The 72,089-nt window shown below is 35.6% G+C and overlaps 5 protein-coding genes across 6 annotated transcripts; 2 read left to right on the top strand and 3 right to left on the bottom strand.

Annotated features, from left to right (window-relative positions):
- Positions 1-3,518: 3,518 nt before the first annotated feature.
- Positions 3,519-7,288, bottom strand: LOC145032623 (AT-hook motif nuclear-localized protein 14-like). Its single transcript, XM_078981499.1, has 6 exons — positions 6,777-7,288; positions 6,404-6,456; positions 6,178-6,309; positions 4,820-4,972; positions 4,462-4,747; positions 3,519-3,788 (listed from the first exon to the last, which is right to left on the bottom strand). The coding sequence occupies exons 1-6, from the start codon at positions 7,201-7,203 to the stop codon at positions 3,724-3,726; spliced, it is 1,116 nt and encodes a 371-aa protein (XP_078837625.1). The 5' UTR covers positions 7,204-7,288; the 3' UTR covers positions 3,519-3,723.
- A 15,354-nt stretch (positions 7,289-22,642) lies between these two features.
- LOC145032622 (c-Myc-binding protein) lies at positions 22,643-24,038 on the top strand. Its single transcript, XM_078981497.1, has 5 exons — positions 22,643-22,776; positions 23,308-23,380; positions 23,481-23,529; positions 23,620-23,743; positions 23,839-24,038. The coding sequence occupies exons 1-5, from the start codon at positions 22,774-22,776 to the stop codon at positions 23,917-23,919; spliced, it is 330 nt and encodes a 109-aa protein (XP_078837623.1). The 5' UTR covers positions 22,643-22,773; the 3' UTR covers positions 23,920-24,038.
- Positions 24,039-24,071: 33 nt separating this feature from the next.
- Positions 24,072-27,334, bottom strand: LOC145032621 (uncharacterized). Its single transcript, XM_078981496.1, has 2 exons — positions 24,635-27,334; positions 24,072-24,554 (listed from the first exon to the last, which is right to left on the bottom strand). The coding sequence occupies exons 1-2, from the start codon at positions 27,312-27,314 to the stop codon at positions 24,178-24,180; spliced, it is 3,057 nt and encodes a 1,018-aa protein (XP_078837622.1). The 5' UTR covers positions 27,315-27,334; the 3' UTR covers positions 24,072-24,177.
- Positions 27,335-31,033: 3,699 nt separating this feature from the next.
- Positions 31,034-33,714, top strand: SWC2 (DNA binding protein SWC2). 2 transcript variants are annotated; one of them, XM_078981495.1, is made up of 12 exons: positions 31,034-31,320; positions 31,426-31,508; positions 31,674-31,743; positions 31,826-31,897; positions 31,982-32,025; positions 32,098-32,350; positions 32,437-32,512; positions 32,606-32,725; positions 32,826-32,894; positions 32,993-33,035; positions 33,120-33,185; positions 33,256-33,714. In XM_078981495.1, the coding sequence occupies exons 2-12, from the start codon at positions 31,444-31,446 to the stop codon at positions 33,449-33,451; spliced, it is 1,074 nt and encodes a 357-aa protein (XP_078837621.1). In that variant the 5' UTR covers positions 31,034-31,320; positions 31,426-31,443; the 3' UTR covers positions 33,452-33,714. The 2 variants fall into 2 exon arrangements, with proteins under 2 accessions (XP_078837621.1, XP_078837620.1); XM_078981494.1 differs by having other exon boundaries at positions 31,034-31,508.
- A 766-nt stretch (positions 33,715-34,480) lies between these two features.
- On the bottom strand, positions 34,481-39,894 carry LOC145032619 (homeobox-DDT domain protein RLT3-like). The gene is made up of 16 exons (XM_078981493.1): positions 39,480-39,894; positions 38,879-38,937; positions 38,472-38,774; positions 38,342-38,395; positions 38,049-38,265; positions 37,853-37,953; positions 37,661-37,747; positions 37,436-37,567; positions 37,207-37,347; positions 37,001-37,123; positions 36,498-36,917; positions 36,023-36,424; positions 35,338-35,937; positions 35,162-35,266; positions 34,868-35,075; positions 34,481-34,795 (listed from the first exon to the last, which is right to left on the bottom strand). Exons 1-16 carry the CDS (start codon positions 39,742-39,744, stop codon positions 34,767-34,769), a joined length of 3,246 nt encoding a protein of 1,081 aa, XP_078837619.1. The 5' UTR covers positions 39,745-39,894; the 3' UTR covers positions 34,481-34,766.
- Between the last annotated feature and the right edge of the window lie 32,195 nt (positions 39,895-72,089).

The raw sequence follows: 72,089 nt of genomic DNA, 5'->3' as shown, positions 1-72,089 counted from the left end.
CAGTCATACCTCTGCCCTTTTAACTAGTCTCGTTTCTCAATGTTCTCCATGACTTAACCGGAAAAAAAGAGACCTCGTGTTGCTATTTTCAAACAAAGATAAATAGATTTGTTACAATATGTGTTGTTTTATGTGACAAATCAAAGCATTCCATTCGTTTAGGATTTAAGCTACAAAAGAGGCAAAAATAAACAAACCATGGCTTTGGTTATGCAATAAGAGAGGGAAGGGGGCATCGGGGAGGGTGGCTCCCTTTTTTATTTCTAACTAAATAAAATATTAATATAAAAAGAAAATTAGAAAAAATAAATTAAAATGAGATAATAGTCTTTTTTTTTTTTTTTTTTTTTTTTTTTTAAATTTGGTAGGTACAAAATCCCAAAAAAAATGATGGAAGTAAAAAAAAAATCTTTTGCCCCGTATTACAAATTTTCACAAACTAAACTTGAGTTTAAAGTTTATTTTTTTTATTTCTTATATTTTTTCCCTTTGAATAAGAATAGGGGATTTTTTAGAGAGATGGAGAAGCAATCCATGGTGAATCCATATAAAAGAATCAAGGGTGCTTGGGATTGCATATTTAAGGTCTTTATTGATTTATTACGATTTTAACGGATAGTTTTAAATGTTTGGATAATAAGACTTCATAAACATTTATTGACTTAGAGTGTGTTTAGACTCTATTTAAAATGATTAACACTTTTTACTTATTAATTTATATAGGTATCGAAACAAAGTTTCAAAAAAAATGTTTGGGAGCTTTTGATAAGGTAATGAGGAGTACCTTATCAAAAATGATTTATCTTCGGGGTGTGGAACTGCTTAAGCTATTTTTGGAAAAGTTCATATCCAAACACTAATTTAAACTTATATCAGTATGGAACCGATAATAAGTTATAACACTTCTTAAATAAGCTTAGCCAAACATAGGGCTGTAAATGAACTGAATGTTCAACAAGTTGTTCGTGAACTGTTCGGCAGGAAGTTCGCTTATGTTCGTTTAATTAATAAATGAACGAATATGAACACAAATTATTGTTCGTTTAGTTAAACGAACGAACATGAACAATAATCTCATTTGTTCAATTATGTTCGTGAACGTTTGTTAAGTCGTTCGTTTACATTTGTTTATGTTCATTCATATAAGTTCTTTTAACGTTCATATATGCTTAATTGTATTTGATTACATTACTATATTTATGTTCATTTATGTTCATATATGTTTGAATTATGTATGTTTATCTTTGTTCATTTATGTTGGTTCGTTTATGTTCGTTTAGCATGTTCACAAACATAAATGAACAAATATGAACACTGCAATTTGTTAAACGAACAAACATGAAAAAGAAAACACGTTCGTTTATCAATTCGTGTTCGTTCATTTGTTAGGCTAACTTAAACGAACGAATATGAACAAACCCTGTTCGTGTTCGTTCGGTTCATTTATAGCCCTAAACATCCTCTTAAATTATGAGTTTTTAGTAAATTACTTATTCATTACTTATTGATTTATTTAAGAAGTTTGTGACACATTATTTCCTAGTTACACAAACAAGCACCATTTGTCAAACACTAAAAAATAATTCATCATCTTATTACGATGTGTTATTAGATAAGCTAAAAAAAACTATATTTTGACACCATATAAACTAATAATCACTTTTTATTAAAGAAAATAGAAATCATTTTAAACAAACAAATCTCAAACACCCCTTAAACAACCCATTTCCTATTTTGATATATCAAAATTTCTGAATTTGGTTTTTCAGGCTCGATTTTGGTTTAATTTTTGGGTTTGGCTTTTTTACAATAAGCCAAGTGGGCTGGAATCTTTGATAAGACAAATTAGTTTTGATTAAAAAGTTGAAAATAATCGATTCATTTTAGTGACGGTTCACTTGAGAATAAAAAAAATTAGAGATTTTGAGATTCAACATCAGTCATATATTTTTCATTTGTCGTTTTAACGTTCCAGTGTACCGATAGCACTGGAATATGTCTAATCATAAATGATTATATGGCAGAGAGATATAATCATATATGATTATACATGTTTATACGTATATGCATAATCATAAATGATTATACATATATGTCTGTTCATAGATTGAATAATCATATATGATTATGACAGTTGGTGGCAAAAGAAGTGGTGGTGACAGAGATGGCGGTGATATAGCTGATAGAGGTGATTGTGGTGGGGTCGGCTGGTGTCAGAGATGATGGTAGTGGTAGCGGTGACGGTTATGGTGGTGGGGATGGTGGCAGATGATAAAGGAACGAAAGATACTATATAATCATTTATGATTATAATAGATATGTCGTACCGATATGCCGGAGGGTTAAAGCGGCAAATGTGAAAGATGTGATTGAGGTTGAATCTTATGGAACTTTTCTCTCTCTCTCTCTCTCTCTCTCTCTCTATATATATATATATATATATATATATATATATATATATATATATATATATATATATATATATATATATATAAATCTCAAATACCCCCTAAACAACCGATTTACTATTTTGATATATCAAAATTTTGAATTTGGTTTCTTGGGCTCGATTTTGGTTTAATTTTTGGGTTTGGCTTTGTTACAATAAGCCAAGTGGGCTGGAATCTTTGATATCACAAATTAGTTTTGATTAAAAAGTTGCTAACAATCAATTCATTTTAGATATATATATATATATATATATATATATATATATATATATATATATATATATATATATATATATATATATATATATATATAAAGCATAGAAATAAATAATATAAGTTTAGGTTGTAAGTAAATGTAGTGTTACAGTTGATTTTTTTGATATGGTCAGAATTATATACATAGTAATTTCTTTTGATAAATCATTATAATTTATAAAAACCATTATTCTTTGAACATAATACATATAGAAAATCAATTTTTAGATTTCGACAAATAAAACATGAGAATAATATCTGTATGTATAAAAAAACTCATATTCAAATATAATAGTAAAACTAACTTCACTATGCATCACATATTATCAACTTATTAAACTTATTAAGTATGGAAAGTGATGTTTCCACTTGATAAATTGATGTTTTCACTTTAAATATATGTTTCACCAACTTTCAAAATAGCGTAAAATTGTTGTATTTCATGTGGACGGATCAAATGGAAATATCACTTCCCATTAAGTATATGAAGAATTGTTATCAAGTACAAGAAAGTGATAAGTTAATACTAATCATTAAATAGATAAGGCAATGAGAAAGAAAAAAATATTTAATATATCAACATGAAAATTAAAAATGATCAGAAAAAGTAATATGTTAAAAAAATTCAAAAGTTTTATTTTATATCCAAACATGGCAACATGGAACAACACAAATATAGGTGTAAATGTGGTAAGTAGTTAGAAAATCTCACTATGAAATTGGAATATAATCTTATTGTTAATTGCTTCAAAAATAATAAATACCAAAATCAATGTGAAATTAGATGTCAACTTACAAATAAGAAAGAAGAAATAGGAAGAAAAAAAAAATGCATATTTTAAACATGATTTAGGTACATTAGTTAATCCAACAAAACAAAACAAAACAAGTTCAAGTAAAGCATATGCTAAACTGCTACAAGTACACATCAAAACATATTCAACAAGTATGTTTTTGGGTTAACTGTACAACTTCCAACCAGAACCGGTTAAACCCTAACCATACTCCCCCAAAAGCTTCAGTCTTGGAACCGATCATAATCTCCATTCTTTGGAGATTGATGCGCCCCATGGTTTACCCTTCCTGCAAAACCAAAAGTTCACGTGAGCCGTGGGGCCACGGTTTACATTCACCTTTTTTTATGTAATGAAAAACCCATCTAAAATTATTGAGTTGCAAAATTAGAAGATAAAATCTTGGTTATTGATTTGAATGTATTAAAAAGTTCTGTAGAAAAAAAAAAAGTGAAAACATAAACGAATTTGAATGCTTGGATATTGCACAAAATAACTTTTGTTTATTGACTTAAATAATCATTTTCGGATAAGTTTGTTACATTTTCACTTATCCACTTATTGTGTTTTGGTATCACATAAATTGTTTTTCGGCACCACATAAGCTCTTGCAACCGTTTTTTACTGTATTTTAATATCGAATAAGCTATTTAACTAAATAAGTAGTTTATGTAAGCAAATCTCAAACACCCTTTAAAATATAAATTTATAAAGAAAGAAAGTGTAAATAAAAAGCTTTTTCAAAAAAAAAAAAAAAAAAAAAACGTTTAATAATATATTAAAAAAGATTGTTATGCAAGTTGGCACCCACATGTTTTTTTTTTTTGTCAAACAAACCTATATTTACAAATAGATTTAAACAGCCCTATTTTGCAAAAAAAGATTTCTAAATAGTTCTATAACCGAGAAAAACTCCAACTGTGTGCTGTTTCATTAACCCAAAAATGCAGGGTGGTATATACCTGAGAAATCATAACCACCAGTGTTCCTTGAATCATTGTTATTCCTCCAATCACCTACAGGCAAACTCCTATTGGCAATCATGAACTGGTACCCATCAATACTTTGCTGCTCATCGCCGCCACCAACCACCACGTTTCTTCCGGAAGACTCTGGCGGCGATAGGAAGCCAAGGTTCGGAACCGGTGGCGGCCCGATATTATGTGGTGGCAACTTGGTAGAAGCATCACCTTTTATGATTGTAGTAGCTTCTTTCTTACCCTCAATGGCAAAGGTGCCAACAATTACCTGAAAAAAGCAATCAAAATATGAGAATAAATGTCACAGAAAGAAGTACACCCGAACTTAAATGAATAATACCTGCACCGGGCCTGCGGCTATGAGCGGCCCATCGATGCTGCCGCCTATAATATGCCCGTCTTGACTAGATAAACACACACTTAATCCACCGGTGCTACCACCAAAATCAGTGCGTACATATGATCCACAAAGTGATAGGATCTCGAAACGGCCCTGGTATCAAATAAAAAAACCCAGTGTCTATGTTAAATCCATTAAGTTAAAAAGAAACAAAACATTATCGATGTGACAAAGTGATAGAATTGTTACGATAAAAAATAGTTTAGAGACCTTTAATGGACAAAAAAAATCTATAGTTGATTATTAATATATAATTTAATGATATATATATATATATATATATTCCTTAATTTATATTATTTTTATCCATCAATTTAAGGTTAAATACAATAAATAGTAGCTTATTTATAATTATTTGTATATCAATATATAATTTTAGCTGCTATAATTTGGTAGATTATTCATATTACAATTTTTGAGCATTTGGTAGATTATATAAATTACGATGTTTTAACAATTTATTATTGGGAAAATCCACATAAAAGTCTCAAAATTTTGGGAAAATTTTCAATAAAATTCTAAAAGTTTTTTTTTTAACAGAAAAATCCCGATTATTTAACAATTTGTCTAAATTAACGAAAAAGTCATTTTTTATATTTGAACGGCAAATGATAGATTATATGATTTTCTCAAACTAATGGATTTTTTTGTTAAAAAAAAAATAGGATTTTTTTGAAACTTTTCCCAAAAGTTTGGAATTTTTCTGTAGATTTCATTTTATTATTGTTATCAACTAACTATTTGTTGTTCATATTTGGCCAGTTTAGATTTATTTTGTCCAACAAATTATAGGTCCTATGTTATTCTTGTTGTATTAATTATATTTAAGGTTCTAAACGGTATGAGGCGTGACGTGACAGCTAGGTCAAACCTCAAACTTTTACGTACATGACGTTGACGTTTTTTAAAATGTGACTTAAGACGACAATTTTATATACATAAAAAAAATCGCATGATTATAAATTTATATAAAATATATTTGTTTTTTAGAAGAGTTATATGAACACTTAATAACAAAAAGTTAACAAATACTCAATGGTTTCATTTATGATGTGAAAAAATCAAAAAAAAAAAATGTCATGAAAACGTTATAACACACCTTGACAATATCTCCGCCATGAGACGGCATAAAAACCATGAGTATACCATTATAACCGGCAGACAACATGCTATAAAAGGTCATGATGATGCATTCTTTATGAATTTAAAAAGTTAGGCAATTTGGATGTTGACAAAAATATGTGAACACTTTAAACCCTACAAAAATGGTGGATATAAAAGTGCTTAAACTAGTTTACCTCATAAGCAATATTTCCCCCGGATGTGGCTGGCTGGCTTAAAGATGCATTAGAAATCGAACCAGATGCTGAGAGGACACACATCTCTAGCTTGCTTTGTTGCATAAACGACATAATTTTCTGGCCAATATCCTGCAAAGAATCACAAAAGCAAAAAGTGGGCCATTGTTTAAACTTAACACCTTCAACAAAAACTATAAGGGAACTATAGTTTCGTATTTCATACCTCTCCAGCAGTCACTGTAATGACATGAGGTGTAAAACCTTGCCCAGTGTTCCCTAAATTAACAGAGACAAAAATGGAGTTAAGTTTGTAGATGATTTTCCAACTAAATCGAAGAAACAAACAACAATGGAAAAATTCATGTTTGTTGAAAAAAAAAAAAAACACATTAAAAGTTCGGAGTAATATCTGGAGATCTTCCAAGCACAAATCAATAAGCAATGCATCATATGCATGAAAGAAGCAACGAATAGAGACATATAGCTCATATACAAAGCAAATATAACAAAAGAATACTCAACAAACCCTTTAAACTCATATTCAATGGGATTTAATTCATAATGGTATAAATTACAGAAGTTAAAGAGATACCCACCGAGAGAAGATTTCTTGAAAGAAGTAGAAGCGGAGGAGCCGCCGACACCCAAAGATAATTCCTTTTTCCTCGGCGACAAAGGTGGAACAGAGGTGGACGGAGAAGACGAGGAGGAAAGTCTCTTTGCAGCGGCGGCTTGCTCCGGCGTTCCATACTTTCTGGGTCTCCCTCTCTTCCTCCGGACGGCGGTCTCTAAGGGAGACGAGACGGCGGAGGGGGCAGAATTGTGAGCATAGAGTATTTGAGAGGGTCTGGGATCGGTGTTGGTGTTTTGTAGCATTCCATTGGTGATGGTTGTGGGAGGTTGTGATGGTTGCTGGTGCGGGTGGCGTTGTGGTTGCGGTGGGGGCTGGGGCTGGGGCTGCGACTGCGGGTGGTGGTGGTGGTGGTGATAATAGGAGCCTAGACCAAGGTCATCCGGTTCCATCAGAATGGTGTGAGAAAAAAAAAGGTTTAAATTTTAATTTATTTTATAATTTCGGTTGATATTGTTTCCCTATTTTTGAGGAATTTGGATTGGGATTAGTTTGTGTTTGTGTTATTTTACAGTTCTTTCGGATGAGGTGTTGATCCTCTGCCGCATGATTGGTGGCGGGTGTGAACAGTTGATGGAGTTTGACCCTCGCAATTTTGACTCTTGATCAACAATGTGGTCAAATGTATCAAAAAGTCAAAACTGTTATACTTTATAAATTTGGAATATATTTTTTAAGTTTTTTCTATGTATACAAATACTGGTATACTCATACATTAAGTTGTTATCAATAAATTAAAATTGAGAAAAAAATAAATTAAACATGCCATATTTGAATAAATAAGTAATATATATGGAATGAAACTTAAATAAAATAACTTCTATTCGGTAATAGATAATAATTATAATAAGACTAGTTTGATATTTATTGATTAAGCCATATACGGTTATGTCAATACATAATTGAGTCAACATAAATTACAATTGAGTCGATACATGATTAGATATCAAATAATCTGAATTTAACTTGGTTTTACCAAACTTAGTAACAAGCATATCAAACAGCTTTTAAGTTCATGAAAAAAATAATATAATAATTTTTGATCGTAAACCAACTGAGTACTCAATAAACCATTCATGAATCATTTAACATAAAGTTCTTTTACGTTTATCTATTTAATAGACCGACAAAAATGAACATTTTTTTTTTCATTTACATAAAAAAAACATTATGTTTGTTTTATGTTGTTTTATATTGATTATTAGATTGTAGTATATATTATTATACAACCAATGATAATAAAAGTTGAGCTTCTAAGTGTGGTTCGATCTTTCCAACACATAAATAGCGTAAAATATATAATTAACACCGTTACATAAAATCAAAAAGGAAATGACAACCAATTTTTTCTCAAACAAACAATCATGTTGTACAAATTCACATCCTAAATAAGATAAAATATTTAAAAAGCAATCCTAAAACGGAGATAACCCGAAATTAATTTCTAAATCAATTTCGGACAGATATTTCTGGGCTTTTGATAATTATAAAGAAAATGTTTAAACTTAAAATCAATGATTCAACGTATTTTAATAAGAAAAATAAATTAAAAAATATATTATTTAAACCATAATAATATTTAATATAATATTAAAAGTACGATGTTATAATAGAAAATAAACAAAAGTATGATATTATAATTAATTAAAGTATCATACTTTTGTCAATTATAACATCATACTTTTGTTTATTTTATATTATAGCATTGTACTTTTAATATTATATTACATAATATTATGGTTTAAATAATGTACCGTTTAATTTGATTTTCTTAGTAATTTCATGTAACACCCAGTTCTAGGTATGCATTTAATTAAGTCAATTTTATAATTCTACCCTTGGACTCGACGAGTTGAAGGCTCAACTCGTCGAGTAAGATCGAATCTGGGTCAGGAACTAAGTAGTCTACTCGACGAGTCGGAAGACTGACTCGGTGAGTAGGCTTTGTCTAATGAAAACCCTAATTTCAAGGGTTTGTCTCCCTATTTAAAGAAAATAACACCCCTATGACCTCCCTTGTCACTCCCTTAACGTCCAGAAAACCCTAAACCGCCACCTTTGAGCCTTGTGGGTATTTGTGTGTCATTTCTTGAGCTACCTTGTGTGTTTGAAGTTTGGGTGAACAAGAGGAAGAATGAGGAATTCTAGAGGAAGAATGAGGAATTCTAGAGGAGATTTCAGATCCAGAATCGGCACCATCCTCAATTTCTGGTAATAAAGCTTCACACTTAACTTATGATTTCCTAGATCTTCTTATGGTTATTTTGGGCTTTGAAGCTTGAGTCTTGGGATTTGGACGTCCCAAGTTGATACACCTTCAGATCTAGACCTTGAAGGGTCCTCATGGCATAAAGGTGCCATCTTTATGGCCATAAGAACCCCCATGCATGCTATTAATCCCCATTTTGACTCTTTAAGCTCGAAAGCTTCATGCAAGCATGTAAAGTTTATGACCTTACGTGGTATATCGGCCTTAGGAGCCCAGGTCTACCTTTTGGTTAAGTTTTGCACATCAGAAATCGACTTATGGACTTGGTCCTTAGTAGACTCAACGAGTCCGTTTGGGACTCGGCGAGTCATGTGTTGATTCCCCAAATCAGTTTGGGTTTCAAGGGAACCCAATTGAGTTTAGAAGAGATTGGATGAGTCCATAGGAGTGACTCAACGTATTAGGACATAGCCATGGCCTGGAAACCATGGGACTTGGCGGGTGGAAGAACACACTCGGTGAGTCCAAGGCAATCTCCCAACCCATGAAGATAGACTCGATGAGTTGTTCATACAACTTGGCGAGTCAGAGACTGGACATGTTCATATGATGAAGATAGACTCAATGAGTTGTTCATACAGCTCGGCGAGTCGGTTAAAGGTTATCCCGATAACATGAATGAAGGAGTACTCGTCGAGTTCTTACTAAAATCGGCGAGCAGAATCGGGTTGAGGAAAAATGAAGGACTAAGGGACTCGATGAGCTGGAGGGCCAACTCGGCGAGTCAGGTCAACTGGAAGTTGACTTTGACCAGGATGTTGACTCTAGCCAAGGGTAAAATGGTCATTTTACCCTGACAATAGTTATCAGTGTTTTGACTAAGTGTCATTGTGGCAATTATAGTCGGGGAGTCGTCGGAGCAGCAGTCAGACATTTCTCGCTCAGTATTACAGCATTCAGCTACGCGAGGTGAGTTTCCTTCCAGTAGGAGCGGGTCTACGGCTAAAATGTCGGCCCGTTTAGGTGATAGTAGTTCCGGACTTGGGTGCGATACCGGGGTAGTCCCGAGAAGTAGTTTAAATGCTTGATGTACTTGTAAGTCATGCATGTATATGTGATTATGTTATAGGTTACGATCATGTTATGCTATGTTCAGTTTATTCCGGACTTCGGTCCGATGCAGCGGGCAAGGCCCTAGTTATGCCGGACTTCAGTCCGATGTAGTGGGCGTGGCCCTAGTTAGTCTGGACTTCGGTCTGATGCAGTGGGCAAGGCCTAGTATTTGCTTTATATATTATTGTATTGTATGTGGTAGTTTGAGGGAGCTCACTAAGCTTCATGTTTACCGTTTTTAGTTTTGGTTTCGGGTACTTCCACTAGCAAAGGGAAGGGCTCGGGATGATCGCATGGCACACACCACAGTCTTCAGCCTGGGAGTTTTACTCTGATATCTTATATGACATTTGACGTAAGATTTGATATGTGATAGATATTGTGAGATTTTGAAACACTTTGTTGTTGATTTTATACTTTGGTGATGAAATGATGGTTTTAATGATGTTTTAAAAACAAAATTTTTGGGTTGTATTTTTGGGATGTTTCAAGTTGGTATCAGAGCATTGGTTAGAGATATTCGGGCACACTTTCGGGTGTGTCTGAACTCAAACTGAGGAAGTGGTATAAAGTTTTTAAAAGAAAAGAGTTTTAGAAAAAGCAAAAATATATTCTATTTAAGTAAAAGAGTTTTGAAAAGTGAAAAGGGTGTGGTACATGCAATCAGCCGAGCTCAAGTAAGTACTCCCAAATTACCTATACAAGTTTATGCTATGTTATGATTATCAACTTAATTAGAATAGCATGTTAGATTAGGATTAATGATATAGGAAGGAAGCCTTATGTGCCTGTTATATGTGTTCCAGCTTTATGAGAATTGCATGCTAGTACAAAATTGTCAGTAAGATAGCCAGAATAGTATATGTTTGATTATGTGTACTCGATGCTTGAATGTCGCTTGCTTTGTGCTTTTAGGAGTCTTAGTTACCTCTTACTAACCAGTAAATGAATATGTTACGTTACATATTGTGAGGATTATATAATTTCAGAAGGTTAGGTCTAGCTCTACTGCTCAACTCTTGTTTGAGTCCAACCGTTGTAGGGTAGGATCTTTCATTCGAATAATTATCTAGTCTTAGTGATATGTAATAGTGTTCACGAGCTAGTTCGGGGGAGGTATCCGGGACTTCTTGTGCAGCTGATAGCGGAGAGTGGGTTGACGATTACCTTAGGGTAGGCCTAGGATGTGAGTAGCAGAGAGTTATAGCAGTAGAAGGCACTTGGTGGAATCAAGGCGGTTCCTGAGGAGAATACGAATAGATGTGGAAGGTAGTATGGGTTGTACTACTGAAAGCAGAGGATCCGTACTCGAATCAAAGAAGGATGAGACAAGACCATGGAACTCGTAGTAGATACGATCCCTCGAGTTATAATTGTATTATGACATTTGTCATTATGTGTTTTCAAAATGGTGGTTTTACGCCCTAGACCAGCAGTTAACAGTTCAGGTGAGGGATCAAGTTCAGGCTCGGGGGCCGAGCAGCTAGATAAGCAGAATAAGGAGTTCCTATCCTCAGAGATCACACACACTATTCTCAAGATGAATCTTGTGATCTTTGGTTCGATCAAGGAGGGTATATTGGAGCTTATGGATGAGAGGTTGAGTGTGTTCCGTGCTGAGGTGGCGTCCATGATGGGGTCACGCACTCTCACCTTCATGGAGTTCAGAGCCTGTGGAGCTCCCGATTATCATGGAGCCCGAGACTCCATTGCTAGTACCAGGTGGTTGGCGGATGTTGCCAACACGTTCCGCGCCAGCAAATGTCCCGAGGGGGACAAGGTCAAAATGGCATCATGTCTTCTGAAAGACAGGGCATGAGACTGGTGGGAGGAGGTCGGGAGAGCCCTTATCGATGACGTAGTTTCGGATGCGATGACTTGGGGTGATTGCACGCCCAAGTTCAAGGTCGAGTTTGCACCCATCATTGAGGTGCAGCAGCTTGCTAGGGAGTTTCAGGACCTTCAGCAGACGACAAAGACTGTGGTGGAGATTACCGCCAAGTTTAGGGAGAGGGCTCTTCTCGTTCCGCAGTATGTCGCGGACGAGGAGATGAAAAGGCCCGATGTCATGAGATGTTGCGGAGTGATATCCACCAGTTTGTGAGCCGATACAGATGTAAAACGTTGGAGGATATGATAGCACGGGCCTGGGAGAGGGAGATCGACCTGGAGATGAAGAGAAAGAGGAAGCCAGAGTTGATGTTTGGTGCAGCGAGTTCGGGAAAAAATCCCAAGGTGTCTGATCACAATTCTAGAGGTCAGCAGAGCCACAGTCAGTATGGCAAGTGTGGCAGGTTGCACGATGGTGTGTGCAAGGCGGGTGTTTCGACTGCTTCAAGTGCGGTCGGACTGGGCACACGAGTAAGGATTGTACCGCCACTACCACATCGACCCCCACCCCAACATCTGATCTGATTTTCTTTCATTGCAATCAGAAGGGACACAAAAGGTCCCAGTTTCCGAGTTTAGCATCAACAGGATAGGTGGTGGCACCCGCTCCTGCTACCCTGAGGATTACAGACGACCGAAAGGGTCGGGCCGAGACGCCAGTGGTGAAGAGCAAAGCATTCCAATTGAAAGATGAAGAGGCTCGGACGACTCTTGATGTGGTTACGGGTATGTATCTTCTCCATCATCTTTTATTATTATTGTTTATTGCTTATGGTTATGTTTTTGTCTATAGGATCGTTCCTAGTGAACATCATCTCAGCTCTAGTATTGCTTGATTCGGGGGCTACCCGATCTTTTGTGTCGCTCGCGCTTAGCAAGCAATTTAGCAGAGCTCCTGGGGAGTTGGATTGCCTAATCAATGTGGAGATAGCTTATGATAGGACTGTCAGAGTCACGAGGGTTCATAAGGGTTGTGCGTTACAGTTATTTGATGAGCAGTTCTTAGTAGACTTGGTTCATATTCCCCTGCGAGGGAATAAGGTTATAGTAGGTATGGATTGGCTGAGCCCTAATGGGGCAGTGATTGATTGCAAGCTGCAGTTAGTGAGGGTTCGCACTCCTAGCAGGGGAGAGTTAGTGACACAGCGCGGGCCGATTCTTTGTTCAGCAGCGAGAGCAAGGCGCTACTTTCAGCAGGGTTGCGCGGGGTACGTCGCCTATGTTATGGATACCCTAGATAAGGGCAAGACAACAGTTGATGATGTACCGGTAGTACGAGAGTACCCGAATGTATTCCCGGAGGATTTGCCCGAGATACCTCCTGAGAGACAGGTTGAGTTCCAGATTGACATGGTCCCTGGTGCGGCTCCGATAGCCAGGGCACCATATCGGTTGGCTCCTCCAGAGATGCTGGAGTTGTCTACGCAACTGCAGGAGTTGCTAGACAAAGGTTTTATTAGACCAATCAGTTCGTCATGGGGAGCCCCGATCCTATTTGTGAAAAAGAAGGATGGGTCGCATCACATGTGTATAGACTACCGAGAGCTGAATAAGGTAACGGTGAAGAACCATTACCCACTCTCAAGGATAGATGAATTGTTTGACCAGCTTCAAGGATCATCTTGGTTTTCCAAGATTGATTTACGGTCCAGACATCACCAGATGCGGGTCCGAGACGAGGATGTGCAGAAGACCGCTTTTAGGACCCGCTATGGTCATTATGAGTTTGTGGTGATGCCGTTTGGGCACACCAATGCTCCGGCCGCATTCATGGATCTCATGAACCGCGTGTGCAGGCTAATGATAGACCGATCGATTATAATGTTCATTGATGACATCTTGGTCTATTCCAAGATTGAGGAGCAGCACGAGGAACACCTGACGGAGGTGCTAAAGACCCTGAGGAGGGAGAGACTCTTGGCTAAGTTATCCAAGTGCGATTTCTGGTTGCACGAGGTGCAGTATCTGGGGCATCTTGTCAACCAGAAGGGAATACTAGTTGATATGGCCAAGATTGAGGTCGTGATGCAGTGGGAAGTCCTGAGGTCTCCATCTAAGATTCGAAGCTTCCTGGGTTTGGCAGGGTATTATAGGAGATTTATTCAGGACTTCTCCAAGATAGAAGTACCATTGACCCGACTGACTAAGAAGTCAGTGGTGTTTTGCTGAGGTCCTGAGCAGCAGGTAGCCTTTGAGACGCTCAGGCAGCGGATGTGCGAGGCACCAATTCTCACTCTACCAGAAGGGGTAGATGATTTCGTAGTATACTGTTATGTTTCAATCACAAGACTGGGAGAAATGTTGATGCAGCGGGATCACATGATAGTTTATGCTTCGAGGCAATTGAAGCCTCACGAGGCTAACTATCCGACTCATGACTTGGAGCCGGGGGTGGTGGTTTTCGCCCTCAAGATTTGGCGACACTACCTATATGGGGTTCGGTGTACTATCTACATAGATTGCAAGAGTTTGAGGTACCTCATTGATAAACCGAATTTGAATATGAGGCAACGTCGGTGGCTAGATGTGGTTAAGGATTACGAATGCGAGATCCTGTACCATCCGGTCAAGGCCAATGTAGTGGTTGATGCACTGAGCCGCAAAGCGATGGTGGCTCCGATCCAAGACGTATGTTTGAGGATGACAGTGATGACTCCATTGCTAGAGCAGATCCGAGAGGCACAGGTGGAAGGTATGAAGGATGAGTGCCGAAAGAATGAGAGAATCGTAGGCCAGGTGACCTCATTTGATTACGATAGTCGTGGGTTGTTGACCCTGCATAGGAGGGTCTGGGTGCCCTACTGGGAAAGAGTACGGCATGTACTGATGGATGAAGCCCACAAGTCCAGATTCTCCATCCATCCCGTAGCAACAAAGATGTATCAAGATCTTCTCCCAGATTATCGGTGGCCCTGCATGAAGCGGGATATAGCGTGGTATGTAGATATATGTTTGACATCCACGACAAGATGCAGTCGCTAGACATTCCCGTGTGGAAATTGGAAGACATCACCATGGATTTCATCACAAAGCTTCCTAGGACCGCACGTGGAGTAGATTCGATATGGGTCATCGTGGATCGATTGACCAAGAGTACTCACTTCATTATGATTCAGGAAAGTATCTCGGCAGAGAGACTGGCTGAGATTTATGTACGAGAGATCGTGGCACGTCATGGAGTACCGGTCTCGGTAGTATCGGATCGACATGTACATTTTACTTCCAGGTTTTGGAAGTGGTTTCACGATGATATGGGTACTCGTCTTCATTTCAGCACCGTTTTCCACCCTCATACCGATGGACAGAGCGAGAGGACGATTTAGACTCTCGAGGACATGCTTAGAGCATGTGTGCTAGATTCCAGACTTCGGTCCGATGCAGTGGGCGTGGCCCTAGTTAGTCCGAAATTCGGTCTGATGCAGTGGGCAAGGCCCAATATTTGCTTTATATATTATTGTATGGTATATGGTAGTTTGGGGGAGCTCACTAAGCTTCGTGCTTACCGTTTTCAATTTTGGTTTCAGGTACTTCCACTAGCAAAGGGAAGGGCTCTGGATGATCGCATGTCACACACCACAGTCTTCAGCCTGGGAGTTTTACTCTAATATTGTATATGACATTTGACATTAGATTTGATATGTGGTAGATATTGTGAGATTTTGAAACACTTAGTTGTTGATTTTATACGTTGGTGATGAAATGATGGTTTTAATGACGTTTTAAAAACGAAATTTTTGGTTTGTATTTTTGGGATGTTTTATTTCATATTTTTATTAATTATAGTCATACATTTGCTGTTAGTTTTTCTATAATAGTAACATACTTTTCTTAAAGTTCTATTTTCACTTCTTTTTTGTTATTAGTTTTTTTTATCTTCATTTTTCTTTATCTTTTTGTTGTTTTTTCCAATTATAACATTGTACTTTTTTCATATTCATATTACACAAGAACTTATCAATGTAACATTTTTTTCATTTCATATTCAATTATAGCATTTTACTTTTCTTAAATTGTGATGTTATAATTAAGCACTTATCAATGTAACACTTTATCAATTTAACATTTTTATCAGTTAATCACCAAACACTTATCATGAAATCAAATACAAACACTTTAAGCACTTATCAATTATCCATTTTATTACTTCATCTTATATGCACTCAACCTAATAAACTTAAACAACTAACACAATCCTACATATTATACATTTTAGACATCCAATTCTTGTTTCCTTAAATCATACAATACCACTTTCATACAATCATACAATACATACAATCACAAAATCAAACAAATTATACCCAAAATTAGTGAACCTTAATCATAAAACATGAGCAAAATTAGTTCCATAGAAACAGATTATACCTAGAATCGGTTTCATACAATCAAAATCAATTTCATACAACCAAAACCAGAAAACAGAAAAAAAAAAAAAAAAACTGGGACTGAAATGAACTTACCTTCGGTGTTGGGACAAACGGCGGTGGCTGACAATGGTCGTGATGGTTGGCCCCGAAAAAATCCCAAATCTTTCTACAAAATTAAACCCAAAATCCTCAAAAACCTTCCTAAAATATTAGAAAACAACAAAAACACGGAGGAATGAAAAAATTATCGGTTAAAAACTAATGGAATATGCCGGAGTCGCGTTTTTGTCAAGAGAGAATGTGGAGAAAAGTGGCGACTGTGAATGGGATCGATTAGGGTACTGGAGAAGATGAAACCATATACCAACGTCAGCATAGGGTACATAAACATGATATCGTTTCGAGTTTTCCTGCTAAATTTAAAATAATAATAATAATAAATATATTTCAATGACTTGTCTTCGACATACATTTCACATGGATGGACATACCTCTATTCAGAAGACTTGTAGTCATCATAGAGGTAAAAAACAACATCATTTCTCTTTTATATGCAACATTAAAATTAAAAATAGAAATTATTTTTATAAAATCTATACTGACGACTTGTCGGAATATATTTTCAGAAAAGCGGGATTTTTTTTTATTTACACGCGCTATCTATGCAGACGATATGTCATCGACTTTTGGTCAACATGGCATTTGGTTAACCCTGTTTATCGATATGTCATCGACATAGCCTGACTTGTACTGACGGTCGTTATCGTCAGCATAGGTGTAGATTCTTGTAATGAGATTATTTACTACTGAGTATTAAAAGAAAAAAAAACAACGATATTTTATTGTAAGATTTACGTTGAATCATAAGTGTTAACTCTTTAAAATAGTCATTAAGAAGAGAGTGAGACTCCAACATATATAGTAACTATGGGCATAAACGAGTCGAGCCGAGCCCGAGCTTGGACAGGCTTGGCTCGGGCTCGTTTAAGTTATGAGGGGATCGAGCTCAAACTCAACTCGATTAGAGCTTTATTATACAGAGTTTGACTCGAGCTCATGAAGAATTATACAGGATCGGCTTCGGCTTGAGGTCGTCGTTTTTTGTCATCGGCTTTTGGTCAATATGGCATTTGGTTAACCCTATTTCAACGACATGTCGTCGATATAGCTTGACTTGTACCGACAAATATTGTCGTCGGCATAGGTGTGGATTCTTGTAGTGAGATTATTTACTATACACTATTAAAAGAAAAAAAAAACAATGATATTTTATTGTAAGATATATGTGGAATCATGGGTATTTACTCTTCAAAATAATCATTAAGAAGAGAGTGAGACTCCAACATATATAGTAACTAGGGGTGTAAACGAGTTGAGCCGAGCCCGAGCTTGGACAGGCTTTGCTTGGGCTCGTTTAATTTATCAGGGGATCGAGCTCGAACTCGACTCGATTTGAGCTTTATTATACGAAGTTTGGCTCGAGCTCATGAAGAGTTACACAGGCTCAGCTTGGGCTCGAGACCGAATCGTTTTTTGTTTGATGAGCCTAAATAAGCTTAAACTCGGTTCAAGCTCGTTAAGAAGCTCATTTACTAATATCATAAAACCCTAATTCCTCAAATATGTGTGTATATATATATATATATATATATATATATATATATGTGTGTGTGTGTGTGTGTGTGTGTGAAATCTCCAAAAAAATCATAATATTTTGGGTCAGTTTATGAAATAGTCCCAAATTATTTTTTTTACAAAAAAGTCAAAAAAACCGGTAAAATGTTGCATTCTGACCATGTTTTCTGATTCAACTAGTACCAAATTAATTTGAGATTATTTCGTAAACCGGCCCAAAATATTATGACTTTTCTAAAAAAACCCTTTATTTTATATTTATTATTTTATTGAAAACTAAAATAAAGAGCTCAATCATAGCAGTCTTGATAGACCAAAACATCTTCGGCATAGAACTCCTGACAGCTGCAGTCACCTCAGTAATGATGATCTTCCAAATCTGATCATCAGTCAATCCTAACCTACCCTAGCCACCTGCTCCAGATCTTGATCCTTTAGTCTCCACAATTATGAAAATAAACCAGCACATATAAGAGAGGTCACAATACACATTGCTATAATCACATGAAGAGACGAAACCCTTGGGGCTTGTGACTTCCTTGATACGCGTACAAGTCCTATGCTTTAAGTTGCACGGGCCCATACCACCTTACGCACCTACCCGTATTTGTCTCAAGGATCATCACAACCAGCTAAAACAAATACAAAAACTAGGATACACATACATCATATCCTTAGACTCTCTCTATCTCTCTCGAGTGGCTAATCATGCATCATCTGGCAGACTGCTCACACACCTACTCACCCATGAAACTTCCATTAACCCTGCAACTACCCATTTATGCTAATCATACATAACGTTGGATCCTATAGACAGCCGAATACTTGATTCTACCCTAGGCCCACAACCAAACAAGGAACATGAAGTAAGGCTAAAACAAACATTCTCAGACTATAAAAATCTTAGTTATGTACTGTTGGATTTGGTGTCTAAGCTCATAACTATTTTGGTATGTACTTGACTCGATCATGAGCATGGTCATTTTGGGTTGCCTTCACCATAGCAACTGATAGGATGAATTAAGGAGAAAGAGGATTAATTATGATTTATTGATATATTATGTGAATAATATATTAAAAGAGAATCATATTGTTTAATTAATATTGATCAAAAATTAATTTAGAATTGATTTTGTGGTCAAAAGAGAATAATTAAATAAAGGGGACCGATATTGTAATCATAAAATAGTTACAAAGTTGGGCTTAGGATCCATAAGGATGCAATGGATGAATTCTATATGTGATTCCATATAGACATCGTCCAAGGGCCTTCTGGAAGGATCCATTGGGTTGCTTAAGGAATAAGCAACTGGATTAGGGTTTCCAAGTTGATAATCCTAGAAGCCTAACAATAAAAGAAACCCTCTAGGCCACCAAATTCGTCACTATCCTTATAAGAGAGCCCTTGGACGAATTGTGTGCCTCCTCCTCCCTCTCCTAAGTCATCTTATCGCTAATGGTGTTTATGACTCCATTAGAGGTGCAACACTTGGGGCATTAAGCTTTCAATAGTCAAGATCAAGAAGGTTTGTGATTGTTATTGCTACATAACAATCAAGGTAATATTCCTAACCCTATTCATATGTAATTTTTCAGATTTGTATACTAGTCAATTAGGGTTTATTGCTTTGGTATTCAATGTTGTATGTTTACTTAGAAAAACCTAGATCAAAGCAATTAGGGTTGCATGTACACCATAGGATTGATGTTATGCACATAACCCATCAGTGGTATCACAGCCTAGGTTTTTTTTTCTAGTGAATAGATGTAAAAGTGCACTGCCAAAGTTCAAGAAAATCGAATTTTTTGTCTTCTGATTGGCTGACTCGCCGAGTCCATGTATGGACTCGACGAGTCCTAGGGTCTGGTGCCAGGATTTTCGATTTTCTTGCGACTCGCCGAGTTCCTTCAGTCCTTAAGCCATATAGACTTATTTAAGCCATGTAATGGCTCCAAATTATAGATCCAAGCTTCTAGGACATGCTTTTCACGTAAAGTTGCAAAATTTACGTGCATGCATGACTAAAAAGGCTCTTAATGCCAAATCTAAGCTCTTAATGGGGTTTTATGCACAAGGAGGGCCTCAACCATGACCAAAACATAAACTTTGTGATTCTAGAACTTAAGAAGGGTCCAGATCTGAAGTTACAACTTCAGGTCTAGCCCATAGCTCACCAATATGACTCCTAAAAATCCATAAAACCCTAAAACTCAACCACAAAAAGATCTAGAAGAAAAGGGGAGTAAAGATTGCAACTTGATACCTCCAAAAGATGCTAGATGAGGTAAGTTTTGTTTCCCACACCTTCCTTGCCTCAACTCCTTTGCTCTTCAAGCTCTTCCCTCCAAGCTAATCTTTTTTCCAAGGTCTAAAACACACCACAAGGAGTACCACACGAATTAGGGTTTCACTGAGCTCTCAAAGACTATAAGGAGGCCAAAGGAGGCTGAGGCTTCCTTAAATAGGGTGTAACACCCCATGATTTAGGGTTTCATTTGTCAGCTCCTACTCGTCGAGTCCTTTCTTAGACTCGGCGAGTAGGTCACTAAACACGCGATCCCACCCCGTTGCTACTCGACGAATAGGGCAACCAACTCGTCGAGTAGGACTTAAAACCAAAGAACCTTTTATTTAACCAATACCTGGAAATCGGGGCGTTACATCATGGTAAGGCGAAGGTGCGATCGTACCGCTCCTCATCCTTTTGATCCAAATATTGGGACACTATGATGAATAATGATTTGAAAACATTTTGTAAACAAATACTATTTGTTTTTATTTATGATTGAAAAAGTTTAAATTTGGCGTAAAATTTTGGATGTTACACCTAGTAAGTTTGAAAAAGTTTCAATTTACACCCTTTAGGTTTTATAGTTTAAATTTAAACTTAAAAGTTTTAGTTTTTTAAATTTAAATAGTTAAACACTAATATTTTGAAAAGTTTCAAAATTTATCCTCAAGTTTTGGAATTTAAAATTTAATTAAAAGGTATTGATTTTAAATATTTAATTCTAAAACCTTAGTATTTTGAAAAGTTCAAATTACACTCTTATGGTTTTATTAAATTAATTAAGTGTGTAATTAAAAGATAGTTAATAAATCTATAATGTAATGGTTTATATTTAATAATATTAAAGATATAATTTATTAGATTAAACCACCTAGTATTTAAAAGTGTAAAATACACCCTTATACTATATAAAATTAAAAGTCTAATATTATATATGTATGAGTAAAGAGTCAGTCTTACCATTAGTAGGTCTCACTCACGAAGTTGGTCTATAAGTGGTGTTTAAGGAAGCGACCTGTAAAATGATCGTCATTGGGTATCCACTCTTACCCACCACACTTTTGACTAGTGGATGGTCGTTAGCTGAACGGGTAGGATAGGATACAACTTTCCATTATAAGTATAATGAAACACGAAGTAACTAAACACTTTTACAAATTCTCAAATCTTAGTTACTTTAGGAAAAATATGGAATTAGTGCTAATCCATAAAATTGGACATTGCACATTGTTGGTCGTTAGTGGAGCGTGTATGGTTAAACAATAAGTGTGACGTGGAAATTAACCAATTATAAGTTATAATCAAGGTTCTAAATAACGTAAGACGTGACTTGGTGGCAATATCAAGCCTCAAGCTTTTTGGAGCTATGGCGAGTCACGTCGTTTGTAAGGCGTGCCATAAAGCGACAATTTGTATAATATTTATAAGTTTTTATATATTTTCTACTATTATTTATTTTTATTTACATATATGAAGTAAGACGGCAATTTGCTAAAGCTCGGCGACAACTACAAGCCTTGGAGTCGTGGTAAGTCATGACGGAGCCATGACGAGCTTTTTAGAACTTTGGTTATAACCGTGCGCACATGCACCTTAATGTTGCATATTAACATCATGCTCTCCATTTCTTTTTTTGATAATTATTGGTGATTAAATTATTGATTAAGTTGATAAAAAAATCTATTCACTATATAAAACTGTGTAACAAAAATTAAACTATATTTTATCTAGGGAGAAAGATATTCCGGTCCAAACAAATTCACATCTTATATTTATGCCATCCTCATGATATGAATCAACAAGTATTTAAAGTATTTGTTTGAGTCAAATTTAGATATCTACTATAAAATTTAACAAGCGTAATAAATTATAAATCACAATTAATTTCATAATTTTTTGAGTAAATTATTGAAATCATGTAGTTTGGTCAAAATTGTACGTTTGGTTCATAACTTTTTTTTGCACTTGGATGGTCCCTATGGTTTGATTTTGTTGCGTTTTTCGTTCCTATGGTTTGGTAAAAATTGCATGTTTAGTCCCTAACTTTATGTATGTAAGGGACGAAAAGTGCAACAAAATCAAACCACGGGGACGAAAAACGCAACAAAATCAAATCATAGGAACGATTCGAGTGCAAAAAAAAGTTAGGGACCAAACGTGCAATTTTGACCAAAGCAGAGGAACGATTTACTCTAATTTTTTAATAACAGATAAATATTTACAAAAATATTTTACAAACAATCTTATTCTTATATACTGTTTTAATTTTGTTGTAACGGTATATTTTTAAAGGGAAAGGGTTTTTATTTCTTTTGCATAAAAAAGGTGATGATCTTTGGGTAGTTATTACCCACCTGAAATACCATCAAACATACCTTCTCGACATTTATTGCTGGAGTTGTTCCACATCTGTCTCCCCATTCCAGTGATTCAAATCTATGATTCAGTAGAAGAACAATGGTCAGTTTTTACTAAATTCATTCTCTTATTTACTTCTCTTATGTTCTGACTTGGTCATAAGTATTGTATAAAGATACAGCTTTGATCGATCCGTGTGTTATTATCGCAACCAAATCGGAGTAACTGTTGTGCTCTTTTTCCTCCCGATTCTCCTTATTCGTGTCTGTAGAATGGATTAGCAACTTAAGAGAGTAATCTAGCGTATAAATTTGTTGTCGGTGATGCAAAATGAGAGATCCCAAATTCCCAATACCTCCGATTCAGGAAATATCTACGATTTTCAATTGAGATGTCAAAGGGGTAGTAGCATTTAAGTTTCCTGGGAATATTTTTTGTATTAAACTCAATTCTTTAACAAGTAGTACTATAGAAATTAAAATCGCTGTTTTGTTCTTGAGAATTGTGGGTTTGACATCCAAAATCATGATTAGGGTATCTACGGTTTCAGTCACACCTGCACAAACTGATTCTTTTTAGTATTTTGTATGCAATCTAACTGCTGAACCCTATTTCTTGTATGCTTGTTTACAGGAGAAAGAAGCAAAGAAAGAAGCTTTTAGAAAGTATTTAGATTCTAGTGGCGTTCTGGATGCTTTGACTAAAGGTGTAGCTCACTTGACCACATAATGATAATGTTGTTTACAGTTAGATACATTACTTGTTTCACTAAATAACCTGTCTTTTGAACTTTCTATCATATGTAGTTCTTGTGGCTTTATATGAACAGAGTGACAAACCTTCATCAGCTGTTGAGTAAGTTCAAATGAATCTCTGAAGAATCCGATTTTCCTTTTCTTGAATTTTTCAAGTGGAAAAACTTAAAACTTATTATTTGTTCAACAGGTTTGTCCAGCAAAAACTAGGTGGTCCTAGCTTGTCTGAATATGAAAAATTACAAGCCGAAATGTCTGATTTGCAAATTAGATATAATGAGCTTTTGGCACTTCATCAAGAAACATGTAATCAGGTATACTTTTTCTTTTTCCTACTCTTTTTGTTGATTCTTTTCATCTCATCATAGCTTAATAATAATAATGGAGGTTTGCTTCTTTTTTTTTGCAGCTTGAGGAGTTAAAAAACACCCACACTGTAGTGTCATCAAAAGAGAAGATTGAAGGGGAACTTCCAACAGATAATTTATGAGGGTATTTTGGTAAAATACGAAGAAACAAGATGTTACAATAACCACTCTGTATACAAAAAATTCATATTTCCCTTGATGCTCTGCTATGCTGGATGCTAATTTCATTTTTATTTTCTCATATGTTGTACTTTGTGACACTATTTCTGAGTTCTGACATTTATGCTAACTTCAAACATGCTACTTATTTACCAAAAAGTTGTTAATTTTATGATAAGTATATGAGAATACAAGTACATTCGAAAACTTTAAATAGAAGATTAAAAATCATTAGAATTCCCTAAAATGGCATCTTTGATCAGATGAAGCTCATGGATAACAGTAGCTGTATCTGTTCGATGCCTTGGTGACTCCATGGAGCATGAAACTCCAATTTTAAGCAACATAAGGCAACACATGTCGTTTTTCACATAATCTTTATCTTCCTTATTGCTTCTTATGTCATCATCCTTCAGAAGAATTGGATCAATAACCTCAACTGAACCATCATCAATGGCTGCTTTAGCATAGTTGTGTAAACCCACACCATCTTGAAACATAGCATATGTAGGTTTCTTACCTGTCATCATCTCCAACAACAAAATCCCATAACTATACATATCTCCACTTGTTGACACCTTGCTTCCAACCCCATATTCTACAATAAATAAATAAATAAATAAATCATTAAAATTCCATTCACAAGAGATAATGTTAAGAATTAAGAATGTAAGATACCTGGAGCAGCATAACCGATGGTTCCTCTAACTCCAACTGAGCTACTATGATTCATGTTTTGATGCTCAGAATCAAGAATCTTTGAGAGTCCAAAATCTCCAACATGTGCAACCATGTCTTCATCAAGTAGAATGTTGCTTGGTTTCAAATCACAGTGAACAATTGTTTTTCCACCATGATTATGGAGATAATCAAGTGCGTAAGCAACATCTAATGCTACAGACAGTCTTTGTAAGAGATTGAGTTGAGGGACCTCATGATGCAACCATTGGTCTAAAGTTCCATTAGACATGAACTCGTAAACTATGGCTTTGAATTCGTTTCCTTGAAAGTCAATCCCACTGCAACAAGTTATCACCTTTGTTAAGTTTCTATGTTTGGCGTTTCTGAGTGCTTCACATTCAGAGACGAAGCTCTTGGAACCACCTTTACGATGGAGGTTTAGTACTTTGATAGCAACAATCGCATCGTCTTTATTGAGGTATCCTTTATAAACTGATGAAAAGCTACCTTCGCCTATGAAGTTTTTGTTGGAGAATCCATCGGTTGCTTTGTGAAGCATTTCGTAAGAAACTTGAACGAAGGATTCCCCAGAATTAGGTTCGGATACTTCATCTTCAATCTCCTTTCTTCTTCGATAGAACACGCAAAACAAAACCATGGCTATACAAATCAGAACTGAAACTATCGAGATGGATAATATAACTGCAAGGCTCAACCGATTTTTTCTCTTAGGTTTTGTTGAAGAGCAATTAGGTAACTGGAGTTCAGGTAGCCCACCACAAAGACCATTGTTGCCGATAACAGAAACTGAAGATCTGTTACCAAACACTCCTTGGTTCGATACCTCCCCTTCAAAACCATTGAATGATAGATCGAGGTTCACCAAAGGAATTTCTTCCAGATAACTTGGGATCCGACCGGTGAAGTTATTACGTGAAACGTCAAGGTTTTGGAGGGCGCGCAAAGAGCTCAACGATGGTGGAAGAGAACCCTGGAAGAAGTTGTTGCTTATGTTTAGGTTTTCAAGGCTGCGGCAGTTGCCTAGGGTGGTCGGAAGGTTGCCTGAGAAGCGATTGTTTGCCAGGATAATTTCTTTTACGTTTTGAAGATCGCCGATCTCTCGGGGAATCTGTCCCGATAAATGGTTGCTGCCTAAATTTAGCGTAATGGATAACGACGAGAGTTCAAATAGTTGACTAGGAACGTCTCCGGTAAGGTTATTCCGATCGAGGGTTAACTCTAGCAGCCTGTTACAGTTCCCTAAACTTAATGGAATGGCACCATTCAGTTCATTTAACCCCATGTGAAGTTCAATAAGTAACGATAGGTTTCCAAAAGAACCAGGAATGTTTCCTGAGAAAGAATTGTTTGTAAAATCTAGCATCCGTAGATTTACAAGATTGCCAATGCTCGCGGGAATTGTGCCGGTGAGTTGATTACTCGACAAGTCGAGGGAAGTTAGGCCGGAGAGACTCCCAACCGATGACGGAAGGCCACCGGAAAAAGAATTCGAACCAAAGCTCAGAAAATACAACATAGTCGACAAGTTTCCAAGAGATTCCGGCAAGAAACCTCTCATCTGATTGAACCCAAGATCCAACACTCCTAAGTTATTGCAAATCGACAAAGCATCTATAAATTCCATTTCATCGTTTTCCCCACTCCCGAAATGATTCGTACTTAATGACAAGATTTCAAAACTACAGGCGTCCCGGGGATTGATAACTAGCTTTCCGGAGAAATTGTTTCTAGCTGCATCTATGACTCCTAGTTCTGAAGAACTGAGAACAGAGGGTGGAAAAGGACCTGTAAATAAGTTATCGGGTATAGAAAGAACTTGAAGACGAGGCATGATTGAACCTAAGTTCATGGGTAGTCTACCCGAGAGTTGATTACTATCGAGGAATACTTGTTCTAAAACGGAGATATTGTAGAAAGAAGGTGGAAGGTTACCAATGAGGTTATTTCCGGGCAATGCAAGTCTTCTCAGGTTAATCAGTCGGTGGAAGAAATCAGGAATGTTTCCCCCGAGTGCACAATTGCCAAGGGAAAGAGTATCTAGGTTGGTAAGATTTCCGATGAACAGTGGAATCCCACCTCCTAAATTGTTCCGATGAAGAATGAGTAAGTTTAGCTTGGATAACGATCCAATCCCATCGGGGATTTTGCCGACTAGGTTATTGTTACCTAAGTGAAGCGCTTGCAGGTTGGAGCAATTCGATAAACTGGCGGGAATGTTGCCCTCGAAAGAGTTGTTGTAAAGACGTAGTTCATCTAATCGAAACAGCCGGCCAATTTCAGGCGGAATCTCGCCGGAAAATGAGTTGTTATGGAACCGAATCGACCTGAGAAAGCTAAGGTTTCCGATGGAAGGAGACAACGTTCCGATCAAGCCCCCAGACGAGAGGTCCAAGGCGGTGACTCTTTGGTGGCGGGAGCTGCAAGTGACACGTGGCCATTGGCAGAATTGAACGGAATCGTTCCATGAAGTCATGATACCTTGTGGGTCATCTTGAATCATGGATTTGATAGCCAGCAACGCCGCAAGGTCACCGACGACACCGGTGGTGGTGTTCTGAGCCGCCGCCGTGGGGACGACTGAGGAAAACGCTGCAATGTGCACCAAAGTGACGAATAGAAACGTAAACAATGATAGCCGTTTGGTTTTGGCACTCATTTTTACTTGAATCAATATCAATTTTCAAATCTGATATTTTTTTTCTATAAATGGCTCTTCAATATAAAGGAGGCGTCTCAGCTGACTAAGTCAAAATTATCCGGTTCGATTATGACGTGAGTGGGCTGGTTTTGTTTTGTCTTCCACAATCCATAATAACATTCTCATTTCCTTATTTACTTATATAGATATATTTAACCAATGTCAACTAGTGGATTATTTTTATTGAATTAATTTATAATTCTTACGAAGTCTAAGAGCTCGATTTTGAGATGATTCAACCGTTACTTATACAGTTATACGACAATATGTATTACTATCATTAACATTATGTATTTATGTTATCTTTTAATATTAATAATAACATTTAAATATTTAAATTTATAAAAAGATACTTATTATATTCTGTTTTACGGATTCGCATTTATGAATTATGATAGAGTTGAAGTTCGTACCCAGTAAAGTAAAGTCCAGCTAAATTGATTGTGGGTCACCCCATTCAAGTCAACGCTGCAAACTCAAAAGTCAAAAGTCAACTACAATTGATTCTATTTTATTCAGGACGCCTTGGACTTCAAAGGATCTGTATAGGGTTCGGTTCTGTATATAACAAATGAATTATATTACGATTGATCGACTTATTTCACGTTAGACTTTGCATCGCATGGCACTTGGCCATACGTTTGAATTTTGGGTCCACTATATTTTTTTAAATATCTTGAAATAAAAATCTAATATTTATTAATCCATACTATCAAAATTATTATTTGAGAAAGTTATATGGGAATTTGACATTTTGAACAAAATCGAGAGCATGTTTCATTCATTCTTTTGTCTTGCTTCGTCAACTTGCGCTTAAATTTCACAAAAAATGCACCTTTTATAAATAATAAAATTATATCTTAAGAAGAGGCAAGTATTATACTACTCGAATACTCCGGATGTGATTTCTGAATAAATCACGGGTTTTATAAATTTATAAATTGAGTATTTAAACTTATATATTAATAAGAGTATTGTGCATGTGTTTTCACAATATGCAATATCCATACAGCCCACTACGACAATACGAAATCCCGTGATTGCAGTTTGGCATATTATGCGTATCTACTTTTTATAAATTTTATCAAGATGGCTATAAACATATAATTTATCGTCAAAGTCATTATATGTACATAAAATCTGGATTAAATAAAAGCAAAATTTGCCATATCAGATTTCAGATCATCATGATTTTTCAGATAAAAATCCGGTTCCAAATTGTTTGGGTATCCAATCCATATCCAACGGATCAGATCTACTTTTGAAAATCTAAAAGTCGGGATTGGGTTTGACCAATTTTAGTCGTTGGTTGTTAATAAATTGTCAATACTTTGTATTTTAGACCTTTAATGGTTTTCTAGAAGTGATCGATTCTTCGAGTTTGTTAATATTAATTTTGCCAATCCACTAATATATACCGGTTTCTTTGTTAATTTGACATATATGAATCTTTATCCTATATACCAGTTATTAACTATCAGCAAAGTTATTTTTGTTGAGCTTCAAGTTAATTTTGCTGAACAATCTCATATGCCTTGATTCACAGATATCATCCTCATAACAATTCTATGTATAGTTGTGGGAAACCAATGAGAAGGAAGATATGGTCACAGGATAAGCCTGCCTAGAGTTTGCCGCAATTATTTAGAAATCAAAGTTAATGGAGTATATTATCTATGTTATTTGCGTTATGTTTAATTTTTATGTTTTCTTTCATTATGTAGGATTCGAAGATCACATGTGACTTTTTTTGAGTGAATTGGCCCAAAACTTTCAAATAAATGATACAAAAGTCTATTTATTGGTGCATATTACACTTTTAGTAAAAAAATAATCTAATCAGATTTATTAACTACATTTCAAAAAACAGCCAAATATATAAAAATATTAAAAAAGAATTGTTTTTTAAACCTTAAATACCTTGGAATAATAAGATTGGTGACCAAATCGCAACCCATAACAGCCACTTAGATCAAACTGAGCTCATTAAGGTAAATTTGTGATTGGTCATTTGTTGGCTATTTTTATAGTAGCTAATGAATTTGGTTAGATTTGTCTTTTTTTTTTTCTTTAACAATGACCCAATAATCAACCCAGTCATATATTGTGGTTCTATAGACTTTAATTTAAGTTTTTACAAGGTTGCATTTTTATTGTTGATTGAAGCATTATTACTTTGTCGATTGTCTTGATAAACATGCTACATATAACGTTACGTTATGCATGCCACAATGGACTTAACTAAGAAATTATCATATGTTGTTCTAAAAGGTTATTTGATAGAATTTGAATGATTTAATGTTGAACTATTAAGAGTATTGAATGATTTAGTGTTGTTTATTAATGTTGATATACAGAACTCTTGATGAGAAAAATACCATGTTACCCTATTAACAAAAACAAATTAAATACATATAATACAATCTTTTTTACAATACAAATTCAAATACATATAATACAATCTCTGACAGTTACAAACTTGGAATGCGGTGTTTAAGTGGATGGATATTCATCAAATAGAGTTTGTTCAATGCAAGGATTGTTTTCTTTAATTGATAATTTAGCCATGAATTCGAAGAATAATATTATCAATTCTATTATGGTACATTTGGAGATTTAAGAATGATTTGTTGTTTGGAACGAGCCCATTAAAGAAGTGATATTTTTTATTCGATTACAGAGTTCTTTTTTCTATTTGATATTCTAATAGAAACAGGAAAATGTTTGTTTAAGTTAGGTTAATTGGTTAGAATTCCCCCTAAACCCTCTGTAATTGATTCTTTGCTCTAGCTTTTTTCTAGAGTTTTCTATTTTTATATATGGTTGGTTGTTTCTAAAAAAAAACATTAATGTCGACTTAATTATAAAACATGATCGATCTCCATGAGTATTTTATGCACCCCGTCTCAATGATTTTAGAATAACTACCAAACTTGTAGAAATCCATCTCGAATGAATCAAAAAGAAGATAATACTAATAATCTTATATGCTTAATCAACAAGAATTACAAGGAGAATGTTCCTTTTTTGCTCACTTGTACTTGAATTCCTATATAAACATTCACACACACATTAATGAACTCTGACATGTTTGGTGTCATAAATTACAAGGAGATGTTACGTTATGACTGAGGTTTGCACAACTACTAATCATATTATACTTATATGTTGAATACATATTGACAAAAACCAGATTGAAAATTGATTAAACACATCCAAGTAGAGAAAAAAATATGAAATAGAAATACCATGCTAATGAGATTATCGTATTTAGTTTTTTTCCTGTTAAAAATTACACTAAATTGAGAAATATTTCTATGTTTATTTAACCACAAGATGAGGTCTTTGATTTTATTCCAATAATTTTTTATTTTATTATATAGTTCAAATTGATTGTAATTTCGTAAATCAACTTGATATAAAAATTATTATTTTATAATTAATATCCATAACATAATTATTTATAATATTTTTTTATCAAAAAAATTAATCACATACGACATGCATTTATTTAATTAATTAAAAACATATATTTAATTAATTTAAAACATACTAAATGGTTTGTTGATAGCTTATTCTTAACCCAAAAGCAAACAAGTAGAAAGTTGGGTCGTCATATTACATTTCAGCAATATCTTAGGGACTGTGTTTGTAATCACTCTAAAGTATAGAATCCAAAGGGGGCTATTTTCCCCCCTGTATCTATCAGGCTATCACCACTGCCGATATATAAAATTTCTCCGGCGTTCTTCTTCACAACCCCCTCCGTCAATCCCATTATCTTTCATTCCCTGCCCACCTCGATCAAACGCCTGATTTGAGTTTTTTGATGGATAAACGAGTCAAATTTTACTAGGGTTCACTCTAAGGGTTCAGATTTCGCGCAAAGAAGACGATTTGGCATTCAAGTTAAACAAATTTGGTAGCTTGGATACTATAGTCTAGAGATATCGGTGTGGCTCAGGTTATATTTGTAACGTGTTTGTACAAAATTTCTGTTGTCTTATGGTAGTGCGTATTTTGAGACTGTATCAGGGTGTTAGAAAGTGATCTTTATTCTACAACATAGGGTTTATCGATTGAATTCATGGAGTCTGATAAAGAGGATGTCGTTTTTCTCGATCGAGCTTCTCGGGCAACGAGAGGAAGACGGTAAGCATCGAATTTCTGCAACTTTGATATGGATACGATTATGTCCATCGATTGTGCTTTTGAAGTATTCGTTAAAACGCATTTCGTTTGAGTACTACAAAACACTGGATTATGCTCTTTTGTAGGATTTAACTCGGTGATTGTGGATTTTGACTGTTATTGTAGGATGACCAAATTGGTTGATGAGGAGATTGAAGAAGATGATGAGTTCTGGAACCAAGAAGCTTTGAAAGATGTAATAAACTAAGTGTGATTTGAGTAGTACCACTTACATGATCTGTTCTTCATTGTCTCACACCATGGTGCTTTCTTTTCAGGAAGAAGATGATACAAACTACGTAGAAGAAAAGGAGGTTGCAGATGTTTTTGACAGTGACTTTGATGAAGATGTATGTGTAATATGGTTCGCCATGATTTAAATTTCTATTTGAATATAGGTTGATTTTATGAACAATTACTTGCTTTGACTACAGGAACCAGAGCCAGAGGCAGAAGCAGAAAATGAGCCAGATGAAAGGTTAAATTTCTCTAGTTAATATCATAAACTGGAATAAGAAAAAAAAAATATTGAATGTAAGTTTTTATACAGGAAGAGGCCAAAGAAGAGATTGGCATTTCCAGGAAAGCAATTGCCAAAAAAGAAGAAGAAGAAGGTTGTTTCAGAACCTGATAGTTCTAATGAGGAAGAACCAAATGTTGACCAGTCAACGCCCCAAGAAGACCATGAAGTTCCTGATGATACAGAAGTTGAGAAAACAACCAGAAAGTCAACAAGAACTTCAGTTATTGTTAGGCAAGCTGAAAGAGATGCAATACGTGCAGCACTTCAAGCAACAATGAAGGTTCATATGATTATTCTTATTGTTCTTTAAATTTGGTGTTTTCAGGATGAATATTGTATTTATGTAGTTATGTTACGAATTCTTAGCCAATAAAAAGGAAAAAGGAAGGTGAGGAAAAGAGAATGACCCAAGAAGAGATGCTTCTGGAAGCTGCTCAAACAGGTTTTTTAACACATAAGCTTGTTGAAATAAATCAGAAGAATAAGTAACAATAGTATAGATTTGTGAGTTTTATGAGTAAATAAAATTTTGCAGAAATTATGAACTTGAGGAACTTAGAACGGGTGTTGGCAAGGGAGGAAGAAGTAAAAAAAAGAGCAATTGTTCATAAAGCTCACTACACAGGCCCTCAGATACGATATCTTTCTAAAGATGGCAAGTTATCTGGATTTAAAAAAAAAAAAAAAAAAAAAAGAGCAATTGTCCAATTTTTAAAAAATATATATATATGATAACATTCTTGATTCCTTTTCAGGTTATACATACCTTGAATTTACAAATGGGGTGTCATTTCGATCACAGATTCCTACATCAGCCCCTCCATGTGAGTAGTTGTGTGCATATGAAATTAACATTAAACCGACCGCTTTTATTATTTTTAATGGTGCTAATTTTGATATATGTTTTATATATTTTTTCAAGATCCAGAGAAAGCTGTTTGTGTAGTTACAGGATTACCTGCAAAGTAAGCTTTTTCTTTTTTGTTCTTTTTCAAAAGATCGATAGATTGACTGAGTCAATGATTTTGTGTTTCATTTGTTTATGACAGATATCGTGATCCCAAGACAGGTTTGCCTTATGCGACAAAAGAGGCTTTTAAGATTATTCGTGAAAAGTAAGGTTTTTTTTTTTAGAAACTCAATATAGTGTTGTGTTTGTTGAAAAAAACTAAAAACCTTGTGTAGGTATTTGAATGATGGGAGTGGGATTAAAGAGAAGAATAGCATGGGAGTGGTTTATGAATTGGCTTGTGGGGAAGGAGGAGGTTTCAGAAAAAAGAAGAGGAGAACAGTTAATCCAAACAGCAAAGAGAAGTCTTATATGAGATCATTGGCTCGTTTTCGCCAGATTCCAGCTTTTGAATACCAAGACTCTGAATGACACTGCAAACATGGAGAGAGCTTTTTGCATTGTTTGAAGATGGCTTGGCTTCTAATGTATTTGAGTTGAGTTTCGGAAATGGCTGGAAAAAGAAAGGCTGATCATGATTATCAATTTTAGAGGGAAGTTTTAGTATATGCATTCTTGTAATGGTAGTGATTGATTCAGTCTTTTCGTTTCTACCAAAAGGCCTCATCTCTTCTCTTATGTGCACACATGGTGACTAGTATAAGAATAAATTACAGTTTTTGTTCTTGTATAAATTTGCATTTCTTATATTTCAATCTGTTGCTGCTTTTACTATTTTTAATCTATTGATGTTAGTTTTGTAAAAGACTGAAATAGGTTTTGTAGCGTTTGGGAATGCTATGGTGATCTTCAAGAAACCCTAAATTAGTATGATCTTGGGGTTGATTTGGATAAGAATGATGGACTGTTACTTGTTCAGCTTGGGTTTTCTTTAATTTGTTCTTTGTACTTTTAATGTTTGATATGGGTTTTTTGTGGGTTATGTGGCAATAAAGGTTGTTGAAGATTTGAAAATGAAGCAAGATTGTCGTTTAGGCTATGTGGTATCTTCACGTCTGAAATACAAGCCACCTCATCATCAAGCCATTCCATAAGGTTGTGAAAATGGAGAGAGAGAGAGAGAGAGAGAGAGAGAGAGAGAGGTATGTAATGATGAGATATTAACAAAAGTAGAAAGCTGTACTAGTATAACTTTTTTCTTCAGCAAAACACCAATCCAGTTCAATAAAGGTGGTCAAAGGTTTAAAGGTGAATAATTTATTTACATAAATCATTAGATTTTTGGCTGAAGGGCACCGATCTAACAGAACAAAACACACGTTCATGTTGATGTCTAATAAAAACAATTTATTTATATATAAGAAATGTAAACAAAAACACCAACAAGAGATGCTTATTGGGCCAGTTGCAAATTTTGTTAATAGAACAAAAAGTAAGCGTTCTCAACAAACTACAGCATACATCTCTATAAGGAATGAAGAAATGTAAAATGTAAATACATTTTCCCTGGCAAAAAGTCAAAGAACGACTTCACGAGCACCAGTAGGCAGTAGTAGTATTATTATACGGTAGTAAAAGTTGTTCAAGATTTCCCTTCCCTGTACAATCATATTTCTTCCTATCATCTCCACTAATTCCCTCCCAAGTTATCACCAAAAATGGAACCCAAACTCATGCATCTACTAGTCCTTACACCATTATAATTATCGTGTATGTTGTTCAAATATAATGGTGATTTTTGCATTTGGTATACATACAGTCTTACTCATCACATAGAATAGAATATCTACTTCATTAGAGTGTCTATGTCTTTACCTGAAAAACGCACAACTCATAATTATTATTATCAATGATTATTAGTTGTTGGTTCTTAAGACTACCACATACCTTTTGATCTATTTCTTGTTGTCTTTTCAGCTTCAACATTTTCTAAATGAGGAGCAATTAACAAATCCAATTTCACCAACCACAACGCAACCGCAGATGATGTTTGTGGCATACATCCAAAGCTTGTAATAACATCATCCAAATCATAATCCCCTTCACTTCCATACAACCACCCCTTATTGATTGCACCAACAAAATCACCAAGAACCTATATATAAAAATTAAGTTATATATATATATATATATAATATATGTAATATAAGTCCACTAAGTTTTTTTTTTTTTTTGAAATACCTGTAGCAACTCCACCAATGTTGAAGTGCGTCTTAACCGCTTCACCCACAGATTATGAGCACATTTTGTCCAAGCACCCACCATCGCACCCTCAGGCATACATGACTACATTTACATATACAAATTATAAAAATGAAAAAATAAATAAAACAAACAGATATGAGTCTATGACTCACCTCAAGTGTGTATGCTGCAGCCTTGAGTGACTGTAACTGTGATGACAACACTTTATGTTTCGGAAACATATCGGGCGCTGACTCATCACGACACGTGGCAGCATGAATGGCGTATCTTTCTTCCAAATCAAAATCAACCTCAAACGTCGTATGACAAATCCTACAATGTTTCTCATCTCTCCAAAACAAATCATGACACCTTTCACACCTCGCAAGCGAATCAAGAAACGATTTTTTCCCATGTTTCACAGCATTTAGAACAGAACGAAACGAATCCCATAACCAAACATCAAACTGTTGAAGGCGACACCATTTCTGTTTAGCTTGTTCCCTGTTTCCAACAGCACTAGTGGAAACAATACTATTATTATCTATATTTAGGACGCCCAGTAGGTTGTCCACGTCAGACACAGCCGATGAGCTGTCGTCTCGGGAAATACTCCTTTCAGATTCAGACGAAAGGGCAGGCTGCCCGTGCCCGACTCTTGCATCACTTGACATGGCTTCATAAAGAAGAGCTGCCCGTTTTTCCAAAGATGAAACAAGATGACCCTCTCGTCTTCCCCTTTGATCCAAACATGATAACAAGTTCGCTAATGCCTGTGACAAGTGTCAATTGACAATTGACAATTTTAATACTTACTTTTCTTCGATTAAGAAAATAAAAATAAAAAATAAAAGATACCTCTTCTGTTTCGATAACCTCCCAATGACCATCTTCAGATGATTCAAAGTAAATCCTTTTGTGGCCTGGATCACACGTGTTACACGGGCCCACGAAAAGCCAGTATCGATTATACCTTCGATCAGATCCCAAAAAGATCGATTGCATAGGATGTAAATCGTTTATAACTTCTATTTCTGTTGTATTTTGGATTAATGAGATAATTGCTGATGAATCAACAGGTTGCATATCTTGCATTTCATCTTTCTCACTATGAATCAGTTGGTTGAACTCGTTCTCAAGTTGCTTTGATGTTGATCTCTTTATTTTTGCTCCAGAACCAATATGATAAACCTTGGGAGGAACACACTGAACACCCGATAATGATAATGACGATGATGATGATGATGATGACACAGGTTCCTGAAAGATTATATGAATTATGATGCAGTAAATTTGCAAAATACTATGAAAGAAATTATATTAGTTAATTTACCTCTATTCTTATACTGGAACCCGCTTTTAATAGATCAATCAGAGCCAAAAGTGCATTCAATTTCTCTTCAATATTTAAATCTGAATATTCGCCTTCCATCAGTCCAGATAACCACATTTCTCCAGGATGACTCTCGTCGATTTCAGAGGTTGTTACAGTTAAAATGTTGTCTTTGCTTTTAAGGTTCTTTTGTCCGTTTTCACTTGACATTAATGCCCCTGAATCATTGGGATTATCATCAACGCTACCACAGTCTTCAAGGTCAGATTGGTCATCTTCAGTATCCTTAACAATGGAGTTGCTACGAACACGATAAGCAGAAGAAGAGATTTTCTCAAATAAGGTGATGTCACTTGACAACATTGAGCTTATCAATTGCTCAATGTCTTCAGTCGTGGTTGCAAGCTTCAATCCAATGATCTTCATGATTAAAAATGAAGTTATTAGATTAAATATTCAGTGAAACTGACTAGAAAAGATGTGGTAAGTTACTAATTACTTACTGATGGAAATGTAGCCAATTCGGAAATTTTCATCCCATTATTTCCTTTTGATGATAATATTGTGAATAATTCACCCTTCAGAGTACCTGGGCTTAAGCCATAACTAGCCATCAGAGCAGCTTCCTGTTAATCAAATCAAATAGTTTTTGTATGTGAGAGATGTTTTTACTAAAAGCCAGCTAATATTCTGAATTTTTTTTTATTACCTTATTTAGAGGTTCCTTGGATGACATGTCACGTTTTGAACCAAAGCCAGCTGAAACTAACACCTGGCGTAATATCTCTATCCATGTCAGCGAATTTAAGGATCTTTTCCATAGTTTTAGAGCAGATTCTTGATGTTCAACCTGCCAACAGACATGTTATTATGTTAATAAGAATCATTAATGCAATAGGTTTTTTTTAAATTACTATATCGCCCTCTATGATACTTACTGACTGAAGCAACCCACGATACTTCCAGTTTTTGCTGACATGAGATAGAAATCCACTTTCTAGTTCCTTTTCAACACCAGTGAGAAGCAGTTTCAGAAGGACAACATTAAGTTTTCCAAGTAACAAAGAATCCTGAAAAAATAAGCACAAAGAATAAAAAAAATATAAATCCTTACATAGTGAGTAAAAACATTATGATGACCTTCCAACACAATAAGCACTAACCTTGTCTATAAATGCTTGTGCCAGCTCATCAAGCGTGAAGGACTGGATACCGATTATTACAGCATAAGTGCTTATAAAGTGAAATATCTGCTAACAAGAGTCAGGTTAGTATTTAGTAAGAAAAAACTTAACCTTATTTTTCACTGAAATTGGATATACAATATAATGTTTGTTTAAGGACCTGAAATGTACCTTGAAAAGTTTTTTGACAAGTAGTGGAGAAGAATCCCATGGTTGGACATGTAATGGTTGCTTCATTCTTATGGAGTTTGGAGGGAACCTTGCCAGTAAATCTACACCAAATTAAGAGCAATAAATTCACTTTGAAAAGTTTAATCAAGAAAAAGAAATGAAATGAGTGCTAAGAAAGCAGCTAAATGAAACAGACCTTTGCAAAGGGAACAACCATGCAACCTATTTGCTGAACAATGAGCACAACATGTTAATGGATTTGATGTTGCTTGTAGTTCTCTTAGTTCCAGCTCCTCATCATCTTCTAGCATAGCATATTGACTTGGGTCTTCTTCATTTCTCCCTTCATTCAGAGCAATTTCACATATTTCTCTCCCTTGTTGCTTTTCCTTACTAACTTGTTCACATCTCACCTTCAGTTTTTAACACAAGTCAATGATAATTAGCAAGCAATATAGCAGCTACTTCCATCAATGTATATCAAATTACCTTTCTATTTCTAGTTGAAGACTTCTTCTCTTGTAACTTGTTCACTAACCTCCTCTGTAAATGAATCACTGTCAGTTGTCATGTTAGAAGAAACAAGAACAATATCTAGAAATAAGAAAAGAAGACAAACCGTGACAGGTTGTTGTTTTCTTGACTTCTTTTTCAATTGAATAGGTGGTTTTTGTGATGTAAAAGGTGGAAACTGAGAACAAGCTCCATGATCATTGTCAACACATGTTGGAAGGTTTCCAGAACCAGGATTTATTAACCTCTGAATTGTCATCAAGCCTTTTCCAACACCATGTTTCTTCACTGGATTAGTCTCCTGGTTTGTAAGGCGCCATACTGTCATCAAACCTTTTCCCATACCATGTTTAACTGGAGCACTATCAAGAGGGGTAGTTTGGTCCTCAACATTGGTAGGCTTCAAAGTCTATGATAATAATAAAAAATAACATCTTTAGATCAAAACTACAATAAAACAGATGATTTGACAGCATGATATCAACTGAACAAAAAGAGATATACTCTGCGTACCTTTTGCCTTTTAAATGCTCTTTGTTTTTCTTGGCAAGCACGATGTGACATCCCTGAATCTGGTAAGAACAAATAAAAGATTTCACAATTAACTAGGATTTCCATTATAAAGGTGCTTCAAACTACTACCTATATCCATCTTCGCTATCAGCAAACCAAAACACAAAAACAAAGAATAAACAGGAGAAAACATTTAAGATAAGAAGCCTATAGAAGAGCATCAAGGCGGAGGCGGGAAATGGAAGGTGGAATTCATGATTATATTAAAGCCTCGGTTCAGAAAATGTTGCATAACGGTTGTATCACTCAATAAAGCAAGACGGATCAACATACTACGAAGTCAAAAGGCTAACTTTATCTGTATAGCGGAAAGATTGATAGCAATTTTAGGGAGCCACAATATCAAAATTGTCAAGTGCGAATGAATCGAAACACACGATACAAGTTGCTGAAACTGATTGCTAACGGTATCTCTGAAATAATTAAAGGCTTTAGATATTTCCGCTCAAATTGAATCCGCGAATCACTGAAATTAATATTCCTCCACCTATAATTACTACAACTATACTAAATAAGAGATTGAAAAAATGATTGTAATCACCTTTGACATTACAGAATCGAAAAGCATGAGAAGGAAGATTATCAAACTCCACACCGAGGGGAGGCCCATCTTTCCTGAACACTTTCCTCAAAATATAATCAGGAGGTAATAAATCGTCCACCAAGCGTAAACCAGATTTCGAATTCAGCTGTTGCGGCTGCTTTCTCTTCTTACGAACATTCGAATTGGCGGCAACCTTAATATTCTTTTCATTACATTTCTTCCGAGGAATTTGCTGCTTACCACGAGATTGCTTGTTCGACATCTCACAAAATTAGAAATAAGAACAGAAAGAAGAAGGCTAATTCGTTAATGGCTTCTTGATTTTCATGGTGATTATACAGTCACTCTCCCTGTGTGCGAGTGTTAAGAGGAGAGAATTGCAAACGGACGAAGCGTTTGGGAGGTTTACAGGAGTAGGGTTTTGGGTTTTGTGGTGAGATTTTTTCGACTCATTTTTACTTTTTCTTTTTTCTTTTGGTTAAAAATCAGGTTATTTTCCAAAGGATATTTTGGGCAATATTCACTGCCTCCTTCCCGTAAGAAATATCCTGCGTATTTCAAAAATATTCATTTTTTTTTCTACTTAATCTCAAGATTTTAAGAAAAAAAATAATAAAAGATAAATTCAAACAATAATTTTGTAAACGCCCCAAATACCCATCATTTTTGTAGAAATCCCTGTAAAATTAACAAAGTCTCTACGAAAACATTAAATGATGACATTTTTGGCCATTTTGTAGGTTTTTTATATTTTCACACGATTTGATGAAAATGAGAAAATACAAAATTTCCTTTATATAAACCTTAAATTTCATATTTTAAATTTAACTCAAAAGTTAAACTTAAAATTCTCTAAATCCATTCTAAACACTTAAATGAGAAACTTAATCGCAAACACAAATATAGATTTAAAGTTCTTATTTAAAAATATTATTGATTCCAAGTTTATACATTGTGAATCCATTCTCAAAGATTTAAATGAGAAAAATAATCACAAACAGAAATTTAGGTTCAGGGTTCATATTTGAATGTATTCCAAGTTCATATATTGTGTTTAATATGAATAAAATAAAAAATCAAATAAAACAAATGATTGAAAGAGCACTTAAGATATCATATTTTCGGAAGAAAAGTAGGACGGCATTATATTTTTGCATAATGATATATAGTGTTCTCATGATTGCTGAGAAAATAGCATATGTTTGTCGGAAAATATAGTGTTTTTATTTAAAACATAAAAAATACCATATTTGTGTGTTTATTTGTAAAGGACAAAATTGCAAAAATGGTCCCTATGGTTGGCAAAATTATGTAGTTTTGGTCCAAAACGAAATGTTGGTGTACCACTCGTCCAATTTTAGATATCTTGTGTGGTTTTGGTCCTTATGGTTGTATTTTCTTGTGTTTTTGGTCCACATCCTACCTAAAATGACTAATATGCCCTTTAAATAATTATATTTTAATTTAATTAATTTATTTTTTATTCTTATAATAAAATAAAAAACAAAAACAAAATAAACTCTCTCTCTCTCCACCATCATCAGACCACCCATTCCAATTAAGTCACACTCCACCACACCCTAAAATAGGACCACCATCACCACCACTCCGACGACGACTCTGTTACCCTAGCTCCGGTGGCAGCTTCCATTGCGAGATCCACAACAAGATACATGATACGACGGCAAGACATCTAGATGTCATTAACAAACTTAGGCTCGAACAACTGGAATCACAAAATCTAGTGAAAGATTCAACTGAAGAACCCTAAATTCGCCGTCGTCGACCACCCAGAACAACTGGACTATCACCACCATCGATCGTCGTCACGTTCCCCACGGTTGCTCGATTTCTACACCAATGTTTGATTTTAGCTCGAATTAGGAGGTCAATTTCAATCTCAGATCCTTGAAATTGACTTCGTATCCTCTTATCCTCATCTTGTTCGAAAGAAGTAGAAGTTGATCTGGGAGGAGGTCGGGGAAGTAGAACCCTGGCCCTCAACTCTCTTTTGCTCTGATTGTGTCGCCACCATCAACCTCACTTGTTCCCTTCAAGCTACCTTTTGCAACATCGGCCATTCGATAACAAAATCAACATCAATCCACATTTCAACGCATAAAACAATTTTGTAGTTCAAGACAGCCTCTGGAGAAAGATGGATCTGTGGTTCAACATCCACCATTTTCTATAAATCCGTCGATTTTTCGACGTTTTGGTTTGATTTTTCAGGTGAATGGTGGTGGCGAATGGTTATCAGGTTACGAAAGGAGAGGTGATGGTGGGGGAGATGGAGGTGGTCGGGCAGTCGGCAACGAATGGTGGTGATGAATGGAGATAATGGCAGGAGGAGTGAGAAAGAATGATTGTGTGTGTTCTTAAGGGGATGGTGGAGAACAAGGATGGTAGCAGGTGGATGGTGGTGGTAAACGACGATGATGAAAGGCGGATGGTGGTAGTGAACGAAAATGGTAGTAGGAGATCGTGGTGGTAAATGATAATGGTGGGATATGTTGAATGTTCTTGAGAGGGTAACACCTGGAGGGTGTTCTTAAAAAAGAGTGAGAGAGAGAGAGAGAGAGACTTTTAATAATTAAAAACAATAATATAAATATAGAAAATAAAAAATACAAATATAAAGGGCATAATAGTCATTTTAAGTGAACAGGGACCAAAAACACTAAAAAGATCCAATTTTGAACCCATCGTGCACCAACATTTCGTTTTGGACCAAAACTGCAGAAATTTGACAACCATAGGGACCATTTTTGCAATTTTGTCTTTGTAAAGACATGAGAAAACACCATATTCTTTATTCTTAGGAAGACGAGCCAACACCATATTTTTGTAGGAAAATATGGTATTTTTTAGGAAGGCATGAGATAACATCATATAATTAATTAAAAATATGGTGTTTAAGAAGACCTATTTGGTAGTAATTTTGGCCTATGTTGTAGAAAATATTGTGAAAATTATGGTTATTGGAGTCTTTTTGTTAATTTTTACTTGAATTTGCTACGATTAATTAGATTTGTCTAATATTATATTTTTCTTATTAAGAAATTTTTAGTATATAAACATTTGGTTAACACTCAAGCTTAAATAATTTTTTTATCTTGAAATTAACTATCATTGGTTTACAAAATAATATAAATTATAATTCTTTAGATTCTATGAAGTTTGTGTTCGAAAAATTGGTTATTATTACGCTAAAGGAAAAGAAATTGTATCGCGTTTTATAAATTTTTATTATAAAAACAAATTTGTTCTTCTACATCCTCTTTATTTTAGACATGATCCATCAAATCAAAACATATCATCAATGATGTAAAAAACTAATTTTTTTTAGTTGAATCGGTTTAGTAATTGGTTCGAGAACACCAGTGAACCTAGTTTCTAGAATTGTTCACGACTTTTTATTTTCTTGTATACATATATACATCAAAGAGAAACATAAAGTATAATATTAAAACAAAATATTGGTTTAGATGAATAAAAAAGTAGCTAAAATCTTCATAACATTTATCATTTATAGTAACCAAAACCACACCACTTAAGCTATAGAGAAAACTTATCAAAAATTTGCAATTAGAGATCAAGTCACTTGTTATCTACAAAACTCTTCATGACATAGGAATTATTTGTCTTTTGATGGTCTACAAAGTTAGCTAACATGAGCATTAGAAATTAGGTCAGATGTTATTTGAGCATCCCATATTCAAAGAGTTCTCATTTTTGCGTTCTAAAATTGCAAAGAATGGAAATGCAGTTAGTTATCAAACAAAAAATATATGTAGTGATAAGAACAGTCTAAATATATGTGAAAAAAACACTTAAAATTTGTTATGCAAAATGTCTAATTTCCATGTGTTTTTATTCAATTTAACCACTTCAAATGGGTTCTTGTTAAAACTGATCAGTTTCAATCGGTTTAGAAATAGGTATAAAATGGGTGCTAGTTGAACCGCTACCTTCATTGATTCCCGATTCGAATCAATTTTTAAAACATAAAACATTACATATTATCATAAGTTGTCATACATTCCATTCATCCACTACCCCCACTTACCCCATACGCCTACCCTCACACCTACAATCATACACCTACCCCATCCCGCCATCCATTCTTATTCCACCCTACACCAACACCCATAAGCTCTTGGTGTTTGTGAGCTATTAGAGGTACTACACTTGTGGTACTTGCTTTCAAAGACAATAAGATTGAAGATTTGAGTTGTTATTACAATATAACAAAAAAAATGTATGTAATCCCTTATACCTTAAGATTTTCGAAATATATAGGAGCATGCTAGGGTTCTTCATGTGTTCATAATGTTGTGCATCTAATAGTGAAAACATAGATCCGATTTCTAGGGTTGCATGCACACATATGATTGTTTGTATAAAACTCATCAGTGGTATCAGAGAGTATGGTTTTTGTTTTTAATTAGAATTATACGATTGTATGAATTTGACACTTTAGGGTTTATGGCCAATAAACCCTAGGAGGCAAGGATTTCAAAATTAGGGTTCTTGAACCCTGATTTTCGAAAATTGATAAGGGTTTTTCAAACCCTTTCCTTAGCCCCCAAGATTTCGAAATCTAGGGTTTGCAAACCCTAGGGTTTTCGAAATTTTCCTCCTCCCCAAGATAAGATCCTAAATTTTAGGGATTTGGATAATCCCGTATCTTGTAATTATCTTTTAATGGTTTAAATATGGTAATTAAAGATTTTGAATTATCCCATCTGTGACATCCCTAATTTCTCAGCCAGAAAAGACCGATTTGTTTATGATTTGTTTTAAAATCAGAGTAATCTTTTAAAGAAAACAGCTGTGGAATTTGTTCCCAAAATATGATAAAGATTTATCAAAGCATTTCTTTAAAGGAATGTATTTTCCTTATATAACAAAATCTCGGGATGTCATGTTTCGATACAGACACATAAGCATAAACAGAACTTACATTATTTACGCTAAAGATTTTACATCTCCTTTAATATCTCTGTGAAATATATCTTCGTATTGATAGCTGTGATACAAAGAAAACTGAGTGTGTCAGGCTTGGGAGCCTGGTGAGTATATAGGGTTTTCAACCCACAATAATATAATTATTATATTCAACCATCAAACAATCAACCCAATTACCCATCCCCATCATCTTCTTTATTTCTTAGGATTTTACACTAAGAATTCAACTACCTGTCATTCATTCATTCATAAGGATTGACCTAAGGAATTAGCACAAAATCTATTGCTACATAAGGCACATCTACCAACATCATCCTTTAAGCGCCTCTGTCAGGATTACGTCATACACTATGAGGAGCGACTGTCAGGTTTATGACATTCTCTTTTAGGCTCATATGCCGACATTATCCTATAAGCGCATCTGCCATGATTATCCTATAAGCGCATCTGCTAGTATTATGACATTCTCTATTTGGCGCATCTGCCGACATTATCCTATAAGAGCATCTGTCAGGATTACGACATTCACTACTTGGTGCATCTACCGATATTTTCTTAAGCACATCTGCTAGTATTATGACATTCTCTAATTGGTGCATCGGTCAATATCATTCATAATCATCTTTCATACTTCATCATTTTATCACATACCAACTATCTCATCTACCCATGTTCTACCCAACATATTTCTAGATATAAAATACATATACAATTTAACTCATTTAAAAACTATATAAAACATCCATTCCACACTCATCTCAAATAAACAACAATATATAAACACATAGCACGTATTTTATAACAAATACTTCATATTTAGGTGTTAGAAGAAAGTAACCACACACTCACCCAAACATATACTTAATACATTCAAACAATACTTGTATTATACTCGTGTTTATGAAAGGGACTATACAAACAACTTTATATTATACACATAGCACGTATTTCATAGCAAATACTTAATATTTATGCGTTAAAAGAAAGTAACCATACACTCACTTGATCAGAAGATGATCAGACAACACTACGACTTGTAAAAGTAGTATTCTTCGGTAGATCTTCACAAAAACCGGACTCTTCGCAAGGAGAGCTTCGGCTCGGGAATCTTACTTCTCGGGATCTTCGGGGCTTCAGGACTTGCTTCGGGTCTCGGGATTAATACCGGGGCTTCGGGATAATTCTTGTACAAAAAACGAGGTAAAACGGGAGAGAGAGAAGAGGAATTGAGCAAAGAAACTCGGAAGCCTCGACTCCCTTTTATAGGATCTGGATCCTCGATTTACGTTGGGCGTAAATCTAGGTACGCTGGGCATAACCTGGATCAGGCCGCTGACTCTCCCCCTTTGGATAATATCAGATATTTTATAATTAAATTTAATATTGAAATTATTTAATAAACTTCAAAAATTCATATCTTCCTCATACGAACTCCGTTTTCGACGTTCTTTATATCCCCATGTAGGTGAGACACGCTCTACAACTTTCGTTTAGACTCCGTCAGCTAATTTTGACTTTATTTTTATTATTTATTTTTAGTAGGCCGGGACATGAAAACTCCGTTATAAATTCATAACTTCTTCATCTGATGTCCGTTTTCGCCAATCTTTTTATCATTTCACTATTATTAATGAGATCTTTGATTCTCGTTTAGATTGTTTCGGCTAAAAACCGCTCGGTCTCAAATCGAGTATTCGGGCTGCATACTGCTAAGTCAAAACTTAGAAAAATCATAACTTCCTCATACGAAGTCAGATTCGGACGTTCTTTTTATGCACGCTCATGGTTTAACGAACTCCACAACTTTCATTTAGATCGCTAAGGCTAAATATCATTCTAACGTAAATTCACTTTTTACGTCATTCAGCGTCGTGTCGGTTCTGTCGCGAAAGTTCGATAGGTCATAACTTCTTCGTTATAACTCGGATTTTGGCGTTCGTTATATGTACGTAATCCTTGTAATATATATACTATAACTTAGTTAAGATTACTCATTCTAAATAATCTTTCATCAAAAAGTCATTCTTGATGCTTATCGTCTCTAAATTGACTAGACTTGAGCTACGGGCGTTACACCATCCAATATTTTTCGAATTTTAGGGAATTTAAGGGATTAGGATAAATTAAATTATTTAGTTTAAAAGATAATCCTTGAAGATTTGATAATTAAAATTAATTGTTTAATTTTAGGATAATTATTAAATCAAGAGTTTTAATATTTAAAATTTTAAAATTTAAAAGTTTTAAATTACGAAAATTTTAAAATTGAAATCAAAACCCTAGTATTTTGAAATGTTTAAAACACACTATACTATTATATTATTACAAGATTAATGTTTAAAATACACCATATATATATATATATATATATATATATATATATATATATATATATATATATATAACTAAAATACTAGTCTTACCGTTAGTAGGCCTCATTCACGAAGCCGATCTATAAGGGGAGTATAAGGTTATGGCCTATAAAATGACCGTTTAATGGGTGTCCACTCTCACTCACCGTTTCCTTGATTGGTGGAGGGTCGTTAGCCGAACGGGTATGATAGGACAGACCCTTCCTCCTTAAAAGTATAATGAATTATAAAAGTAACTAAATGTTTTTACAACAATTCCCAATCTTAGTTACTTTAGCAAAAGTGAATTTGTGCAATTCCATGAAATTACACTTTGCACCCTTGCTAAGACGTTAGTGGAGCGCGTGTGGTTAACCGACACGCGAATTGGATTCTAAGCGTAGGTGAAAAAGGGTGACTCATTGTTTGTCATAGTTCAATGGAGTGTGTGTGGCTAACCGGCACAACGAATAGGTGCCTGTAACAATGAGGGCACCATGTACATTTGCATGGTTATTCACACCCGCTTTGTGATCCTCGGCATCCCAGTCACAAATTAGAAGGGCACATCGAGATTTAAACATGCCATTGAAAAATTCAATGAATCTCAAAGGAATCTAGGAGTTTTCAATACATTTAAAACTTAATCTCTTTTTCGTTTTTCATGGTGGAGAATTAGTGAATCGGCATTCACTTACCTTCAAATTATTTGCTTGTTAGATTACAGCATCCCTCTTATAATTTGTAAATAATGTTGTTAGAATCCGAGCCCTAATTTTTCATTTGGGTGTTTAATTGGGGATTCATTTCTAATAAAACTTTGTCCTTTTCTATTTTAGATCTCGAACGTCAACAACAATGCTTTCGGCTTAAACTCCTCCAGCTCGTTCTCACTCATGAATTTGTGTGGGAGAGTGATCTTTAACGGGTCCAATTTCAATGATTGGATCCCCAACATCCGAATGGTCACTCGCTACGAGGACAAAGAGTATGTCCTTGATGAGAAGTTGAAGGAAATCAACCTCAACATTGCTACTGCTGAAGAAATCGCTGCCTTTGAGGCCCACGAGCATGATGCCACGAAATTCCATTGCATCATGCTAGAGACGTGACTGCATAACTCCAAAAGTCCTATGAGGACATGTATCCCTATGAAATGCATCAAGACTTGTTGGACCGGTACCACCAAAGTGCGAGGCAAGAAAGGTATGAGATCATCACTTCGATGATCACTGTCAAAATGAGTAATGGAGAGTCCCTTACTGTTGGATAAGGTGTCTAAGTCCATAACTTATTTGGTATATACTTCACCCGACCCGGCATGGTCCATTTGGGTTGCATTTCATCCAAACTATTTATGGATAATTTTATGAGAGTTATACACATATGATTATTAATATATTATAAGTTATAATATCTTAATATGAAGTCATGTTATTTAATTAGTCTTAGTCTTAAATTAATTATGAATTAATTTAGAGATTAAAAGGAAGACTGATTAGATTGTGGGCTATTGGTTTTATATGGTGTGGGCTAACACTCATTTGTTAATGGGCTAGGCTTGTATGGAAGTCCATGGATGATCCATGAAGCTTTTAACCCATGGATCCTTGGAAAAGGAAAGGTCATGGGTTATTAGGGTTTCACCCTAATCATGTACACTATATAAGCATGCTTATGTTGCATGAAATAGCCACTAGTGAAACTAGTGTAACTAGAGTATGTGTGTTTGTGTGTGGCCGATTTTTATAAGTGTGTATACACTCTCTCAAAGTTTTCCAAGAGTTTGTGGTGATTTGTGATTCCATTTGAGGCATTCACACTATTGGTGCTTGGCCCTCAAACTCCTTAGGAATCAAACTCATCATCAAAAGGTATGTAATTTCATCTAATTCTTTTATGTTTAAAAGTACCCCATGCCATGTTAGATAAGTTATGAACCTTGGAAAATTATTATTTTGCATGTATTTAGACAAACATAGATCCAAGGTTTATTAGAGTTGCATGCACACTTAGGAAGTGTTAGATTGCTCAAAACCCAACAGTGGTATCAGAGCCTAGGCTTGTTTTCTTGAATACTTGATGCAAATTGATGAAAAATGTCGAAAAACTACATTATGCACAGTAGACTCGCCGAGTCCATTCATGGTACTTGCCGAGTCCATGTGTATATTCAACCAACTCGCCGAGTCAGTTCATGCACTCGACGAGTTAGCAGGCCTGAGTGCAGATTTTCGAGTTTTGGTGCTGGAATTGGACTAGAATCATTATCTTAAACTGTTTTGGATTCATAAAACCTGTTTTTGATGTGGTAATGATGATGGTGGACCAATTACAAAATTATAATCAAAATTTCAAGTTTATATGTGTTCATATGATTCTTGAAATTGTTGATGTGGATGTTCATGTTCATATGAATTTTGTTAGATCATAGGAATTATTTGCAAATTGTTTGTTAGTTAATTCTTGATCTTAATGTGTTTTAATGGAATTCATAATTTGTCCTCAAGTTATGGAATTCCAAAAGTTTTTTCTTTTAAATGTTTTTTCAAGAAGTCATAAGTTACACTTTTGAAGAGTTTTTCTATTAAATGCTTTTATGGACTTCATAACTTGTCCTCAAGTTATGGATTTCCAAGAGACTCTTCATTAAAATTATTAAACACTTAATTAAAACTCATAAGTTATGAATATCCAAAAGTTTATGAATTGTTCAAAACTTGCCCTCAAGTTTTGAAATTTGGAAAAGTTTCACACACTTTAATAAACTTTAATTCCAACACTTAGAATTTTAAAAGTTAAAATTCAACACTTATACTATTTATAACATTAATGGTTAATTATTATATATATATGTATAAGAATAATTTGTTTTACCGTTAGTAGGCCTCATTCACGAAGCCGGTCTATAAGGTGGGTATAAGGTTGTTGCCTATAAAATGGCGACTGAATGGGTGTCCACTCTCACCCACCGCTTGCTTGATCGGTGGAGGGTCGTTAGCCGAACGGGTAGGACAATGACTTTAAATTCTCATTAAAAGTATAATGATTATTATAAAGTAACTAAACATTTTTTTTAATTCCCAATCTTAGTTACTTTAGGAAAAATGTGAAATTGGTGCTAGCCCATGGAATTCATACTTTGTACCTTACCAAGTCGTTGGTGGAGCGTGTGTGGTTAACCGGCACACTAACTTGGACTAGTAAGGATCACGAAGGGTGACTTAATGTTTGTCATAGATCAATGGAGCGTGTGTGGTTAACCGGCACATTGATTAGGTGATAATATTAAGGGCACCAAGTGAATTGGTATGGTTATTCACACCTTGTTTTGTGATCCTCGGCATCCCAGTCACAAAATTTGAGAGGGCACACTCGAGATTGAAACATGCCATTGAAAAGTTCAATGAATCTCAAAAGATCTAGGAATTTCAAATCCAGTTAAAACCTAATAAACTATTTCGTTTTTCATGGTGGAAATTGGAGAATCGTCATTCGCCTACCTTCAAATATTTTATGACTTGGATTATGGCATCCCTCTTCCAAGTTATAAAATATTGTGTTGGGTCTTAGCCTTAATATTTCATATTAGGTGTTATATTAAGGATTTTGAATCAACTAACTTGATTTTCTCCCATTATAGATGTCTGGTTCAGACAACTATGATCTTCCCAAATATCTTGAAGATGGTGTCCCTCAACATCATGCTTCACTTCCTCCACCTCCTCCATTTATTCTCCCAAACCTACAAGTTTATGGTCACTCAAGCCCTGTTGGCAAGCAAGATCTATATGTGATCACATCTTGGTGATAAAGTCACATATTGACAAGCCGGGAGACTTGGGTGTCAAAGTCTCGTGAAAGTTGGATGTTCAATCACTTTCTTAGTAACATAGTGAGTCTCGTTGGGACTACTATGAGACAGACTATGACACGAGCCTTAATGATCTTATCTATTTGCTCAGTGCTGCAGATTCAGCAATGATTCGGAACACTAGTAAAGCAAATTTTATTAGAAGATCAACTTCCCAAACCTTAAATGGACATTGGCAATGGTAGCATTGGATATCTAGAAAAGCATTTCTCTTCCCAATGTAAAGGGATCGGCCATAGTAAACTCGGTTGACCAAATGGTAAAGAGAAAGGCTAAGTCTGAGATAGTCTCATGTGCCATTACCAGAGGGTCTATATGTTTTATTTCCAAAGGGGTGGAAACTGATTGTGAAGCTGCCATATTTACCTGAAAGATCATAAGATTGATCAAGTCAAAAAGTTTGACTCTACTTCGGTTAAAGTCCACTGACTAACTCTATTAAGTTTCTATTTGGAGATTCTTATTACATAATGTGAATGGGTCACATGTTGATGTTTTTTAAGAATCAAAGAAAAGATAGGAAGCTTAAAGTAAGTATATGTTGATTCTGATTGCGAAGGTGGGTTTCGATCGCATGGTTCGGTAATCAGAATTTTGAGCTGTTGCTTAAGAGTTATAATATATTGCTTATGAATAGATAACAATAAGGTTTTCATGTGGATTGTAAGGATAAGTTTTTCCGCAAAGTTTTAAAATAAAAGAAAAAAAGGGTTTTAATTTTATTTATTTTAAAAATATCCTTACAATGGCATCTGTGGAAAATTGTTGCTTATATGTTTCCAGTAATAGCAATATTGGAAAGTGGATTTGATTCTTTCATTTGTGGTAATGTCTGAATTTACCAAATGAAGAAAGTTTTTCATCACCCAAGTTTCAGTTGGACAGAAACTTGGAATCATACAAGTTGTATTGTATGATGAATGAGAATTTTCATCTTTGAAAATTAAGACTAATTCTTTGATCACATGTATATGTGAGTCAATTGAAGGACTAAGGAATTAGGTACACTGGGTGTGTGTTGGTCAAGGTCCACCATAAAGATTGATTTGTCATGATTTACTAAAGATTGGTAAATATGATTATACTTATAAGGTTAAGTATAATTCTGTAACACTGGAACGGTTACAATGTATGACAAAACAAATGAGAAGAATCAAATTAGGCAGAAAGATAAAAGTTTCTCAAATCTGAAAGGATGGGAGAGTACTTTAGTATCATATTTCATGATCATCTTAATGATTATGAAACCATATCACAAATTCATACTCTAAGGACGTCTTAGTGCATTGTTATGGCTAAGAAGAGAGGTCATGAATTGTTGGATTGGTTAAAATCAAGAAGATGAGTCATACTTCGTTCCAAAACAATTCTTAGAGTCATACTCCAAGATTGTAACCTTGAGTGACATAAAGGAAGATTTATTAACACTAGTCAAATGTAAGAGTAAAATGTTTTCTACTCTTGTACATTTGAGATTGGTAGGTTGTGATGTCTTGGATGAGACAAAGACCAACTAAGACCAATTGCGTGAAGTGTTAGTCTTGATAAGAATCCACACTATCCCTTGAATATTTTTTTTGTCAAGGAATGGTTCTTGAATGGGGAAACTTATATGTCAAGGGGACAGTGGGAGCCTTAAAGATCCTGAAAGAGTTTCAAGATTTAATCAAGAGTAAAACCTGTAATTTATCACTAGCACACAACTTAAAGTTTGCAACCTATCGTGTTGACATAATTCTTATTTCTGTACCTACTTCAAATAAGTTGAATTTGAATGTGAGTTATCAGAGTTCAACTTGGAAGCATTGGTAGGCCTTGTGCTACCAAGGTGATAAGAAACTAAGATTGAACAAGTTTAATCCATGTAAGGATGAATTTGTCACTAACCTTATCTTGTGATTATGGTTTTGATAAATTCGTATGGATAGGAACTCATACACTATAAAATCTAAGTGTCATAAGGTTTCTCTCCGATTCATGAAAATGATGATGAGGAAACGCTTTCACTAAGTAGATTTTAAGTAGATAGCAATTGTGTTATTTGCATTTTCAAAAGTCGTTAGTGGAGCGCGTATGGTTAACCGGCACACTAACATGGACTTGTGAGAAATGGAAAAGGTCTAAGAAATTGAGACTATGATTACGGCATCCCTTTTCATAGTTATTGAAATTGCTTAGACACACATGTGAGCTATCTAAGAAAGGGTGTATGAATCTAAATTTCAGAAGTCCATCAGATTTCTGGAAATATGTCAAAGCTAGTGGGAGCATAAGTGTTATGTTGATAATCATCATGTTAGTGGGAGCATGATTATTACATTTAGTATTGCAAGTTAGTAATGTTAATTATAGAAAAAAAAAAGTTTCAATTCGTGAAGTTGCAGGGGTTGAAAAGTTGTTTTGCTATAATTAAGGGAGATGAAATTATACTTCATTTCAATTCTAAAGGTTATATTGAGATTTTAATCATCTTTAGTCAAGGACATATATATGAATTTTATGTCTGAATGGTTCGACTTAAGGAAATTCTATATATATTGCGTTCTTAAAATTCAATTATGACTACGACATCCCTCTTCATAGTTAAATTTTGAAAACATGGCAAATAAAAAATATTATAGCAAAAGACTGGTCTAGTATCATGTCTTTATGTGAGACATCATGAATCGTGTCTCATATGCTTCGGATATAGGATCGATTGCATGTGCTATAATATTCATCTTTTCTAAATTTTCCAAATGCTTAAGGCATTGAGAAGGGAAAAGTCTAGAACTGGATATGACTAAAGTGATTAAGGAATTATCGAGGACAATCTGAGGTTTGCCAAAGATTGGTTGCTCAGGGACATTTGGAAGTATAGTGTTAATTTTGGCAGGACCGTATTGACATGTTCTGAGAAGAAGTAACTCTTGTTCGGAAGTGATAGTCAAAATGGGCTATGGAAATGTCTCCATAGGTGGAAGTTATTCAATCTATGTAAGATTAGAAAACCTTAATGCAAGAAGGATGTTCAAAGCAATGTACTTTGAATATGAGACTTCCGTTGCATAGAAGTTGACCTTCTCTGGAATACTCTGTAATGACTGGTAACAAGGTTTTGGTGACTTTGTGAATAATCATTACAAGAGGAACATTGCATAAAAGTTTAAAATATAACAGATTTTTTGGTAAATGATAGGAATCGGGGATTCTCACATTTACGATAAGGATTTAGGATTGTGAAATGAGTATCATTGGAATCATGTTCACTTGATCTACATCATAATGTAAGGATCATAGACAAACATAGTGTGCATACTTGTATGGCATAACTATTGTTTAGAAAAACAAAGTGTACATGCTAGGAGCATGGGACGACTGTTGTTTTTTATTCAAGTCTTAAGTTGATTGTTTGAAACATTATACAATGAATAATGTGTAATCAATATGGTGATAAATAAAAGGTGGTTCTATTTATATTCAAAAGGGTTCTGATACCATATTGGATTCGATTATTATTGTGTTTCACTTTGCATGTTTTGACTTCCAAAATAGCTAGGTTATTCTTTCCGAATGACTAAGTTATTTAAACACTCCACAGTCGTTCATATGTTGGAAGTAGGTATGAATCAAGACTGTCATGAATCGAGTTTGTAGATGGCTAAATGGGTTTAGTCATAGCAATGGTTGCTACAACATTCATGAGTGCTCATAAGTTATGAGTATTGGAATAAACCCACGCTCACTTATATCACTTCATGGAATTTATCTCGAGTGATCGTGAGACGATAATATCATATAAATCTTCAAACCTAGAGATATGAGTTGTTACCTATGAGTTGGTTGTGCATTGATTGCACGTAAACGCATCAGTAACTTGATGTTATAAAACGTGCCTTTGTGTACAATTCAACAAGTAGTAGAACAAGTATATGAGTCGAAGTTTATCTGTTCCTTCTAGAAATAGAAGCGATATCTGGGCCCCTCGATGATTTTGTTGTGACCTATGTACCGGTCGGTCAGAATTGAATTGATGTGTTCGATTAAGTTCTTTGTCAAACAAATCGAAAATCGGGAAACAAACTGCTGGACAATAAGTACGACGTTGTTCCATGTATTTGTTTGGCTAATATCATGAGAACAGAGGATTATATGATCACTTATCTAAAATGGCGCTTCATAGTTCAACAGAGTTTTCGAGAGCTACGATTGCTGGTTGGTTCCTGAAGTAACATACGCAAATATAGTTATTAGACTTATCCAAGTGGGAGTCTGTTGGATAAGATGTCTAAGTTCATAACTTATTTGGTATATACTTGACCCGACCCGACATGGTCCATTTGGGTTGCATTTCATCCAAACTATTTATGGATAATTTTATGAGAGTTATACACATATGATTATTAATATATTATAAGTTATAATATATTAATATGAAGTCATGTTATTTAATTAGTCTTAGTCTTAAATTAATTATGAATTAATTTAGAGATTAAAAGGAAGACTAATTAGATTGTGGGCTATTGGTTTTATATGGTGTGGGCTAACACTCATTTGTTAATGGGCTAGGCTTGTATGGAAGTCCATGGATGATCCATGGAGCTTTTAACCCATGGATCCTTGGAAAAGGAAAGGTCATGGGTTATTAGGGTTTCACCCTAATCATGTACACTATATAAGCATGCTTATGTTGCATGAAATAGCCACTAGTGAAACTAGTGTAACTAGAGTATGTGTTTGTGTGTGGCCGATTTTTATAAGTGTGTATACACTCTCTCAAAGTTTTCCAAGAGTTTGTGGTGATTTGTGATTCCATTTGAGGCATTCACACTATTGGTGCTTGGCCCTCAAACTCCTTAGGAATCAAACTCATCATCAAAAGGTATGTAATCTCATATAATTCTTTTATGTTTAAAAGTACCCCATGCCATGTTAGATAGGTTATGAACCTTGGAAAAATTATTATTTTGCATGTATTTAGACAAACATAGATCCAAGGTTTATTAGGGTTGCATGCACACTTAGGAAGTGTTAGATTGCTCAAAACCCAACACTTACCGCTAATCTGCAAAAGATGCAGAGATATGTTGATTGCCTGCTAAAGTTAAATGTTAACTTCGATGAAGATATGACAATTGACATCATCATTCACTCCTTGCCTCCCTGATATAACCAGTTCTGCATGACCTACCACGTGAATAAGGAAGAGGCCACCTTGATCAAGCTTCAAGGCTTGCTAAGGACTGTTGAGAGCAATCTTAAGGATAAGTCTGTTGCACCGACTCCCACTCCCATTGTTGCGGCTGTGTTGGAAATAGGGAAGGGCAAGAAGAGGAATGCTCCCTCAAAGAGCCACCACAAGGGAAAGTCCCAAGATGGCACCTCTTCTAGTGGAACCAAAGTTGGTTATGCTAAGCCCAACTCTAACCCTAAGGAGGCAGAGTGCCACCACTGCCACAAGATAGGGCATGTGAAGAGAAGCTGCCCAGAATACCTGCAAGCCATCAAGAAGGGAAAGATCAAGCCATATTTCGCAGGTATTTACACAATTAAATCTAATGATTCATCGCATGCTATTTCTTGTGTTCTTGATACAGGATGTGGTTTGCACATATGTTCTGCTTTGCAGGGACTACGAAGAAATAGGGATGTGGAGCAAGGAAGGATAAATCTAATCATGGGAAACAGAAGATTGTCGACTATCACCAAGATTGGAGTTTATTCCTTAGTGCTTATTAATGGATTAGATATAGATTTAAACAATTGTTTCTATTCGCCAGATATTGCAAGAAACATCATTTCTTTTCATGGTTTGTTTAGACAAGGATTTAGATATTCATTGATAATGAGAAAGGTTCTATTTATGCTTATCTAAATGGTGTTTTATATTTCGAAGCATTGCCTTGTAATGGAATATATGAAACTGTGATGGTTGTAGATAACTTAGGAAATGATGTGTTGTGTGTGGATTCTTCCAATAGCATGGATAAAGCATGCTTGTGGCATTGTCGTCTTGGACATGTCAACAAGAAACGCATAGCCCAACTCCAAAAGGATGGAGTGTTGGAGTCATTCGACCTTAGGGACAATGATGTGTGCGAGTCTTGTTTACTTGGAAAGATGACCAAGTCACCCTTCACTAGCACTTATGAAAGGGGTGAGGGTTTATTGGATATCATACACACTGATGTGTGTGGACCCTTTAGATCTACCACAAGGGATGCGAACCGATTCTATGTGACTTTCACCGACGATTATAGCAGACATGGGTATATCTACTTAATCAAGCACAAGTTGAAAACCTTTGAAAAGTTCAGAGAGTTCAAACAAGAAGTGCAAAATCAATTGGGAAAGAAAATCTAGATGCTTCGATCCTATCAAGGAGGAGAGTACCTAAGTCTTGAATTCCACGACTACCTCAAGGAATGCGGAATAGTTTCACAATTGATGCCACCTAGGACACCACAGTTAAATGGTGTGGCTGAGAGGCATAATCGAACCTTTCTAGACATCGTTCGTTCCATGATGAGTTGTGCTTCACTATCTATCTCATTTTGGGGGTATGCTTTAGACATTGTTGCACATATCCTTAACTTAGTCCCTACGAAGAAGGTTGTCAAAACACCTCACGAGATATGGACAGGGAAGGCTCCCTCATTAACACATATCAAGGTTTGGGGCTATGAGGCTTTCATAAGACGAGAGACTCACGGCAAGCTTGAACCTTGTAGTAAGCGATGTATTTTCATCGGCTACCCGTAAAAGTCCTTTGGATATCTCTTCTATAGATCGAGTGACAATGTTGTCTTCGTTGCGAGGAGAATGGTTTTCCGAGAGAAAGAGAGAGAGCAAGCGAGAGAGAGAGAGAGAGAGAAAGAGAGAGAGAGAGAGAGAAAGAGAGAGAGAGAGAGAGAGAACTCATAAGCCAAGGGGACAGTGGGAGGCAAATCGATCTTGAAGAGATTCAAGAGCCGAGTGATGAAGGAACCTCTAACGTTGACGTTCAACCTGAGGAGAAAAATCCAGTTGAACCGATTGACGAATTATTACCTCTTAGACGTTCCAGTAGAGTTAGTGTTCCACCCGTGTTGTATGGTTTTCATATAACTACCGAGGGTGATACATATATTAATGATATTACATTAATAAATTTAGACGAACCTAACAACTACAAGAAAGCCAAGGCATGACCGGAGTTTGCAAAATGGAAAGAGGCGATGGACAGCAAGATTCAATCCATGTATGATGTAACGCCCGTAGATCAGGGCTAGTCAATTTAGAGATGATAAGCATCAAGAATGACTTTTTGATGAAAGATTATTTACAATTATTAATCTTAACTAAGTTATAGTATATGTTACAAGGATTCCGTAGATATAAAGAACGCCAAAATCCGAGTTATAACGAAGAAGTTATGACCTGGCGAAGTTTCGCGACAGAACCGGCACAACGCTGAATGACATAAAAAGTGAATTTACGTTAGAGTGATATTTAGCCTTAGAGATCTAAATGAAATTTGTAGAGTTCGTTAAACCATGAGTGTGAATAAAATGAACGTCCGAATCTGACTTCGTATGAGGAAGTTATGATTTTTCTAAGTTTCGAGTTAGCGGTATGCAGCCCGAATACTCGATTTGAGACTGAGCGGTTTTTAGACGAAACAATCTAAATGAGAATCGAAGATCTCGTTAATAGTAGTGAAACGATAAAATGATAGGCGAAAACGGACATCGGATGAAGAAGTTATGAATTTATAAAGGAGTTTTCATGTCCCGACCTACTAAAAATAAATAATAAAAATAAAATCAAAACTAGCTGACAGAGTCTAAACAAAAGTTGTAGAGCGTAGTCTCACCTACGTGAGGATATAAAGAACGTCGAAAACGGAGTTCGTATGAGGAAGATATGAATTTTTGAAGTTTATTATATAATTTCGATATTAAATTTAATTATAAAATATCCGATATTATCCAAAGGGGAGGAGTCAGCGACCTGATCCAGGTTACGCCCAGTGTACCTAGATTTACACCCAGCGTAAATCGAGGATCCAGACCCTATAAAAGGGAGTCGAGGCTTCCGAGTTTCTTTGCTCAATTCCTCTTCTCTCTCTCCCGTTTTACCTCATTTTTCATGCAAGAATTATCCTGAAGCCCCGATATTAATCCCGAGACCCAAAGCAAGTCCTGAAGCCCTGAAGATCCCGAGAAGTAAGATTCCCGAGAAGTAAGATTCCCGAGTCGAAGCTCTGCCCGCGAGGAGTCCGATTTTTGTGAAGATCTTCCAGATCTACTGAATAATACTACTTCTACAAGCCGTAGTGTTGTCTGATCATCTTCTGATCAAGTGAGTGTGTGGTTACTTGTAACACCCGCAAATCCAGGCTAGTGAATTTAGAGACAATAGGGGTCGAAAACGACTTTTTGACAAAAGATTATTTAGAATAAATAATCTTAACCAAGTTGTAGAATATGTCTCAAGGTTTCCGTACATATAAAGAACACTGAAATCCGAGTTATAACGAAGAAGTTATGACTCGTTGAAGTTTCGCGACGGAACCGACACGATACCGGGAAGCGTAAATAGTGAATTTATGATAGAGCGAGATTTAGCCTTAGCGATCTAAAGGAAAGTCGTAGAATATGTTAAACTAAGAACATCGATAAAAAGAACGTCCAAATCTGACTTCGTATGAAGAAGTTATGATTTTTCGAAGTTTCGGATTAGCAGTGTACAACCCGAAATTCGAATATTAGATCGAGCGGTTTTTAGCCGACACGACCTAACGAGAATCGAAGATCTCGTTAAGATTAGCGTAACGAGAAAAAGATGGGTGAAAACGGACGTTATGAGGATTTAACGGACCAATCATGTCCCGGTCTGTTAAAAATATAAAATTCAAAATCGAATCAAAATTAGCCGATGAAGTCTAAACGAAAATTATAGAGTACGTTCCCACCTTCGGGTGGATATAAAGAACGTCGAAAACGGAGCTCGTATGCGAAAGATATGATTTTTAGAAGTCGGAGTGTAAAATTTTGAAATCTGCGAGAGTTTGATGACGTAGCCGCATCTAAGCCGTTGCTTGCTGACCAAGGCTTCGCTTCGGATCACGCCACATCGACTCGCATCTATGCCCCGTGTCCGAGGCTGGGTACGCCCAGCGTACTTCGGTTCTTATCCCTTCCAAATGCGAGACAGCTGGAGGCTCGTTGGCACCCTTATTCAAGCATTACGCCCAGTGTAGCCAAGGAGTACGCCCAGTGTAATCCGAGGCCTCGCTGGGTATAAAAGGGGGGTGAGGGTCTCCAACTTTTTCACACATTTTCTCACTCACTCTCTCTCTAAGAACTTTCTCTCTCTATCTCCTTTTGAGTCCCCTAAAGTCTAGGTGATCCCCTAGCACCCGAGGGAAGCCCCGAGGCTCCTGGAGTCCCGAGAAAAAGGGTCTTTCGGTTTCGAAACGCTGCTCCAAATAAAGTTCCGGTTTTCGATAAAATTCGTTGTAAGTTATTTGGGCTATTATTATGAGTTATATTGAGTGTTATTAACGCTTATATAATAATAATAATAATAATAGTTAGACTAATTAATTTGTCACAGTTATCGTTAGACTAAACCCTAGTGATATTGGTACTAGGTTTTATCGAAGGAAATTGTTTTGAGAGTATCGAAACGCTGTCCGAGTGCTGAGTCACCACCTTTCAGGTGAGTGCATAGTCTCTTTCATCTTACAAATAGATATGAAGTATTTTATATAAACTACGTGCTATGTGTGCTTATTGTCTGAATACTTGCTGTCTGTGCTGGATGAACGTTTTATACATGTTTTAAATGATTTAAAATATATACGTATTTTATATATACGAATATGTTGGGTATGATGTGGGTAGATGAACGATGAGAGATATAAGATGATGAGAGTATACATTGGCAGCTATAGACTTAGTGCCTATGGATTTAGTACCTGTTAGGAACTGGTAGCTATGGATTTAGTACCTGTTAGGAACTGGTAGCTATGGATTTAGTATTTGTTAGGAACTGGTAGCTATGGATTTAGTACCTGTTAGGAATTGGTAGCTATGGATTTAGTACATTTTAGGAACTGGTAGCTATAGATTTAGTACCTGTTAGGAACTGGTAGCTATGGATTTAGTACCCGATGAGTAGACTATAGCAGCTATGGATTTAGTGTCAGTCCTATAACCCTGAAAGTAAGGGACTTCGGAATAAACGAGTGCAGGATAGATGACTCTTAGGTTAAATCCTTAAGAGTAAAGAAGATAATGGAGATGGGTAATTGGGTTGATTGTTTGATTGTTTAAACATAATACTTATATTATTGTGGGTTGAAAACCCTATGTACTCACCAGGTTTCCCAACCTGACCCACTCAGTTTATTTATATCATAGGTGTTGATATGAAGTCACATTACACTGAGAGATTAAAGAGATGTAGATCACTAGTGTAAATAAATGTAAGTTCTGTTTATTCTTATGTTTTTGTATTGACAATGACACCCCAAATGTTTTAAAATGAATAAAATACGTTTCTTCGAAAATGTTTTTAATAACGTATTTATCGTGTTTTTCTGGGAACAAATTCCGCAACATTTATATGAAAAGAAGTACTCTGATTTTTGTAAAACATAAACAAAATCGGTCTTTCCTGGCCGTGAAAATTGGGGATGTCACATTACTTTCTTTTCACGCATAAATATTAAGTATTTTCTATGAAATACGTGTTATGTGTATAATATAAAGTTGTTTATATGTGTGAGTGTATAGTCCCTTTCATAAACACGGGTATAATACAAGTATTGTTTGAATGTATTAAGTATATGTTTGGGTGAGTGTGTGGTTACTTTCTTCTAACACCTAAATATGAAGTATTTGTTATAAAATACGTGCTATGTGTTTATATATTGTTGTTTATTTGAGATGAGTGTGGAATGGATGTTTTATATAGTTTTTAAATGAGTTAAATTGTATATGTATTTTATATCTAGAAATATGTTGGGTAGAGCATGGGTATATGAGATAGTTGGTATGTGATAAAATGATGAAGTATGAAAGATGATTAAGAATGATATTGGCAGATGCACCAATTAGAGAATGTCATGATACTAGCAGATGCGCTTAAGAATAATATCGGTAGATGCACCAAGTGAATGTCGTAATCCTGGCAGATACGCTTATAGGATAATGTCGGCAGATGCGCCAAATAGAGAATGACATAATACTAGCAGATGCGCTTATAGGATAATCATGGCAGATGCGCTTATAGGATAATATCGGCAGATGCGCCTAAAAGAGAATGTCATAAACCTGGCAATCGCGCCTCATAGTGTATGACGTAATCCTGACAGAGATGCTTAAAGGATGATGTTGGTAGATGCGCCTTATGTAGCAATAGATTTTGTGCTAATTCCTTAGGTCAATCCTTAGGAATGAATGAATGACGGGTAGTTGAATTCTTAGTGTAAAATCCTAAGAAATAAAGAATATGATGGGGATGGGTAATTGGGTTGATTGTATGATGGTTGAATATAATAATTATATTATTGTGGGTTGAAAACCCTATATGCTCACCAGGCTCCCAAGCATGACCCACTCAGTTTTCTTTGTATCACAGGTATCAATACGAAGATATATTTCACGGAGATATTAAATGTTGGTGATTTTATATCACTAATATTATTTAAGTGTAATGGGGTTAATTTGTTGATCAATGTCACTTTGACAATTATCGAACAAATTAGTATGGTGCGGACTGCACATTTGTTTGATTTTGTCATTGTTGAAAGTATACTGCTATTTTGAGGCGAAGCCTCTGAACTGACGGGGGTTTGGAGGCAGCCCCCCTGGGAGAGGGGTCCAAGGGGCAGAGCCCCTGGCTGGTGCTATTTCTTGGGCATCCAAGAAACAGACTTGTATTACTAACTCAACCATGGAATCTGACTTTGTTGCATTGTCTGTTGCTGGTAAAGAAGTTGAGTGGCTAAGGAATTTGATTTATGAAATTCCACTCTGGCCAAAACCGATATCTACCATTTTCTGGTGTGATAGTGCTGCAACCTTGGCTAAGGCTTATAGTCAAGTGTATAATGGGAAGTCTAGACATTTAGGTGTTAGACATAGCATGATTCGTGAGCTCATCATGACTAGTGTGATATCTGTGGAGTTTGTGAGAACTCAGATGAACTTAGCCGATCATTTAACCAAAGGGTTAGTTAGAGATCTTGTGCACAAGGCGGCTGTAGGGATGGGTTTAAAGTCCACCTAAAATCTTTTATATTAAGATACCCAATTCCCATCTAGTACAACATTAGATGTTGAATTCAATGTGGAAAGCTTGATATTTGAAGATTGGAACACATTGTTATCATCATCCCAAGGTATGTGTTCAGTATTGCAAGTTAAGGAGGTTGAAATTTAATTTCTTAATAGTTCTTTGGAAAATTGCATATGCAGGTGCAAGAACAAAAGAACTACCTATATAAGCATGAAGTTTAGCTGCTTCAAGAAGTTGGGACTTGGCTTTGATATGCTTATTGAAGGATGGGACACAAGCTAGTAAAATATAGTGTCAAGTTAGAATTTTGAGAATGAAAACTGTAATGTATATTATCTTCATGTATTCACTTAGAATAGAAAAGGGTTCAATCCTAAGTGACACCCTGATATTCGAATATTTTGAATTAATACTATACTAATGTGAAATTCAATCGTTACGAGATTTCATTTATGCATCAGTTTGTTGTTGTTATGATTTTATTTTAAGTTAATCAAGATTACACTTAAATGGGGGAGGTTTGTTGGTGATTTTATATCACTAATATTATTTAAGTGTAATGGAGTTAATTTGTTGATCAATGTCACTTTGACAATTATCGAACAAATTAGTATGGTGCGGAGTGCACATTTGTTTAATTTTGTCATTGTTGAAAGTATACTACTATTTTGAGGCGAAGCCTTTGAACTGACGAGGGTCCGAGGGCAGCGCCCCTGGGAGCGGGGTCCAAGGGGCAGAGCCCCTGGCTGGGGTCGGGCTATTTAGATATAACTACCATATGGCAGTTTAAGACAAAAAGTTATTTTTTTGTTATATATGATCAATTTCGGATTCTATTATTGGGTACAGATTCATAACATCTTCTTCATTCTATATTCTAGAAAAATAGTGAGTTTCATCCGATTAGAGATTTTGAGTGTACCCTCGAAATGCTTTAATCTGAAAGTGTTTCACAACTCTCACTAATCCAAGTTTATCTATACCCCGATTTTCTAACATTAAAGGAGATGTAAAATCTTTAGCGTAAATAATGTAAGTTTTGTTTATGCTTATGTGTCTATATCGGAACATGACATCCTGAGATTTTGTTATATAAGGAAAATACATTCCTTTAAAGAAATGCTTTGATAAATCTTTATCATATTTTGGGAACAAATTCAGCAACTATTTTCTTTAAAAGATTACTATGGTTTTAAAAACAAAGCATAAACAAATTGGTCTTTTCTGGCCGAGAAATTGGGGATGTCACAGTTGGTATCAGAGCATTAGTTTAAGCGAACTAGGAATTTTGTAAGAAATTTCTAGACTTAAACTTAGAATGCTAAGTAATGATCGTGAGGAGTGTGTCAAAAATATGTTAGGTAGTACACCTAAATTGACACGAGCACTAGTATATTTTAGGAATGATGCCTAAAATGCTTTTATGTGCTAAATGTAATATGTTTTCCATATATGATATTATTTGTTCGGATGTATGGTTTGTTGCCGACCGAATCTAGAAACTTATGTGTGTAGGATTCTAAGCGTATGATTACGATATTAGAACTAGCATGTAAACGTTTCGGAGTGATAAGGATGACTTAATTATCTATTGTGATTGAGGATTTGAATTCACCATATTCGGTGTGTAGATCAAAAATGGTAAGAACCAGAAGTAGAGTTGGAAATGCAAATGAAAACAAGAATCAACCACCAGTGATTGAACAAATACATGTTGTAGCTGCTGCACCCGAGCCAATAATGATGGCTGGTGTACAAATGATGATTCAAACGATGTTGGATCGTCAAATGGAGGAGACCAGGCGGTTGCTTCGACATAATCGTGAAGAACTGTCAATTCAAGTGGAAGAGCCTGAATTAAATGAAGGGCACTTGGAAGGAGGAAACTTCAGTGGATCTGTTGGTCAAGTCAACCCACCGATAGTTAGGCAAAACAACCATAATGGAAGGAATGATGGAATGGGATGCAAGTATAAGGATTTTCTGACTTGCAAACAATCGACCTTCACTAGAAAGGAGGATCCGATCGGAGTTATGGATTGGATATCGGAAATAGAGCTAGCCTTCATGACGTGTGGTTGCAGAGGCAAGTTGCAGACCACTTTCGCAGTACGTCAGTTCAGGGGTGGGGCTGTTCGTTGGTGGAACACTCTGGGGAAGATCCTAAGCTCTAATGAGCCACTGCAACGGACCTGGGCAGAGTTCTTGGTGCAATTCAAGCGCAAGTTCTGCTCGGCCCAAAACCTGCTAGAGTTGGAGAACAAATTTCTGATATTGAAGAAAGGCAACATCTCAGTGGATGAATACACTAATGCCTTCACAGACAAGATGGAGTTTGCTTTGCACATCGTCCCAGACGAACTGAAAAAAGTCAACCGGTACGTAAAGGGCCTCCCTTGGGAGTATGCGGTACTAGTGCGTCAGGCACCTACTCTAGAGGCAACTATTTGGGCTGCCAAATCTGTTGAGTATATGATCAAGGGGAGGACCGCCAGTAAGGTTGAAGTTGGCGAGAAGAGAAAGTTAGAAGGAAATTCAGGTTCTAATGAGAAAAGAAAATTCTCGAAGTCTGGAGGAGGAGGAGGAGGAAGGGATGAGGCAAGGTGGTGCGTTAAGTGCAAGAAGAAGCACTCAGGAAAATGTGGCGCGGAGGTGACATGTTTCAAGTGTGGAAAGCATGGGCACTACGCCGATGAATGTATTTTCAACAAAAAGGTGTGTTACGAATGTAACGAAGAGGGGCACTTCAAGCAAGACTGCCCAAGGAAAAATCAAGCAGCAAGGCTAGAGACGCCGCCAAAGCTAAAGGCAAGAGCATTTCAGATGATCCTTGATGAAGCAGATGGCAATGTAAGGAATCAGGAATGAAAATTTTATATCCAAAGATCAAGTTATGAAGTAGCAATGTGAACAGTAACATATGGTGTAGCCTATTAGAGGCATAATACAGGGTGAACTTGAAATTTTGTATAATAGTTTCAAGAAAGTCATATAAACACTAGTTTTGTTATCTGGTGTGTTAAATGAGTGTATGATTTTCTTTTATGGTGACTTGGTCGACCACGAGACAATACTTGGGATGACTATGACTAGGTGTGAAAGGTAGTAGATGCATATACTACCGGAAGCACAAGACTCACGCTTGTATCATAGGAAGTCGCAAGGTTACCAAGAAGCTAGTAATTGAATCCGTTTTATTTAAGTATGGCATTACCATTGTTTCGGTAATGACTAGTAAGATGGTTGTTATTCCGACCCTAGTGGTCATATCAAATTGAGTCCGACTACGATGAGTTTGTTACGTGAGAACCAAGTTTGATGTAACACCTGACGTAATCCAGAAGATTGGAATCATTTTGATAGGTCCTATTTCGTTGATGATTCTGGGATGTAATCATCCTAAGGGGGAGATAATTGTAACTCCCGTAGATCAAGGCTAGTCAATTTAGAGACGATAAGCGTCAAGAATGACTTTTTGATGAAAGATTATTTAGATTGAGTAATCTTAACTAAGTTATAGTATATGTTACAAGGATTCCATACATATAAAGAACGCCAAAATCCGAGTTATAACGAAGAAGTCATAGGCGAAGTTTCGCGACAGAACCGGCACGATGCTGACTGACGTAAAAAGTGAATTTATGTTAGAGTGATATTTAGCCTTAGCGATCTAAATGAAAGTTGTAGATTTCGTTAAACCATGAGCGTGCATAAAAAGAACGTCCGAATCTAACTTCGTATGAGGAAGTTATGATTTTTCTAAGTTTCGACTTAGCGGTATGCAGCCCGAACACTCGTTTTGAGACCGAACGATTTTTAGCCGAAACAATCTAAATGAGAATCTAAGATATCTTTATTAGTAGTGAAACGATAAAAAGATAGGCGAAAACAGACATCGGATGAAGAAGTTATGAATTTATAACGGAGTTTTCCTGTCCCGGCCTACTAAAAATAAATAATAAAAATAAATTCAAAGTTAGCCGACAGAGTCTAAACGAAAGTTGTAGAGCATAGTCTCACCTACGTGGGTATATAAAGAACGTCGAAAACGGAGTTCGTATGAGGAAGATATGAATTTTTGAAGTTTATAATATAATTTCGATATGAAATTTAATTATAAAATATCCGATATTATCCAAAGGGGGGGGGGGGGGGGAGTCAGCGGCCTGATCCAGGTTACGCCCAGCGTACCTAGATTTACACCCAGCGTAAATCGAGGATCCAGTCCCTATAAAAGGGAGTCGAGGCTTCCGAGTTTCTTTGCACAATTCCTCTTTCTCTCCCGTTTTACCTCGTTTTTCGTGCAAGAATTATCCCGAAACCCCGATATTAATCCCGAGAAGTAAGATTCCCGAGCGAAAGCTCTGCCCGCGAGGAGTCCGATTTTTGTAAAGATCTTCCAGATCTACCGAAGAATACTATTTTTACAAGCCGTAGTGCTGTCCGATCATCTTCTGATCAAGTGAGTGTGTGGTTACTTTCTTTTCTCGCATAAATATTAAGTATTTGCTATGAAATACGTGTTATGTGTATAATATAAAGTTTTTTATATGTGTGATTGTATAGTCCCTTTCATAAACACGGGTATAATACAAGTATTGTTTGAATGTATTAAGTATATGTTTGGGTGAGTGTGTGGTTACTTTCTTCTAACACATAAATATGAAGTATTTGTTATAAAATACGTGCTATGTGTTTATATATTGTTGTTTATTTGAGATGAGTGTGGAATGGATGTTTTATATAGTTTTTAAATGAGTTAAATTGTATATGTATTTTATATCTAGAAATATGTTGGGTAGAACATGGGTATGTGAGATAGTTGGTATGTGATAAAATGATGAAGTATGAAAGATGATTAAGAATGATATTGGCAGATGCACCAATTAGAGAATGTCATGATATTAGCAGATGCGCTTAAGAATAATATCGGTAGGTGCACCAAGTAGTGAATGTCGTAATCCTGGCAGATGCTCTTATAGGATAATGTCGGCAAATGCGCCAAATAGAGAATGCCATAATACTAGCAGATGCGCTTATAGGATAATCCTGGAAAATGCGCCTATAGGATGATGTCGACATATGCGCCTAAAAGAGAATGTCATAAACATGGCAGTCGCGCCTCATAGTGTATAACGTAATCCTGGCAGAGGCGCTTAAAGGATGATGTTGGTAGATGCACCTTATGTAGCAATAGATTTTGTGCTAATTCCTTAGGTCAATCCTTAGGAATGAATGAATGACGGGTAGTTGAATTCTTAGGGTAAAATCCTAAGAAATAAAGAAGATAATGGGGATGGGTAATTGTGTTGATTGTTTGATGGTTGAATATAATAATTATATTATTGTGGGTTGAAAACCCTATATGCTCACCAGGCTCCCAAGTATGACCCACTCAGTTTTCTTTTGTATCACAGGTATCGATACGAAGATATATTTCACGGAGATATTAAAGGAGATGTAAAATCTTTAGCGTAAATAATGTAAGTTCTATTTATGCTTATGTGTCTGTATCGGAACATGACATCCCGAGATTTTGTTATATAATGAAAATACATTCCTTTAAAGAAATGCTTTGATAAATCTTTTTCATATTTTAGGAACAAATTCCGCAACTGTTTTCTTTAAAAGATTACTCTGATTTTAAAAACAAAGCATAAACAAATCTGTCTTTTCTGGCCGAGAAATTGGGGATGTCACATATGATAACCAAGTTTGGAGCTTGGTTGATCCTCTACCAGGTCGTAAGATGGTCGGGTGCAAATAGATCTTCAAGAAGAAGACCGACATGGATGGGAATGTGCACACTTATTAGGCTCAATTGGTTGCGAAGGGTTTTACTCAAATTCCCGGAGTTGACTACGATGAGACCTTTTCACCAGTTGCGAAGATAAAGTCTATTAGAGTGATGCTGGTCATTGCTGTATTTCATGATTATGAAATATGGAAAATGGATGTCAAAACCGCTTTCCTTAATGGGAAGTTGGTTGAGGATGTTTACATGGCTCAGCCAGAGGGTTTTGCCAATGCGAAGCATCGTAATAGAGTGTGTAAGCATAAGAAGTCCATTTATGGACTTAAACAAGCATCTCGTAGATGGAATCTTTGTTTCGACGAGAAAGTCAAAGAGTTTGGTTTTCAGCGAAGCGAAGATCAATCATGTGTATATGTCAAAGCCAGTGGGAGTATAGTGAGCTTCCTCGTACTGTATGTCGATGATATACTACTCATAGGAAACGACATCCTAACACTGCAGGAAGTTAATTCCTGGCCCGGGAAGTGCTTTGCTATTAAGGACCTCAGAGAGGCTGCCTATATTTTGGGAATAAGGATAGTGAGAAACAGGAGTAAAAGACTAATAGGACTTAGTCAGAATCCTTACTTGGACAAGGTACTAAAACGTTTTAGTATGGAGAATTCCAAGGAATGGGAATTACCAATCCAAAGTAATGCCAAGTTGAGTAAGACTCAAAGTCCGAGTATCGAAGCCGAGACAGCAAAGATGAGCCGAGTACCTTATGCTTCCGCAGTTGGCTCGATCGTGTTTTTATGACTTGTACTCGCCCTGATGTGGCATTCGCTTTGAGCATGGTCAACAAATATCAAGGGAACCCTGGTAGAGCACATTGGACCGCAGTCAAGAATATTCTTAAGTACCTTCGGAGGACCAAGGAATGGTTTCTAGTCCTTGATGGGAGTGATAAGTTAAAGGTGTGAGGGTATAGTTCCACCTTCATCAGAATTTTCAAATTCTATAAGTTTCATATCAAATAAAAAATATATCATTTATGATATTGAAGAAATATATAACCTAATTTTTTAGATTGAATCGTTCCACCTTCATCAGAATTTTCAAATTCTATAAGTCAAAGAAATACACCACAAAAAAATCATTTATCGAGATTGTAGTTGAACATGAAGGGGGTAAATATAGAGATTACCTAATTGAATGAGGTCATTTAGCCATGAATTTCCTTGATCAAGTATGTTTGAGACAACCTGCAGTCAAGACACAGATAAGATGGAACCTGCGAAACCTAAAATTAAAATCAAATTGAAAATCTCTATCATTAAACCTTAGCAACATCAAAAACCTTAGCTTTCAAAATCGAGTTTGTGAACATAAATAACATATAAAACAAAATAAAATTAGAAAAAAATGAAAATATAAGCATACCACCCCACCCCTCTTGTTTCCTTCTTCCCTTCACAATGTCTTGTTGTACAAAAATTCGGTCGTACTAAGTGGTCCAGTGGGTGGCTGTGTTGATGCACCAGGAAAAGGAGATACCGAGATAGGGATGAACGCGGGTAGAGAATGGCGACATCTGAGATGCCAATCAAATCTGTAGTTTAGGTATATAATGTCGATCTAACCTATTGAATTGGTTTTGACCAATTATATTGGTTGAAATTGAGGAATGGTGGTTCAATCTCGACCTCGATTCAATTCTGTTTACCTTTACTTATTTTACAATGCATAAAATTGGAGTAGCCAATGAAGGTAACGACAGGCGTCAGGATGCTGGTGGTAACCGAGGCTACCGGAGATTAAAGAGAGTAAGGATTAAACAGAAGAGATCTAGGAGCAATGACGGCTGATGGAAGATAGTAGGGTTTTTAAACATATTGCTTAATAGGATTGTACATGGTGTTATAAGAATTATACCTCTTAATTTTTAAAAAATAGACAATATGTTTAATAACATAGTAAAGATAAAGATTATATTACCTTTTTATTGTGTAAAAAATGACCACAAAATAACTAATTACAAGTTAAAGCAATGAATTTTTATTTTGACATATTTGTTAAAAGCCGCATGCAAAATTGACCAAATGTAATTTCTCCGATTCTTAAGTATTCAACCATTTTGTAAACGTATTGTACCCATATACAAACTCCACAAACAAACTAACAAAGTGAACCTTTTAATACTCTACACTTTCGATCCTTATACTTATAAGTTAATTGCTAAAATGAACAAATATTATTTTATTTCATATTTAACCCGACTAACCTTATTAATCTGACCCGACAAACCCGAAACCCAACTAACCCTAACCCGACTAATCTGAACCTTAATAGGGTCAGATTTAGGGTCAATTTTTAAAAATGAAAAACCCAACTATCCTACTCGATTAACGTGAAACCCAATTGAATTAACTTGAATAATAGCCTTAGCCCCTAGGTGGATGTAAGGTTGGAGAGAAAATGAAAGGGAAGGTAGGAGTGAGATTTTTTATTTATTTTATTTTATATTTTCTTTTAAGCCGGTCAAAGTAAAATACAAAAAATAAAACAAAGGTATACAAAAAATATTTTATATGGGTGAAAACCAAACAAGAATCTAAAAAACCATATGACCATTTATATAGTTTTTTCTAAACCAAACGAGATCATTTTTAATTTTAAAATATAAATAAAGCCTAAAGTTTATTATGAGATACTAAACGATGTCTTAAAAAGAACATAAACCATGAGTTTCAAACAACATTTTTAGAAGAAATATTAGGAAATATGTTATGTTGCTTGAATATCCGTATCTTTCGCTATCTTACAAAGATCAAATCGATTTGTCATGAAAGAATCTTATCCTTTATTTAAGGGAAAATGACTCTTGACGGTAATTAACTTTTGCGTTTGTACTCATTTGGTCCTTTTTTTTTTTTTTGTATTCAATATATCATTGAACTTGTTGTTGGTGTTTACCATAGCTCTTTTGACCGGCTTTTGACCTGTGATAGCCGGTCAAAGGGTTATGGTGAACACAAACAACAAGTTCGATGGTATATTGAGTACAAAAAAAAGGAAAGGGACCAAATGAGAACAAACGCAAGAGTTGGTTACTCTCCTGATTCATTTTCCCTTTACTCATTTACAACAAATCTCACATCATCTCCTACTGATATTAATGACTTTATGAGATTTATTCTTGCTTCTCTTCAAAACATAACCTACGAAAGGACATTATTCATACATGTACAACTTTGTAATGCACTTGAATATTTATTAGGGGAATCTTGACTAAGCAGGCGCAATTCATGACTACATTTACATTTTCAATCAAATGATTTATCGTATCATGGATTCTAGACAAGTCTACAAACGAGTGGAACCACAAGTGCTATGATTTTGAGTTT

Source organism: Lactuca saligna, chromosome 2 (genome assembly GCF_052625555.1).
Source record: "Lactuca saligna cultivar CGN05327 chromosome 2, ASM5262555v1, whole genome shotgun sequence".
Lineage (NCBI taxonomy): Eukaryota > Viridiplantae > Streptophyta > Magnoliopsida > Asterales > Asteraceae > Lactuca > Lactuca saligna.
Note: the sequence above shows the minus strand (reverse complement) of the source record. Positions and strands in the feature narration are given on the sequence as shown.

Bases quoted from the DNA above. Each gene is read 5' to 3' on its own strand.
- LOC145032623 (XM_078981499.1), bottom strand. From the start codon at position 7,203: ATGGAACCGGATGACCTTGGTCTAGGCTCCTATTATCACCACCACCAC. The intron at 6,310-6,403 runs GTATGAAATACG...GATTCTTTGCAG, and splicing joins TTACAGTGACTGCTGGAGAG to GATATTGGCCAGAAAATTAT. The intron at 4,748-4,819 runs GTATTATTCATT...TGCTTTTTTCAG, and splicing joins TAGCCGCAGGCCCGGTGCAG to GTAATTGTTGGCACCTTTGC.
- SWC2 (XM_078981495.1), top strand. From the start codon at position 31,444: ATGGAGTCTGATAAAGAGGATGTCGTTTTTCTCGATCGAGCTTCTCGG. The intron at 31,744-31,825 runs GTAATAAACTAA...CTTTCTTTTCAG, and splicing joins ACCAAGAAGCTTTGAAAGAT to GAAGAAGATGATACAAACTA. The intron at 31,898-31,981 runs GTATGTGTAATA...CTTTGACTACAG, and splicing joins ACAGTGACTTTGATGAAGAT to GAACCAGAGCCAGAGGCAGA.
- LOC145032622 (XM_078981497.1), top strand. The intron at 23,381-23,480 runs GTGTAGCTCACT...TATCATATGTAG, and splicing joins TCTGGATGCTTTGACTAAAG to TTCTTGTGGCTTTATATGAA. The intron at 23,530-23,619 runs GTAAGTTCAAAT...TTTGTTCAACAG, and splicing joins AAACCTTCATCAGCTGTTGA to GTTTGTCCAGCAAAAACTAG.
- LOC145032621 (XM_078981496.1), bottom strand. From the start codon at position 27,314: ATGAGTGCCAAAACCAAACGGCTATCATTGTTTACGTTTCTATTCGTC. The intron at 24,555-24,634 runs GTATCTTACATT...TATTTATTGTAG, and splicing joins CATCGGTTATGCTGCTCCAG to AATATGGGGTTGGAAGCAAG.
- LOC145032619 (XM_078981493.1), bottom strand. From the start codon at position 39,744: ATGTCGAACAAGCAATCTCGTGGTAAGCAGCAAATTCCTCGGAAGAAA. The intron at 37,954-38,048 runs GTCTGTTTCATT...AATTTGGTGTAG, and splicing joins TGGTTGTTCCCTTTGCAAAG to ATTTACTGGCAAGGTTCCCT. The intron at 34,796-34,867 runs GTATGTGGTAGT...TGCGTTTTTCAG, and splicing joins AACAAGAAATAGATCAAAAG to GTAAAGACATAGACACTCTA.